The sequence below is a fragment of the Vicugna pacos genome, chromosome 23 (assembly GCF_048564905.1).
Source record: "Vicugna pacos chromosome 23, VicPac4, whole genome shotgun sequence".
Lineage (NCBI taxonomy): Eukaryota > Metazoa > Chordata > Mammalia > Artiodactyla > Camelidae > Vicugna > Vicugna pacos.
This window is the reverse complement of record NC_133009.1, coordinates 7,427,154-7,498,116: the sequence shown is the minus strand read 5'-3', so window position 1 is coordinate 7,498,116 and position 70,963 is coordinate 7,427,154. Positions and strand designations below refer to the sequence as shown.

General features: G+C 48.3%; 2 protein-coding genes, 1 non-coding gene and 1 pseudogene across 3 annotated transcripts; 2 read left to right on the top strand and 2 right to left on the bottom strand.

Annotated features, from left to right (window-relative positions):
* Positions 1 to 4,132: 4,132 nt before the first annotated feature.
* On the bottom strand, positions 4,133 to 4,252 carry LOC116278338 (U2 spliceosomal RNA; annotated as a pseudogene).
* Positions 4,253 to 28,632: 24,380 nt separating this feature from the next.
* On the top strand, positions 28,633 to 39,123 carry FMOD (fibromodulin). Its single transcript, XM_015251351.3, has 3 exons — positions 28,633 to 28,890; positions 31,589 to 32,576; positions 37,236 to 39,123. The coding sequence occupies exons 2-3, from the start codon at positions 31,598 to 31,600 to the stop codon at positions 37,385 to 37,387; spliced, it is 1,131 nt and encodes a 376-aa protein (XP_015106837.1). The 5' UTR covers positions 28,633 to 28,890; positions 31,589 to 31,597; the 3' UTR covers positions 37,388 to 39,123.
* Positions 39,124 to 62,168: 23,045 nt separating this feature from the next.
* BTG2 (BTG anti-proliferation factor 2) lies at positions 62,169 to 64,383 on the bottom strand. Its single transcript, XM_006218489.4, has 2 exons — positions 64,103 to 64,383; positions 62,169 to 62,633 (listed from the first exon to the last, which is right to left on the bottom strand). The coding sequence occupies exons 1-2, from the start codon at positions 64,254 to 64,256 to the stop codon at positions 62,299 to 62,301; spliced, it is 489 nt and encodes a 162-aa protein (XP_006218551.1). The 5' UTR covers positions 64,257 to 64,383; the 3' UTR covers positions 62,169 to 62,298.
* A 6,128-nt stretch (positions 64,384 to 70,511) lies between these two features.
* Positions 70,512 to 70,584, top strand: TRNAG-ACC (transfer RNA glycine (anticodon ACC)). The gene has a single exon. It is a non-coding gene; the product is annotated as a tRNA-Gly (tRNA).
* Positions 70,585 to 70,963: the final 379 nt, after the last annotated feature.

Sequence of the window (70,963 nt, the reverse complement as noted above, 5' to 3'; positions counted from 1 at the left end):
ATTTATACATACAAATATATATATTCCTTTTCATACTCTTTTTCATTATAAGCTATTACAAAGTATTGAATTTAGTTCCCTGTGCTGTATAGTAGGACCTTGTTGTATAGTAGTTAGTATATACAAATCCAGAACTCCCAATTTATCCCTCCCCACTCCCTTTTCCCCCAGTAACCGTAAGTTTGTTTTCTATGTCTGTGAGTCTGTCTCTGTTTTATAAGTAAGATCACTTTTGTCCTTTTCTTAGATTCCTTATATAAGTGACATCATATGGCATTTTTCATTCTCTTTCTGGCTTACTTCACTTAGTATGACATTCTCCAGGTCCATCCATGTTGCTGCAAATGTCATTTTTCTGTTCTTTTTTATGGCTAAGTAGTATTCCATTTTATAAATATACTACAACTTCTTTATCCTGCCATCTGTTGATAGACATTTACATTGCTTCTTGCCTTGTCCATCTACACCAGTATTCTTAAAGGGTAGTCACAGACCAGTGGCCTCATGAACACCTGGGAACTTCTTATAAATGCAAATTCTCCCTCTCTACCCCAGACTTTGGAGATGGGGCCCAGTAACTGTGTTTTGACAACCCTCCAAGTGATTCTGATGCCCACAAAAGTCTGAGAACCACTGCCCTCAGTGATTTTGAGATAGACTCCAGTGTGGGAGCCACTGAGCCAAGGGACCTTCCAGTTCTCATTCCAGCTGCAGCTCCTTTGGGCAGCCCAGTGCCGCCCAAGAGGTAAGGAGAAAACCCTGCAACATCATCAGTCTTCTCTAGGGGACTGGCATGTTGAAAGGGAGGAGCTGGAATGCACAACTTCTCCAGGCTATTGGTATATCTGCCATTGGTTTCTGCTGGCTGCTAGACCACTAGCCAGCCAAAGGCCCTTCTGAAAGGTGCTATTCAAAGTTGTTAGGTGAACAAACACCATTGCTTTTTTCCTTTCCCCTGCACCTGGAGCTGTGACCAGAACCGTTGGCTGCTGCCTCTGTGGCCCCAGGAGAGGGTCAGAGTAAAAGAAGCTCCTGCTGGGGAGCTGGGCCTCTGGGAGCGGGCTGGCCAGAGGGCAAGGAAGAGGGGCTGCCTGCCAGAAAATAGGCCCAATTTCTTGGAGTGAGAAAACCAATCCCTTGTCTGTGTCCTTAGCACGGTGCTTGCATTTAAAAGGTGCCTGAATGGTGCACCGTGCTGATCGCTCACCAGATGGCCTCTGGGGGTCTCCCAGTCTGAGGGGGACACATGGACAGGCCAACCGTCCTCAGACAATCCAACCTCAACATTAGAACCAAGATGGGAACCTATGTTACAGCCCAGTCGAGGGGCAGGGCACTTTGTGGGGAGCTGTGGACCTTCATGGTTGCAGACAGAGCAGAGATTTGCGTCTGTCCTGCACTCGGTGGCCCACACCACGTGACCAAAGCAGGGCTCCGAGCTGAGCTGGCCGCTGCACAGAGGGAACCACACAGCTGTGCGTCCTCTCTCGGGGGTCTGTGCTCTTAATCACTTCCGCAAGGCAGTATGAGTCCTGGGTTCTGATTTCGGGTTATTTTTTTTAACCTCCCATCCTTTGATTCACTCGAAGGCTAGGAATAAACCCACTGGTATGTTATAAAATCATAAGGCTTTGACTTGTTGAATTTGAATCCCAGAAGGAGTCAACACGCACTCTCTCCCCACTCATAGCCCCATCTTACCAGCAGGGGGACTAGGTACCTTCCATGCCCTTTCCCAGCCTCAGTCTTTCTACCTGCGGAATGGGAATGACACTGTCACCCTCACAATGCCCTGATACCACGTTACAGGCATTTAACAAATTCTAAGCTCCTACTTACTCTCTCCTTTAGGCTGAAGAAGCCAGTGCCCCAAGTCCATAAAGTGGTAGAAGTGGGGCCTGAGTCCAGACGTTACTGAAGGCAAGTTTGTGAGCCCGACGCACCGCGAGGCCAAACAAATGGAAATGTCGGAGTTTGGAGCAGAGAAAGGTTTACTGAGGGCCAATCATGGAAAACGGGGTGGCTCATGCCCAAGAAAACCCTGAACTCCCTGAAGGGTTTCAGCAAAGTATATTTAAAGGCCTCATAAGGCGGAGGGTGTCACAGGGTACGTGATCAGCTCGTGCACAATTCTCTGATTGGTTGATTCTCTGATTGGTAACAGAACAGTCAGCACTATAAACCCCTAAGTGCCAGAAGGTCTGGGGCCATACATTCTCCATCATCAAGTAGTTAATTTCTTCCCTTCTGTAGTGGTTTTAGGCGTCTGAAAAACTCAGGAAATATACAAGAGATGCTATTATCTGGGTACTTCAGAAAGGAGCTGCGGCAGAGGACGGGGGAGGGAATCTGAACCTGGAAGACCCTCCAGGGTCCTGCTGAGTTACAAAAAAGCAGAGTGAAGATGAAGGCAGAGATGGTAGTGATGCAGCTACAAGCCAAGGAATGCCAAGAATTGCTGGGAGCCACAAGAAGTTAGGAAAAGGTAAGAAAAATTCCTTCCCTGAAGTCTTCAGAGGGAGTGTGGCCCTTCTGATACCTTGATTGCAGACTTCTGGCCCCTGGAACAGTGGAAAAATACACTTCTGTTGCTTGAAGACACAGAGATGGCCGTAACTTGTGCTGGCAGCCTTAGGAAACTAAGATGCCCGTCCTCCTCCCAAACCCGAAGCATGGCTGCTGACCCCTCCCTAGCCGGCCCAGTTCCCATCAGCAGCCTCTGCATCCTCCCTGGTCTCCACCTTCACCTGGCTCTCCAAAAAGTAAAATAATGTATTACACGTGAATCATGCTTTATCAACGATATCAGTTTTCACTCAGCTCTCACAGCCGCCTGGAGAGCTTTCAGTTTTGTTGACTCAACTTCATAGATGTGGAAACGAGACAGGAAGGGGGCAGGGCACAGCCATTTAAGGAATAAAACAGCAGTTAACACCAGGATGGTGAAAAATTCAACCCCCAGTAGGCCTTGAGGCTCAAGATGGTGGGAGATTCGACTTCCCTGAGTTTCATTCTATGCTCACTGTAACACAGTAACATGGTGACTAACAAGCCCACAGGCACCATGACAGTCCCAGGGCTGGCCACAGTAGGTCAAAGGGTGGGAAATGGCCAACTTCCTGGGAATCCCCGCCCCTTCCCCAGGGTGCTTAGACTGGTCCTTCCACTTGTTAGCATATGAAGCTATCATGCCCACAGAAACTGGCAACACTGCCCCTCACAAACGCCCTCTCTCTCTCCCTCTTCAGAGACACAGCCTACACTCTGTCTAAGGAGTGTGTACCTATTTTTACTCTAACCTGAGCACCCAACTCCCATGCCTCGTGGCCTTTCTCTTGCCTTTTGATGCATCTCTCTAAATAAATCTACCTTTACTCAACTGTGGCTCGCTCTTGAATTCTTTCCTGTGTGAAGCCAAGGACCCACACTTGGCAGGGCACATCGCGGGGAGTCACCTGAGGCCTGGGACACAGCCCTCCTCACACCCCACATCCATTTTTCCTGCATCAGAAACTTCCAGCCCTTAGGCATCCACTTACTCTTCTTCGGAAAACAAAGTCCTGATATGTGTCTGCCTTATCAGAACTAACAGCCCTGGGAAATGTCTGGCCTCACCGCAGCTCAGGCCGACTTGTCACAGCCCACGTCTCCTCCTTATCGGAGTCATCGTTCCACTCCCTTGCTTATGTCAGCCCATGTCTCCATCTTACTGGAGTCGTAAAGCCACTCTCCTCCCTTATGCCAAAGCCCCCTTCCTGGCTTACAGCCAATCAGAAATCTGTTCCCCTGTCCCTCTGTGCTCACAGCCCCTTCCTCACTGAAAGGCCCTGCACATTCACACTTGGGGTCACACAGGCACCTCTTGTCTGTGTGGCCCTCTTCTGCCCGTAGCAGCGGACTATTACACTTTTCCTTTGTTCTTAGACTTCTTGCCTTTGGCAAATTCTTTTTTTCTTTTTAATTGAGGTACAGTCAGCTCACAGTGCTGTGTCAATTTCTGGTGCACACGCAACGCTTCAGCCATACCTGAACATACATATATTCGTTTTCATGTTCTTTTTCAACGTAAGCTACCACAAGACGTTGAATACAGTTCCCTGTGCGCTACAGTATAACCTTGTTTATCTATTTTATATATTCCAGTCAGCATCTGCAAATCTTGAAGTACACTGCCCTCGGACAGAGGACGTAGATATTAAACTGACAAGAATAGACACTACAGTTGATCTTAGCCAAAAGGCCGAGAAGCGATGCCTTTGGTCAATTCTTTTACCACCCATGACACCGGCCTGCCACGTCTCCCCGCCAAAAACTGAGGACCAGAGAGATTAAATGGACTATCCTGTGATCTCATGAAAGAGCCAAGGATGGACAGAGAGATTCTGACTTTATGCCAGGGTTCTTTTTCTTTAAGCTTTTGTTGTTGTTGTTGCTGTTGTGAAGTATAATAACACACATACATAAAAATGCACAGAACACAGATGTATGGCTCAGGGTCAGCAACACTCACATACCCACTAATGAGGTCAAGGAAGGGGATGCTGCCAGCTCCCAGGCACCCCCTGTCAGTCACTCTTCCCTCCCTCCGCCCCAGGGTGAGCGCTGTCCTTTGCCAGGCCAGTGCTCTCTTCACCAGACCATGCATTCCAAATTGACCTTTATGTCAGTAAGAATCAACGAACGCTGCAGTAAAAAGGCAGAAACCTGTGTGCTGGGGAAACACTCCAGGCTTCTTCCTCTAAAGCTCAGGAGTTCCCTGAAGCTAGGACTCTCCAGGGCGCTTCTCCATCCTACTCTTTAGGAGAAAAATGAAAACAAAAACAAAACTTCCAAGTGGTCTTGACATCTTCAGAACTCATAAAATCTGGCCATGGCTGCCACTGTTTTGAAGCAGTCAAACCATGGACTGTTAGCAAGGAAGGAGGGAGGTGGGAGTGCAGAAGGATGGGCCCAAGGGCTGGGATCATGGATGAGTTAAAGAAACAAAACCATAATTACAAAGTCTCCCAGGACAGGAGACTTCTGTCTGCCACTTCTCCCTCCCCTCTCCTTACAGAGGTGCCTCTGCTGTACTGGCGGGGTCAGCCAGATCCACAGGATTTTAGCCTAATCTTGCCCGGAGGCAGGAGTAAACCACAAGGATTCTTGGACCTTTCCTGCCTGAGGTTGTGACATCTCTCTTCTCCAGGAGTCTGCATTCCTGCTCTTGGTATCACAGGGTAAGACATGTCAGGGACGATTAAGAGAACGAGGGCTGATCAGAAAGCTCCAGCCAGGAGTTTGGGCCGTCCTTCCCTTGCCTGACTCCTGGAAAGTCACTTAACTCTTCTGGGCTGCAGGTCCAGCCCTCTGCAGCGAGGACCACTGGCCAAGTCCCTGTGGGGAGGTGGTGAGCTAACACTGATGCAGACAGGAAGTGCTCACTCAGATTCCCAGATGAGAAGAGACAGGTAGATGGAGTCTCTGCACTGGGGGCCCCTCTGGATTACACACACCCTTGAGCTGCCCCAGGGGGAGGCTCATTGTAACTATTCCTGCAGATGAGCCACAGGCAGGAAAACCAGGGGCTCTGGAGGGACAGCCGGAGTTCGGGGGAAGAGACAGCTCAGCCAGCTGCTGGGTACGTTCAGCGCCGCTCCGCACCTGCTGTCGGGCTGCTGCTGCTGCAGAGCTGAGGCCCCGGGAGAAGGCAGCACAGTGCAGAGGGCCGGGAGAGGGGACGGGAGGGCTCTCTCTGCCCGGTTCTCCTGTCTCATCGCCTTGGGCCAGGGCAGGGCAGGTCCCTGAGCCCAGGGGGAAATTCACACTGTTGGGATTTTTTTCTGGGGGGAAGTCATAGCCTGAGTTCCTGAAAATCTGTTTGAAGAAGACTGGCTTTGTGGACTAAAATGGAAAGCCCTCAATTTAGTTCAAATTCTACTATTTATAGGGAGCTTGAACAAGTCATTTTCGCTCTCTGAGCCTCAGTTTCTGCATCTGATAATAATAATAACGTTCTTAAATTTGTTGAGCATGTACTATGCGCTGGGTAATAAGCTAGACGCTCCATATGCATTATCTTTAAAACCCGCCCTGTCTCCCTCACAGGGATGCTGTGGGAGTCAGCTAGGAAATGTATTCGCTCAAAAAGTGAAGCACAGAGCTACGTTTAACCGTGTGACCCACTATTCCGCCACTAGGTGTACACACCTGTCAACTGAAATGCCCAGCCTCAAAGTTGAGAGCTATGCTTTATCTGGTGGACATTTCTGAGGACTCAAACCGCTTCGAGCCCAGGGTGACAGCCTCCCAGAGCGCTCCGCGGGACTGCTCTGAAGAGATCGGGGAGGAGCCAGGATATCTAGGAGTTTTGCCAAAAGATCAAGTAGTTGGAACATTAAGAGATTACTTAACTGAAGAAAACCAGACATCTCAGTCTAAAGAGTTTTAGCACTTTTCTATGTATGGGAGGGACCAAATATTTGGGCTCTTTGAAATCATTCCTTTGACACACACCTAGCTATCTAGGGCCAGTGTCCTGTCCTTTCTTACTCTGAGCCCCCTCAGGGTGCACCACTGTGAGCGGCTGCAGAGGCCGGGCTGCAGGCTTGTCATCACTAGGGGGCGGCGGCCGCCCCTGATGACTCGATGGCTTCAGCCTTCTTTGCTTACTGATACGGCTTGTAATACGTTTTGTTCACATACCCACAGGGTTGAAAACAGGAACTCAAACAAATACTTGCTCAGGAATGTTCAGAGCAACACTATTCACAGCAGCCAAAGGCGGTAACCACCCAAATACGTGCCACGGGTTGTTCTTCAGCCATAACAAGGAATGAAGTCCTGATACACGCTACACTCTGGGTGAACTTCGAAGACATCATGCTGAGTGAAAGAAGCCAGACAAAGAACCACATCCTGTATGATCTCTTTTATATGAAATATTCAAAATAGACAAATGCATAGAGATAGAAACCAGATCAGTGGTTGCCGGGGGCCATGGGGGAGGGGAGAATGGGGAATGATTGCTTAATGGGTGTTTTTCAGGGATGACAAAAATCTTTTGAAGCTAGAGTGGCAGTGGCTGCATAACATTGTGACTGCACTAGATGACACTGAATTGTACACTTTAAATGGTTAACTGCATTTTTATCTCAATAAAATACATGCTGCATGTGTATGAAAGTCTTTTCAACATGCAGAGTCTTTGGGGTACCTGACCCGTGGCTTGTTTACTCTTCTAAAATGAGAAGGGAGGACGGCAGCTTGCCTGAACTCTCCCCTAAAGCACATTGCAGCCATGCTCCACCACATATGGCTCAGTTCAGCCTCCCAGGGCAGTGTTGTTGCCAGACTGTGTGAGTATATGTTATCCGTGCATACACTGACGTGCCCACAGGCAGGGGTGCTCTGCGGAGTGGTCCACAGTTCCCACGAGGAGTGAGCAAATGTGCTGAGACTTCCTAATTCACCCATCTTGGGTATTAGGGAATTACCAGCAAATCCAGTGAGTTCCTATTAGCATCGAGCATCTTCGTACGTAGTAGTGCCCATCAAGGCTCACAGAAATGCAGGAGCAGCTCCTGAGACAACAGCGAGCGGGAGGCTGTGGGGCAGTGGCCATAGTGCAACGGGCAGGCACGATCTGCTTTTAGCTAATGAATAACACACCACAGTCCCCTGGGCCTCCTCCACGGCTCTCCAAGCACTTAAAAGGTACTGCTTTCCCTGGGAGTGTTCCTGGAGAGGCAGGGGCCAGAAGGGGAGCTGGAGCCTGTGGGGCTGGAAGTGCGCCATGGTGAAGGAATGTGGCCACATCGTTGCTGCTCTGGGCAATCCCGGTTGGTACCCAGGCCTCCTCTACCATTTGGTCTCAGTTTATTACTTTGCATGAAGATCCCAGTAGGGCTGGGTGGACAGGACTCTGTATATAAGGTGAAGGACTATGAACTCACCAGGAAAAGACTGCTTTCTTAGGCTGCCAAGCAGAAGGGACCACCAGCTCTTCTCCACCCATGCCCCGCTCTGACCCCCACCAGATGCAGGGGTCTAGCAGGCACCTGGTCCCAGCCTCTGGAGAAGCTGCCTGGCTACCCCTGAGGCCACATCCATAATGACCCTGTAAGAGGGAAGAACAAATCTGGCTCCATATGAGACCTGTTCCGTTGGCTCTAACCCTGGGCTCTGTTTCCTGTGCTTGGTCACACTGGTTCTGCCCCTTTCGTTAAAGAATGTTTCCTGTAGCCTGAAACAAACAAGGTGGCCCATTCTCAAGGCTCTGACTTTTGAGGGTATAATACTTTTCCATTCATATGGAGATAAAAAGTTGTGGAGCAGAGAGGAACAGAGAATAACATTCGTCTTGTTGGAGGAACATCATGACCTGACCTATGTGGGCAGCTGTAAGAACAAAGATTCCAACACCGAGAAGTTGGTAGCAACCAACCACACCCCCTCCCCTTTCTAGTATAAAAGGAGCCTGAATTCTGACTTGGGGAAGATGGTTCTTTGGACCTGAGTCCACCATCTTCTTGGTCTGCTGGCTTTCCAAATAAAGTAGCTATTCCTTCCCCCAACAACTCATCTCTTGATTTATTGGCGAGCAGTATTTGGACTTGGTAACAAAGTTTGGCAAAGCCAGCCAGGGGCCTTGCTGCTCCTGGCCAGTCAGTCCTGGCTGGCAAATTTTTGGATAAGACCCTAGTAGCTGCCGGGACCCCTTGTCCTGAGGATCTTCCTTTCAAAATTCCCCAAAGCAGCACCTGCGGCCTCAGTGCTCGGCAGCAGGAGCAAGGAATCAGTGGCATCTGGGAGCTGACAGGCTCTGTGCAGTAGGGAAAGTCACTCTGGGGTGTACAGCCAGAAACTTGATTCCTCTCTGTTTGGGGATTTTTTTCTCCTCCAGAACAAGCAAATTTGTTTTGTGTTTGAGTGGGGTTCCCTGAAGGAGCTGGAAACAGTTGCCAGAATTTTACCTGACTTGTGAACCAGCTCTGTTTTCCTTTGGATGCTAGCATTTTATGTGTGCCATTTGTGTTTTGTTTGTCTTGTATTTCTGTCTTTAAAAAGAAGAGGAATGTTTCAACTATCCCTAAAGAAGTTCTCTGAGGTGCATTCTGGACAAGTGATCTGATTATAGCCATGAACCCGTGCCTAAGAGGAAGATGAACAGTGTGTGGCCATAGGACCTGTTAGGAGCTCCACAAGGGGTTTGCAGGGTTATCTCCAGATACTGCCACCCTTGCTATGTTTTGGGTTTTTTTGTTTGTTTGTTTGCATAATTCTGTTTTGGTAAGGAAGAGGTAATTAGATTTGTTCATTTATTTATCTCAGAGGAGGTGCTGGGGAGTGATCCCAGGACCTCAAGCATGCTAGGCAAGTGCTCCACCGCTTGGGCTGTGCCCTCCCCCACCTTTGCTACGCTAATTCCATCACTGGTGGTCTCCTGTGCCACTGGTGTATGTAAAACTCCAAGACCAAACTTGAACATTTGTATTGGGCTTTTTGCTTTTCCTTTGGGTTTTTCATTTCATTTTGTTTTAGTATCATTTCTCCATTTACAGCCAAGTCAGGTTTGTCATATTTAAAGCTTCTGCTAATGTCAAATGGAGGAAAGGAGCAGAAAAAACAAACAAACCCCTGTCTGTTCTTATCTGGATAGTCCCAGGGGAAATAGAACTGCTCCACTTGGTTCCTTAAAATCACCAAAAGCCCCAGCCCAGAATCCTGCCTGATTGGTTGCTGCCAAGGCAAAAATGCTTAGAGAGGATCAGTTGTTACTTATGGTTTTACAATAAAATGCTGAGGAATGGTGGCCTTTGGATGGCTCTATACAACCCTGCAATTACAGATATGCTGTGAAAATTGGGGAAGAATGATGAAATCCCCCGTGTTGCAAGCATTTATGCTATTACATCAGGGAAAATATGAAAAGGAAGGGAGCAGATGTGAGAATATGTTGCTTCAAACCTTAACTCCTCCAGCCGAACTAACCGTCCCAGCTGCTCTGACTGCTGTCAGGTATCCACTCCTTCCACTGCCTCCCGTTCCTACACACCCAGCACCAGTTCCAGACACTGGGGCTCAGGAGGTGGTCAGATGGGCTCCCCTTCCTTATAGGAATCAATTAGAAAATCCTGCATTAGTGCCTGGTCTGGTATTGCCAGAGAGCTGACAAGGCAGTCCGTTTGACCAGAAGCCACTCCCAGGACAGGGCCAGTCCCCCTACACCATTATTCCACATGGAGCCGACAATGACCAGCAGGCTGAGGTTAACAAAATTAAAGAAATCCAGCAAAAACCAAATGAAGGCCTCTCTGAATTTTTGGAAATGATTTTTCAGGTCTACAGCAGATCCTGAGGCCTCTGAAAATGCTAGAATTGTAAATATGAGGAAATTGCAAAAGTTAGATGGTGCATTTGGAATGAAGCTGTCTCAAATGGTAGATGTTGCTTTTAAAGTATTAAACCACAGGGAAACACTCATTCTGGAAACTCATCACTTTACCCAAAGTTACCCTCATACCCTCCATCATCACCTCACTCGGCTCATGTTTTGGCCTCCTTGATCCTACCCTGTCTCTCTTTGTTTTGGGAGAAGTTTAATTTACCAGCTGGATACGTGGGACTGGCATTCCTGGGTTTGGCACCATCTTATGCCATTTCTTCACCACCATTGGGCCTCTTCAGTGATAAAATTCCACATCTAAGGAAATGGCTTGGAATGGTTTTTGGAAACTTCATCACAGCAGGAGGCTCCATGCTGTTAGGACCTGCCTCAGTCTAGCATTTTAAGAGGTGATGGCCCTCCCGGGAATGAAAGGGAGACACCCAGGTGGCTTTCAAGAGAATCCTTGGACCCTTTTCCCCAAGGAGGCTGAAAAGAAAGGAGCCAGCAATACAGTTATTGGTATCACCTTTGGATGTTACGCTTTGTTTGACTTGCTGGCATCTGTGGTATTTGGAAAGTATCTTGTACAAACTGGAGCAAAAATTGATGTTGGTAGCAGGCATGCCTGTCTCTGGGGGAGCTACAATTCTCTTCGGTGTATTGGACCAGGTTCCAGAAGGACCAGTGTTTATTGCTACGTGTTTTCCAGTGAGAATGATTGAAGCACTAAGCTTTACTGTAACAATTACTGCATCTTTTTCTATCCTTGCAAACGATTTTCCAAATAATGTGGCTACAGTATTGGGAAGTCTTGAGACATTTTCTGGACTGGGACTAGTGCTAGGGTCTCCTTGAGGTGGCTTTTCTTGCACCAATCCTTTGTCTATGAGGTGTCTTCTATTTTTCTGGGATGCACAGTGGCACTGATGGTGCCCCTCAATATGTATTTTACCTGATGATGAGTCTGATCCAGAAAAACGATTAAGGAAAGACAGGAGCCACTCATCTGTTAGAAAGAGAGGAACACTCTGATGATGAATGAAGAGGCCCAGGGGCACCCTTGGACTTGAGGTGCCCAGTTCCGATTTCCCCACAGGAAGCCTGGGTAACTTTGACAGTAGGGGACAAATTGATTGACTTTCTGATAGATACAGTTTCACATATTCTGTGGTAAATACCGAGGTGGCACAGAAAAATATCTCAGTCCATCCCAGACCCAGGCTTCTCTGGAGATGGACAAAATTGTTCCTCCTTACAATCTCTAGAATGCCATCTAGGAGGCCTCACTCCGAAACATAGCTTCTTACGTATGCCGGAGTTTCCGATCCCGCATTTGGGCTGCGACCCTTTTGTAAATTAAATGCTCAAGTAACTTTTTTGCCAGAACAGCTTAACATCAGGGTCTCCCCAGAATACACTTTAAGTCTACAGGTGGTGCTCATGAAAACCCCAAAGGAGATAGAGCTCCCCTGTCCCCCACACCCCCACAGGGCTACACAAAGGTAAAATCGTGAGCTGACGGCACCCTAGGGAAGGCCAAAAACACATGGCCAATACAGATCCCATTAAAAAGGGACAATGGGACACCTAATATAAAAAAAGCTCCTGAGGCAGAGACCCAAAAGGGAATTCAGCCAAGCCTCCAAAAGTTGTTGAAAACAGGGTTGATTAAACCCTGTGGGTCTCCGTATAACGCCTCTGTTCTCTTAGTCAAAAAGCCAAACTCAGCAGAGTATTGTTTTGTCTAAGCTTGAGGGCTATTAATGAGTCCAAATTTGTACTCTGGGCTGCCTGGTCCCGACACTCAGCTCACAGCTATTCTCGGAGAAAGGGCTGGTTCTCAGTTTTGGGCTTGAAAGATAATTTTTTTTCTTCCTGCATTGCAATTGCAGAAGAATCAAAACAGCTATTTGCTTTTGAGTGGCAGGACTCAGAAGTGCAGGTAGTCCCACAATCCTGTTGGACAGTCCTGCCTCCCTCAAGAATTTAAGAATTCCACTACCCTGTTTGGGGAATGTTGGCTAGGGATCTTAGAAGCTTCAAATCAGATGAAGGACTTTTAGTCTAACACCTGGGTGATTTGCTAGGGCAACTATCAAACCATGACAGTGTAACCGAGCAGGACTCTACGGGGCCTTCCGGGGACAGACCCCTCCCCCTCTGCTGTGGCTCCTCTCTGAAGTGCCCAGGTAAGATATCTCATGCTTATTTCCCGAGTTTTTCAGATGCTAAAATCCACCACCAAAGGGAAGAAATTAACCACTTGATGATCGTGAGCACGTGAGCCCTAGAACTTCTGGGCCTGGGGATTGATAGTGTTGACCATCCTGTTACCTCAACACCAACTAGTCAGGGAATTGTGCAGGAGCTGATCAAGCACCCTGAGAGCCCCTCCGCAGGCTGGCCTTTAAATATGCTTTGCTGAAACCCTTTGAGGAGTTCTGAGTTTTCTTGGGCATGAGCCACCTCATCCTCCTTGGTCAGCCCTTTAATAAACCTTTCTCTGCTCCAAACTCCAACATTTTGGCTTGTTTGGCCTCATGTGTGTAGGGCACACAAACTCACATTAGGTAACAGTGGGCTCACTTCTCCCACAGACTGACCTGTCAAAATACCAGCCGATGTATTCAGAAAAGGACAGACAGAGGGCCAAAGACTAGGCTTTTACTCTTGATCGCACCTTCCCGGGCTGGAAGTACCATGCACAAGGGCTTGCCTTGCTCTCTGAGGCACTCTGGGCGCTGTGCTGTAGCTCATTCATAATAGAACCCACTGCGGGAGGGATGCCATCCTACAATGGATGCCATGGGGCCTTACGAAAGTATGTGATGGGGTCTACCCTACACAAGGCCACCCAGCAAGTCACTCAGAATTGCATCATTTGTGCTAAAAATAACCCAAAGGCCGCTGTCAGACCTCCCCAGATGGGGACTCTATGCAGAGGAATCTGCCCCACCAAGGAGCGGCAAACACACTTCACTCACATGTGTTGAGCTGCAGGAAGTTGTAGACACCTGCTGATGTTCGTGGATGCTCTTCCAGGATGGGTAGAAGCGTATCCCCTACCCCAGTAGAAAAAGCATCCAAAGTGTTAAAAACCCTCCCTGAGGAAATTAAGCCCTGATTTGGGTTGCCTAGCACCCTTCGAAAACGATAACAGGCCTGCTTTTGTCTTGAGCAAGTGTCTAAAAGTGTTGCAAATTAATTGTCAGCTACACTCACCCTGGAGACCACAATCAATGGAAAAACCAAGAAAATGAAAATTAAATTAGACATTAAAAAAGAACATTGCTAAAACATGTCGAGAGACTATTTTAACTTGGGATAAGGCCTTGCCAAGTTGCCCTGCTACGGATCAGACTGGCTCCCAGAAGCAGGCTTAAATTAAGCACCTTTGAAATATTGCACGGTAGGCCGTTCCAGGTGTCTGCCCAGGTGGGAAGATCCATAAATGTCCTAAAAGACCTAGCAGTTGCCTATTACATTAAAACTTTGGGCATTATACTGACATCTGTTCATGAGTTTGCCTCCAACAGGTTTGTCTACCCAATTAAGGTAGCCTCATACCCTTTCCCTCCCGGAGATGGAGTCCTCCTTAACTTGGCAAGAACAAGGACCTGAGCATCAGCTGCCTATGAGGTGGACAGGACCACACGTGGTATTACTTACTGTGTACCTGCTTGTCATATGAGCCGGAGGTTAAAACAGCACCACCACCATCAGGATCAGAAAATGACCCAACTCCTGAGAGGCCTAGAGCGCAATGGGTTTGTGAACCCTTAGAAGACTCAAGGTTGCTCTTTTAAAAAAAGTAAGTATTGAGAGTGTAATTTCATTGTAGCTGTCAACCTATTTGTTTGATCTTGTCCAAATAAATAGCTCAGGAATCTAGTGTAATGACAGTACAGTAGGAAAGTTAACATTAATAGATACATATTGGGAACTAGAATCAAGACCCCAAGTTCAACAAAGTGCTAAGGAGTTTCACCAGGTTCCAAAAGTTGTAGAGAAAGAAGGGAAAAGATTGTACTAAAGATTCTAAGGAATATTCCCAAGGCTGATCAGTTTCATTCCATGATCACCCCTTCGTTGCCCCCATTCAGCAGGAAGTAGCCAGGGCAGTCCTAGCCCCCTTCCCCACGGGACTACGGAATGGATCATCACAGCAGGGAACTGATAGGGAAGAGCTACTCTGACTCCAGATGAGATCTGTTCCTTTAGCTCTCACCCCATTCTGTTTCCTAGGCTTAGTCCTGCTGGTTCTGCACTTTTTGTAAAAGAATGTTGCCTAGAGCCTGAAATATATGGGAGAGCCTATTCTCAAGGCTCTGACTTTTAAAAGTATAATACTTTTCCATTCATATAGAGATAAAAGTTGTGAAACAGAAAATAACATTTGTCTTGTTGGAGGTTTATAGGAATGTTGTGACTTGACCTACATGGATAGCTTCAAGAACAAAGGATTCCAATGCCGAGAAGTTTGCAACAACCAACCACACCTCCTCCCCTTCTTAGTATAGAAGAAGCCTGAATTCTGACTTGGATGAGATGGTTCTCTGGACACTAGTCCTCCATCTTCTCGATCTGCTAGCTTTCCAAATAAAGTCAGTATTCCTTGGCCCAGCAACTCACTTCTTGATTTATTGGCCTGTTGTTTGGTTAGCAGTACAAGCTTGGGCTCGTTAACAACTCCAGATGAGTGGGGCCAGGTAAGCTCTTTGAATCACGGAAATTAAAATGGAAGAGAGTTCACGCCGCTGGGCTCCTTTGCCCAGGTTGGCAGGTTGGTACTGCAGTTACCAGACAAACTGCCAGAGGCCCTGCCAGTAACACGCAAGGTTCCCTGTTCCTGGTGGCCAAGCCCACTCAACTCCCGGAAGCTGGGGGCCTTAGGTAATGGCTCCTTACTGTTTCCTTTCATTTCCCCCAGTCCTGGGATGTACTGGGACCTTAGAAGAAACTGCTGGCAGCCCAGGGCACAGGCAACAGTTTAAATGAGGTTTTGTGGGAAGGGAGAAGGGGCTGGCACAAGCCAGGCAGAACCTCCCTTATGTGTGTGCACGTGTACACATGCAGGTACTCACATCCATGCGAAGCAAATGCCTGTGTTCAACGAAAGGATGAATAATGCAGAAGGGAAGAAAGGGTTTGTCAGAAGGTGGTCCTCTGTAGTGAAAGAGGCACCCCACTTAAAAAAAAAAAAAAAGAAAGAAACAAACAAACAAAATCTGACTTTCCTCTCCCTACAACCAGCTGCCGCTCTGCTCCTGTCCCTCCTGCTATGTTAAATCAGAAGAGGCCCTCATGCAGCAGAGGAGAGGATGCCAATCAAAGCATCAACTTTGTGCTGGGATCCCAGTGACTTTTTCCACTCACTTAAAATGCCTCCTGATGACATCTGCACATAGCGCAGAGCCCCCGCGGGGCCCCAGCCCTGGGGTGCAGACATAGTCTCTGGGAACAGCCTCATGGCTAGGCAGGGACAGCCCGGCTACCAGCCTCCCCGTTCTTCACTTCCTTCCAAGTAATGGCACTTGCTCATGTCAGATCCCACCAACTGTGACACCAGCTCCTCCGTCAGCAAGCCCCCAGCAGCCGACTCAAGATCTAGGCGTTTCTAACCCAGGGGCCTCCCCCTGCTCCCCTCCCCAGGGGCTCCCTCCCCTCCTCCTCCCTTGTCCTGTCTCAGGCTCTCTTCCCTCCTGTTGAGGCAAGATCGTGTGTCTGGCAGCGGTCAACTCAGTGCCCGTAATCAAAGCTCGCTGAATACCCACAATACCCCAGGTGTGGGGGCAGAGATGGAGGAGCCGTTCCTTCAGCAATGTCGGTAAAACCAGGGCCAGAGTCAAAGAAAACTAGGCAAGAATATAGAAAAAGAAAGAAAGAAGGGGGTGGGTATAGCTCAGTGGTAGAGTGCCTGCCTAGCATGCACGCGGTCTTGGGTTCATTCCACCTCGGCTGAAAGTAACAAATAAATAGATAAACTTATTTACACCCCCCCCCAAAAAATAAAAAATTAAAAAAATTTTTTAAATTTAAAAATAATAAAATCAAATACTGGATACATCAAAAAAAAAAAAAAAAAAGGAAGGAAGGAAGAGAGAGAGAAAGAAAAAGAAAAAAAAAATCGAAGGACACCTTGATTTCTGTACACTTCAGGCTTGGCCCTCACAGAAGCCAAGAGAAGGGAAGCTGGGTTTTTGTAGCAGGTCAGCCCCAGACTCCGTGGTGGAGACCCCAGGAGCAGATCTCCTGGAGTTGGGGCTTTCTGGGGGAGCTTCATTCCAACTAACACTGCCAAGTGGACACCGAAGACTCCTTTAGACAGTATGGGTTCCCATTGCAGGTCTCAGGGCAAATCTGGCTCTCTGCTGCTGCCCGTGTCTGCCATTGGTGAGCAGGGAGCCTTAATAGCAAAAGAAACATGGATGGGGAAGAGCTGGTACTCTGTGAGAAGCCAGGGGGAGTCTCCTGCAGTATGTCCCCTGAGGGGGATCACTGACAATGACTCCTGTCCACCTTCCGGCAACTGATGCAGACAAAAGAGCCCTGACCTTGATTCTCAGTTTACTCTATTCATTCATTTATTCATTCATTCATACTATATATACCATATGCTTGTGTTTAAATCTTAGCTTGCCTCTTTGAGCCTCTGTTTATTTTGTATGTTAAATGGAGGTAGTTGTCGCTGTGTTTCAGAGTTTCATGAATATTAAATGAAATGATGTATGAAGACCTAGCCTCTTAAAAAATATTAATTTCCTCTGCTTCCTTCTTTTAGTTCTCCAGAAAGAAGCCAGCTCTTGCTAATCCTACACCCAGCATCCAAGTTATCTCCTCAAACCAGATCACACTTGCTCCTGGAAAATGCTGTTTTGTTGACATGGATGAAACAGGGGAGCTGGAGGGGGCAGTGGATTTGGAGAAAGGGGAGGACCCAAAGGAATGTAGCAGGCCAGACAGAAGTGCCTCAGGGGGTGAAGTCTGTGAGGCTGGCTGCTGGCGGGGAGGCAGAGAAGAAAGCAAATTCTCCTGCAAGGATGTGTTCTTAAAGTGGCTGGGGATCTAAGAAGTGGGAGGAAGGAGGAGAGAGTGAATATTTCTGTATCTTGATTGAAGATCAAAACAATTTCTATTCTTGTAAATTCTGTTAGAAATACAGCCTCCTGAGGCTTGGGAAAGGAATTTATGTCTTGGCAAAGCTTACCAAGTTGCCTGGCTGGGAGCCATTTGGAAGTTTCTCTAGCAGGAAAGTCGTAGAAGAAGCAACAGTGCCCCCTCCCCAGGCTACAGCAATAGACACAGGGAGTTGGGCCTGTCAGTTCCTGGTCTGGGTGACCCCACAGCCAGGGTACATCCCTGAGATGCACAGGGCAGCTCCCTCAGCTGTCCCTCCAGGAGCCAAGGAACTCACCAGCCGAGGTGAATGACCTAAAACTGTGTTGTTCAGTTTGGGATTCCTGGAGTTCATGAAGCCTTGGAGAAGCATGGCTTATCTGGGGCACCATTTTCACTCGAGGAGCTTTTTTTGAGGGGTGGAGGGTGGGTAATTTTTATTGAAATAAACATGAATGTTTTATGCAATGTTCACTTGACTTTTTAACAACAAATGTGAGATTTCAGCTTGAATAGGCTGTTATGGTCCCCAAACTCACCATTTGGTCCTATTTAATCTTTGAGGTTTTCAATAAAAATCTAAAGCTTACGCTTCTAGGTCACTGGAGGGTACACACCCTTTCTTCTCTCCTTTTCTGGGTACTTCATAAAGAAAAGTTTGAAAAGCCCCTCTTTTAAGAACTAGATGTTATGATGACCTCTACCTTAGAAGTCAAAGTGACAACCCCCCGACTCCAGAGAGCGCTCTCAAATCTGGTCACACGCTAAAATCATCAACCGATCCATAAAAAGATACGAGGCCCTGCCTGCAAAGATTCGGCTTCATTCGTCTGGAGTGGGGCCTGGGCCGGGGCCTGGGCATATCCCAAAGCCGCCCCAGTGACTCCCATGTGCAACCAGGGCTAAGAGCCACTCCTCTTGTCAGATTCCTAGACCCTTTGGGTCTACTAACACCCCAGTTCTGTTTTTTCTTACAAGATTCAGGTATTTAGCCCATTTTCTTTCCAAGCTGCCACCAGCCACAATCCTACTAAAATCGCCTTCCCTCTGACTTTCCCATGGATGAGGACATAAGGTCCTCCTTTCTACCCCACCAATCAGTTCCTAGACAAACACCCAAGGAAAGGAAGTGACATTCTCGAAGTATCTCCCATGGGCCAGGTGCCATGCTGTGCACTCACAATTGTTTTAAAACCATCCAAAAAGCCAGGTGTTAACCATCCCCATGCTACCGATGCAGAACCTGAAAACCAAAGAAATTAAGGAAGATGCTCGAGACTTGGGGGATTCAAAGCCGTTCTGTCTGACTCAAAAATCCCTGCCCTTCAAGACAATAACAGTACATTGCCTTACTCCTTTCTGGTTTTAAGGGGGGTTCTTATTTATTTTTCATTTAGTTGCCAAACTATTGCTTCACTGCAGGGATCACACAGAGGTAAGCACACAGCAGGATGAACGAGTGTTCGAGATACCCCACACATTACTAGGGGTCATTATTCTGGTCTTTGTGGAACTCTAACAGAGCTAGAGCCAAGTTCATAGGCCTTTGGACGGACCCATGGGAACTGTCACTAGTTCAGCCTTGTCCATCCGCAAGGAAGAGCTAACCACTCTGCTCGGCCCACGGAGATTCAGAGCGGTACTGAAGGAGGATTAATAAAATGGCCACACTTAGGCTAACAGCTGGCTTATTCTTACGCTTGCCCTTAAAACGGTCACCTGACCTGACTGACCGGTTGCTACTCACAGTTCTAGGCCCACTGTTAAAACTAAAGCTATTGGTCTTACTGTTTCTACTCTATTCTAGTAATCAGAAGCTCTAATCATGCTTGGCCTCTGAGGGAGACCTTCTCCAGGGAGAAGGGCACAGCACTGTAACCTTACAAAGTAGGCTAAACACCAAGAAGACTGCTCCCTGAGTGCTTGCGAGATAAAGAGATGGAAAAAGTGACCGCAGCTGGCCTCTACAGACCTGGTCGCCTGGAGGCGTCATGACGCCATTCTAAGTCTTCTGATGATAAAATGATCTGCCGATGCTCTATTGTTAGAGCTATGGCTGTATAACCAGCTCCCCACCCTCCGATCCCCAAGGTGGGCCCACAGTTTGGGAGGCACTAGCCTGATCTAAGTCCCCTTTGCCCAGCATAGCCATAAAGCTGCCTCTTTTCTTCTAAGCTCCAAGACCCTGTCTCTGAGTTATCTGGCTTGTCAGGGATGGGGCCAACCTCTCGGCAACACTACAGCCGGTTAGATGGTACTGGTTCTTACGCTCCTGTCTGAGAAGGAGCTGGGGCATCTCCCCTTCTGGGCTGCTCCATACATAGCTCTTGAATCTTGACATTTTCATGACCCACTGGGTAAGTAAGACATTTCCCTATCTATCCCCCAAAGGTAATTGCACACGTGGAGGGTTCTACGCTGACCTTATCATCACCTCTCTTGCCCTTCCTGGGGGCAGTTCAACAGTTCTGGTCCCGAAAGTCCCACCTCTACACTTGGCTAGCTTCTGCCTGATTACTTTGTTAGCAGAGTATGTTTACTACCATTTAGTAAAATCCAGCTGCTTTACCTTTCATTTATTCAGAGTGTTTACAAAGGGTCAGCCACATCCAGGCCAGCCACGTGGCCAAGCATTGTGCTAATGGAGGCACAACTTCATTGCCTCCTTCCTCAGGGAGCTTGCATCTACTACAGTAACCAAAGGATGCTGCCATGTATGGAAGGACCACCTTGCGGCAGGCTCCCTACTAGGAGCCTGTACTCTGTATGTCATTTAGTCCTCCCAGAGTCACGTGTAAAACTCCCCCACTTTACAGATGGTGGCGCCGAGTCTCACTGATGCTTAGCCAGTCAGCTCAAAGTCAGAGACTTTAGCTCAATGAGTGACGGAGCTGGAATTTAAATGTATGTCTGGGTTCTCAACCCATGCCTTCCCTTTGCATTGAAGAGTTTATATAGGATAGTGGTTGGGAACTCAGACTCTAGGGGCAGACAGACTTAAGTTTATTTTTTTTTTCATAATCTCAGCTTACTTTTTATTGAGTTATAGTTATTTTACAATGTTATGTCAAATTCCAGTGAACAGCACAATTTTTCAGTTATACATGAACATACATATATCCATTGTCACATTTTTTTTTGCTGTGAGCTACCACAAGATCTTGTATATATTTCCCTGTGCTATACAGTATAATTTTGTTTATCTATTCTGCATATGCCTGTCAGTATCTACAAATTTTGAACTCCCAGCCTGTCCCTTCCCACTCCCCTCTCCCTTGGCAACCGCAAGTTTGTATTCAATGTCTATGAGTCTGTTTCTGTTTCGTATTTAAGTTTTTGTTTCTTTGTTTGTTTGTTTTAGATTTCACATATGAGTGATCTCATATGGTATTTTTCTTTCTCTTTCTGGCTTACTTCACTTAGAATGACATTCTCCAGGAACATCCATGTTGCTGCAAATGGCGTTATGCTGTCGGTTTTTATGGCTGAATAGTATTCCATTGTATAAATATACCACATCTTCTTTATTCAGTTGTCTGTTGATGGACATCTAGGCTGTTTCCATGTCTTGGCTATTGTAAATAGTGCTGCTATGAACATTGGGGTGCAGGTGTCTTTTTGAAGTAGGGTTCCTTCTGGATATATGCCCAGAAGCAGGATTCCTGGGTCATATAGTAAGTCTATTCCTAGTCTTTTGAGGAATCTCCATCCTGTTTTCCACAATGGCTGCACCAAACTGCATTCCCACCAGCAGTGTCGGAGGGTTCCCTTTTCTCCACAGCCTCTCAGCATTTGTCATTTGTGGACTTTTGAATGATGGCCATTCTGACTGGTGTGAGGTGATACCTCATTGTAGTTTTGATTTGCATTTCTCTGATAATTAGTGATATTAAGCATTTTTTCATGTGCCTATTGATCATTTGTTATTTGTTCCTTGGAGAATTGCTTGTTTATGTCTACTGCCCATTTTTGGATTGGGTTGTTTGTTTTTTTCTTATTAAGTCATATAAGCTGCTTATATATTCTGGAGATCAAGCCTTTGTTGGTTTCATCATTTGCAAATATTTTCTCCCATTCTGTAGGTTATCATTTTGTTTTACTTATGGTTTCCTTTGCTGTGCAGAAGATTGTAAGTTTCATTAGGTCCCATTATTTTATTCTTGCTTTTATTTCTATTGCTTGGGTAGACTGCCCTAGGAGAACATTTCTGAGATGTATGTGAGATAATGTTTTGCCTATATTTTCTTCTAGGAGGTTTATTGTATCTTGTCTTATGTTTAAGTCTTTGATCTACTTTGAGTTTATTTTTGTGTGTGGTGTAAGGGAGTGTTCTAGCTTCATTGATTTACATGCTGCTGTCCAGTTTTCCCAACACCATAGACAGACTTAAGTTTAGAATCCCAGCTTCGCCACTTTTAATTGCTATACAGTCTTGAACAAATTAATTAGCTCTTCTGAACTTCGGTTTCCTCATCCGTCAAAAATAAAATATGAAAATACCTATCTCATCAGGTTGTGGTGAGAATCTCAGGAATGGTAGCTAGTGTTTTAGAGCTAACATCTAGGCCTGGTCTCACCTATAGCCAGGTAACATCTGTGGCAGGTGCCAGCATCCTGAGAACTGGTCTGTCTTATACCTATTCTTTCCAACAGCCCTAAGCACAGTCTGAAGGGCACCATTAGCTCATTTGCAGAACAGATGGATGTCATGTACTGACTGAATCACTGAATGACCAAATCCTCCAGGCTTCAGATTTTGGATTATCTCCTCTGCCTCCTTCCTTATTTAGGTATCTCTCCCTGAACTCACCCCTCTTTCCTGACTCAAATACAGTCACGCTTTCCAGATGGTGATCTTCTGAAATCTATTATGTATGTCATCATCTTGTGAATAATCCCAACCATGCAGTAAATACACAGTAAAAATAAGAGATGCTATCCATTAAACGAGAAAGATTTTTCTCTGTCTTATTTTTAAAGAGCTATTAGATGGAAATTGTGAAGTCCTCAATGCATTTCCCAGAACTTGGAACTTGAGGTCTTTCTCTTATTGCATTTGAAAGGAAAACAAGTCTTCCTCCCAGCTCCAACATCTTTGTCTCATCCTCTGGAAAGAGGAGATTATATCCATGGCTTCTAGTGACCACTCAGTGCCAAGGGAATAAGGAAAAACATCTCCCTTGGAAACTCTGGGACACCATTGTTAGATGCCAGTGTACCCAAGACTTTCCATCAAAACATCAGATTGGTAAACAATTCCTCTCTGGCATTAAAGAGTTTTCAGAATGGGCAAGCAGCAGGGCCTGGACTGTATCACCACGATCATCTTTCTACTGACCTTTTTATATTCAACTCAGTAATTCTGTTTGGGTGAATTTCCAGTCTTATCCATCATCCCTTGGTTGTTTGAGACCAGAGGCTGTGTTATAAAAACAGTAGCTTTGGGGTCCTATAAAGATGAAGAGGAATGCTTTGGTCACCACAGAAGCACAACTGTGTCTTTGCTGGTAGGAATTTGAATCAGAAGACTCTTCATCCCTTCCAGACGGGAGACAGGGTGGGTCCAACATCAAAAGCAACCAGCTTTGCCTAGTGGTTGTGGTTTAACCTGTACTCTTTTGGGTGGGGAGGAAATAGCAATGACCAGAACTCCTGGAAAGTCTAACTGGCCTGAAGGCTTAAGAGTTTTCCTGGTCTGGTACTTATTCCACCAGGCACTGGGTACTAAAGACAGGCAGAGTCTGCAGGGAGCCAAAAATACAGTTCATTTTAAAACCTTTAACTGATTACTTACTGAGTGCCAAGCACTTTATGGCCAGCTGGGGACAGGAGCTATAGAAATGAACATCATAGCCGCTCTTTTTAGTTCTCTTGCAGTCTAGTAGCTGAGAAGTGCTAGTTTGACAGCTACCAGAAATCACCAGTGTCCCAAATGAACCTCCTTCACATGTGGACTCCTTGGGCAATGTGGGAGACTTTAGTATCCCCCAATTGTTTTGTCTTATTGAAAACAATTTCTGAGGGCCTAGATCCAGGAACCAGGCAAATAGAGAGGCAGTAGTCAAAATGGAGGTTAGAATTTATTGACAAAGCAATTTTTAAACTGTGGATGGGTCCCTAAAACTCTGCCTCCTGACCTGGTCCCAGTCATCCCCTCCCTCTTTCTTCCTTCCATATCTACCTTGAAACAGGATGATGACTAAAGAGCTAGTGCAAATTCCACTGCTTTAGAAATGGTCAACAAACCACACGGAGATGCTGTGTTTTTTGGTGGATCTTTGTTGGAAAGGATCCCAATCAATGTTTGGTCCCCAGAGTGTACTGACTTTCATTGTAAGTAAATACAGTATTACTCATCATGCTGGAATTAAAAAAACAATGAACATCTGTACCTAATGGGTGGATTTGCTCAGACTATCTGAGCCCAACTAAGGAGTGTCCCTCGGCCCTGTTACCAGAACCAGTGACTCCCATTGAAGAGTGACTGCTTTCTGGACTCAAAATTAATGAGGATTCTATGAAGCCATCATCACCCTGATGCCAAAGCCAGACAAAGACACTGCCAAAAAAGAAAACTACAGGCCAATATCATTGATGAACATAGATGCAAAAATCCTCAACAAAAATACCAGCAAACAGAATCCAATAATACATAAAAAAGATTATACACCATGACCAAGTTGCATTCATCCCAGGGACACAGGGATGGTTCAATACACATAAATCAATCAATGTGATACACAACATCAACAAGAGAAAGGACAAAAATCACATGACCATCTCAATAGATGCAGAAAAAGCATTTCATAAAATTCAACACTGATTACGATAAAAACTCTAACCAAAGGGGGTATAGAGGAAACATATCTCAATATAATAAAAGCTATTTATGACAAATCTACAGCCAGCGTAATACTCAATGATGAAAAGCTGAACGCTTTTCTGCTAAAATCCAGAACAAAACAATGATGTCCACTCTCACCACTTCTATTCAATATAGTCTTAGAAATCCTAGCCAGAGAAATTAGACAAGAAAAAGAAATAAAAGGGATCCAGATTGGAAGAGAAGGGGTAAAATTGTCACTATACGCAGATGACATAATACTAGACATAAAAAACCCTACAGGCTCCATACAAAAACTAATAAAAGAATTCAGCAACGTAGCAGGATACACAATTAACATACAGGAATCAGTTACATTTCTTTACACTAACAATGAAATATCAGAAAAGGAAAGTAAAGAAACATCTTTTAAAACTGCATCCAAAAAAATAAAGTATTTAGGAATAAATCTGACCAAGGAAGTGAAAGACATATGTGTAGAACCACAAAACATTGACTAAGGAAATTAAGATGACTTAAAGAAATGGAATGATATCCCATGTTCTTGGATCGGAAGAATTAATATTGTTAAAATGGCCATACTATCCAAAGCCACCTACAGATTTAATGGGATCCCTAAGAAATTACCTATGACATTTTTCACAGAATTAGAACAAATAATCCTAAAATTTATATGGAAACACAAAAGACCCAGAATTGCCAAAGCATTACTGAAGAAAAAGAATGAAGCTGGAGGAATAACTCCCCCAGACATCAGACAATACTACAGAGCTACAGTCATCAAAACAGCATGGTATTGTTACAAAAACAGACATATGGATCAATGGAATAGAATAAAGAGCCCAGAAATAAGCCTACAGATTTTTGGTCAATTAATCTTTAATAAAAGAGGAAAGAATATATAATGGAGTAAAGACAGTCTCTTCAGCAAATGATGCTGGAAAAACTTGACAGCTGCATGTAAATCAATGAAGGTAGATGACTCCCTCACACCATATACAAAAATAAATTCAAAATGGCTTAAAGACAAACATAAGACAAGACGTTATAAACTTCTCAGAAGAAAACATAGGCAAAACATTCTCTGACATAAATCTTAGCAATGTTCTCACAGGGCAGTCTACCCAGGCAATAGAAATAAAAGCAAAATAAGCAAATAAGACCTAATTAAATTTATAAGCAAAGGAAACCATCAGCAAAACAAAACGACAACTTAGGAAGAGGAGAAAATACTTGCAAAAAATGAGACTGACAAGGGGTTAATGTCCAAAATATACAAACAGTTCATTAACTTAATAATTAAAAACCAAACAACCCAATCCGAAAATGGGCAGAAGACTTAAGCAATTCTCTGATGAAGACATGCAAATGGCCAAAAGGCACATGAAAATATGCTCAGTATCACAAATTATCAGAGAAATGCAAATCAAAATGACAATGAGGTATCACCTCACACCAGTCAAAATGGCCATCCTTAAAAATTCCACAAATGATAAATGCTGGAGAGGCTGTGGAGAAAAGGGAACCCTCCTACACTGCTGGTGGGAATGCAGTTTGATGTAGCCATCATGGAAAACAGTATGGAGATTCCTCAAAAAACTAAAAATAGACTTACACTATGATCCAGCAATCCCATTCCTGGACATATGTCCAGAGAGAACCTTAATTCAAAAAGATACATGCACCCCAATGTTCATAGCAGCACTATTTACAATAGCCAAGACATGGAAACAACCCAAATGTCCATCGACAGATGACTGCATAAAGAAGCTGTGAAATATTTATACAATGGAATATTACTCAGCCATAAAAAAGAATAAAAGTATCCTATTTGCAGCAACATGGATGGACCTGGAGATCATCATTCTAAGTGAAGTAAGCCAGAAAGAGAAAAATACCACATGATATCACTTATATGTGGAGCCTAAAAAGAAGAAAATGAACTTATTTACAAAACAGAAACAGACTCATAGACATAGAAAACAAACTTTCTAGGTGGGGAAGTCGGTGGGAAGGAAGGGATAAATTGGGATTTTGAGATTTGCAGATGCTAACTAGTATAAAAAATAGATAAACAAGGTTATATTGTATAGCATGGGGAACTATAATGAAAGAGTGTGAAAATGAACATATGTATGTATATGTATGACTGAACTATTATGCTGTACACCAGAAATTGACACAACATTGTAAACTGACTATATTTCAATAAAAAAAATCTACTGTGATTATTAAATGAGATAACATAAGTAAACCGTCTGGTTTATAGTAGATAGGCAGCAAAGGCCCATTCATTATATTTAATCTTTTTTAAAAAAACTCTTAGAAAGTCCTGAAAAGAGTGGGTCCCCAACAAGGACCTTTCTGAGAGCCTACATATTATAGCAACAGCTCAAACATACTGGAGGAGCCAAAACTGCCATTCTTTAAAATTCAAATTCTAAGTTCTTCAAATTCAAATCTGAGGCTTTCTCAACTGGTATTATCTTTAGAAGATAAGCAGTGTTTAAAATTCAAACCCTTGTGCACTGTTGGTGGAAATGTCAAATGGTGTATCCACTGTGAAAAACAGCACGGCAGTTCCTCCAAAAAACTAAAAACAGATTACCTTGTGATCCCACAATTCCACTTCTGAACATGTATCCAAAATGACTAACAGCTGCATCTCAAAGGGACATTTGTACACCTGTGCTCGTAGCGGCATCATTCACAGCAGCTAAGAAGTAAAGCAGCTGAAGTGCCCGTCGGCAGACAAATGGGTAAGCAAAACATGATATGTGCACACAACAGAATATTATTCAGCCTTTAAAAGGAGGGAAATTCGACCTCATGCTACAACATGGATGAAACTTGAAAACATCATCTAAGTGAAATAAGCCAGTCACAAAAAAGACAAACCCTGTATGACCCCACTTACGTGAATTATGTACGGTAGCAGTCAAGTTCATAGAGACAGAAAGCAGAATGGGGGTTGACCGGGGCTGAGGAAGGGTGAAATGGGACATTTTTGATGAGTGGATTCCGAGTTTCAGTTTTGAAAGATGAAAAAGTTCTGGAGACTGGTTTTGCAGCAATACTTAACACTTCTGAACTGTACACTTAAAAATTAAAAGAGTAAATTTTATGTTGTGTGTGATTTACTACAATTTTAAAAAATTGTAAAGGGGTGTTTCTTAGACGTTGGCATCAGGCAGTTAGTTGCGGGAAGAGCATTGAGGATTCGTGGGCTCATCTGAGATTCTATGCGGTCCAAATTCTTCTCGCCCTTGAACCTCAGATTCAGAGTTGTCTACCCAGCTGCCTGCACGCCCCCACGGGAATGCCTAACAAGCACCTCTAACGTGGACTCTGTCCCTCCCCATCTTTCTAACGTTGGGAAGTGGTTCTACCACCCGATCAAAATCAAGGACACATCCTTGACTTTCCCTAACTCCCCATCTGATCCATCTTGAAGGCTTGTCAGCTTCTTGTCTAAAAAAGCACAGTATTCTCTCTTTCGCTGCGCTAGCCCAGTCTGCCACTGCCTCAGCGGAGCCAGTCGGGCTAGAGCCTCCTGCTTCCACACTTTTCCCCCTTTTCTCCACACAGCAGTCTCTCCCATGTGGTTTTAAAAATATGAGTCAGACTCTTTCACTTCCTCTGCTTAACACGTGTTGATGTTTAAACATTCAGGATAAAAATTAACTTCATTCCAGGGCTTAAAGTTGCCTTCACGGTCTAGCTCCTGCCTGCTTCTCTGACCCTGTCTTCCCCTTGCTCCGGGTATCTGCATCTGCCAAATGGGTACAACAGCAGTCACCTCACACAAATGATCTCAAGACCCCTTGCTAACCTAGTCAACCAAAATCATTGTGAGCATGAGAGGAGGGTCCACAGCAAGTGATCGGCAAACACGAGACTTCCTTTCTCCCCCTTCACCCAAGTGGGGAGAGAGAAGCCCTGCAGCCCAGATAAGTCTACAGGGGTCAGGGATGAAACTGGACCGAGCGCCAGCTGTCCCGTGTCCTGCTCCCTTATCCAGTGGCCTAACCACCGCCCCTTGTGGGGCACTTAAGCCCAGAAGGGGGAGCACTGGGCCTCCCGTGGGACACGTGGGTTGCTGAAAGAGTTAAGATGCCTCTTCCCAAAGCCTGGCCCTCCGCATCCCTGCATCTGCCCTTGTGGGTTTAATGAGAAATCCAGGCGCTTCGTAAGGGACTGTACAAATAACTTCTAGGGCTCCGCTAACTCATTCAGCAGAAAGAGACCCAGAGCTGCCAATGCTTCAGGGAAGATAAGTGAGTGGAAAGAAGGTGGTTTTTATAGCGTCAGGCGGACGGGAGGATTTTGCGCGGTTGAGTGTGAGCTCCGCCCCTGCAGCAGAGCCGAAAAAGCCAGAATCCAGGCTCCCCATCCCCACTCTTCACAATATTTGATTAGGAATTTGGGGGCGGGCCCCTGGCCTGGCACAGACACGCACAGTCTCAGTAGACGCTCTCATTTCTCTCTGCCTCTCACACATCCTCCAACCAAGGAGGCCAGACAGAGGGACGTGGGCACTCTCTGAAGGGTTCAACTCGAGGTAAGTTAGTCCTTTTACTTCAGTTTTTGTCCCTGGTAGTTCCAAAAAGGAAATAAAGGAAAGGGGCTGGGGAGCGGGGAAAGGGCCAGACGGGGAGGAGTCATTCCTCATTGCCCCATCTGGGCTGTGTCCCAGGATGCTGGAGGGGGAGAAGGGGAGTAGGAGCAAGGGACTCCAACATGCTACCTGTGTCCTGCCATTACTCTCTGGCTATTGGGGTGGGGGTCTCCGATTCTCAGGCATGAAAAAGCAAAGGGCCAGGTGTCTAGGGAAGCCAGCTCTGCCCACCTACTGTTCATAAATGCCACTGCCTAGCCCTGTGTCCCTGCAGTCTCTCTCACAGAGCAGTGGTGGTACCTAATACCATTATGAGATGGAGGAGGAAGTTGTGTGTGTGTGTGTGTGTGTGTGTGTGTTGCTGGGGTGAAAGGGAAAGAGCACAGAGAAGTGTGGAGGACTGACCATGTCCAGGAGCTGCGACGTGGGGAGCCATCCCACGTTGGGGAGTAGCTTCTCTGGACTCTGGGAGAACGGAGAGCCGGGTCTCTAGAATGGAGACGTCAAAGAACAGCAGGGAGTCCTGAGTAAGCTCCCCCAACGTGCAGGGTGCCAGTCCTCGAAACCGCCCACATCACAAAACTCCGAGCACAGGAGGGTCTCCAGCACCAGGGAGGAAATGTGAGGGTACACAACCCAGGAGCAGCGTTGCTAAGGGAAGGGGGTGGGGTTAAGAGAGGCGTAAGGTCCCCACCAAACCCTCTGAGCAGTCATGATTCCAAAGGAGAGGCCGAAGTGGGCAGCCCGGGAAGGCTGAGTCTTGAAGAGGAAGGGGGCTCTTGTTTGCCAAGGTGCCTGGTCTGGAAGGAGAAATGGAGACAGAGGCTCACTGTGCCAGCCTCCAGACAGCCATCTTGGTCCTACAGCAGCCCAGAGCTGTGCATGGAAAAATGTGCTCCTGGCGGTGGGCCACTCCATCCGTCTTCTCTCCTGGCCAGTGCCAGGGCCCAGCCAGCGTGCCCAGGCAGTGGGCGGTTGGGTCAGCTTCTCAGAAACTGTGAGCTCTTTGTCTGAGGCTGCCTGAGGATGAGCCAGGTGCCTCTCCTCTGTGGCCCAGAGGCTGCTGGAACGAAGCGGGCCTAAGGGAACCACTTTCAGGGGACAGAGAGGCCAGAGAAAGACGGTGGCCAGAAGGTGACCCAGACTGACTGTCACCGTCAGGGTCCTTCTCACCAGCTCATTGGATCTGCAGTTGGCACTTAGACTCCTTTCTTCCCGCTGTCCACAGTTGCCAAGCCCAGCAAGGCCCAACAGCAACGTGAATGTTGTGTGTGACTGTTCCTGGACCAAGAAATGTTCTAAGGTTTCTCTGTTCACAGGCGACACTAGGAGACTCGTGGCTCGCAGGAGCTGTGCAGGGCTTTGGCTCTCGGTGTTGAGAGTAAGACAGCCGGCCTGATGCCGCCCGTGTCCCCTCATCTTCCACACCTTCAGCTTCCCTCTCAGATGATACCAAGCCCACATTTCTTTCCAAGCCTACCCTGTTCTCATCTCACTAGCATACAAGCCCGAATGCCCACCCGAGCTTGTGTGGCCGTTGTGGGGTGGCTAGGTAGGGGGCTACCAGATAATCTAGAAGTCACCATGGATGGCTCGGGATGGGAGAGAAGGACGCCAGAATCCCATTCTAATGGCCACGTTCCCTTGGGCATGCACAAGAGTCTTCAATTCCCGTTTCACTTTTTGATGCTGCTCATTCATTTCTCTTGCCCCCTGTGACTCGTGCCTAATGTTCGTGGTGGGGCGTGAGAAGCACTGGCACTTTACTAGACCTCACAGAAGACAGCCCGGCACGCTGACTCAGACTCCACGCTCTCGGCCCTCACCCTAGAAGACAAGGGCCATCCTGGGTGCCAGTGTCCCCTGGCTGTAGGGGACCTGTAACTGGTATATAAAGATGCTGTTCCAGCCAAGTCGTATGTGTAGCCACAAACGGCCAACCAGAGAGCTCCCCCTCCAGCACTGCCACAGGTGCTGGCGCTGCTACAGACCCAGGCCTTGTGGTGGCTGCAGAGGGACCGGGCCCTTCTCCATAGACTCAAAACCAGAAACCCACTGCCTTCCCAAGAGACCAAAAGATCTTCCAGAATGAGTTCAGATCTTCCCCTTTGAGATCTCAGGCCACTTCTGGAGGTTTCCCGGAGACATGGAAAGAGCCAGCGGGCTTTTTCCTTGGACTCTTGGAAAACATTATTCCCTGGAGGGTCCAAACTGGATGTGGATTCAGGCCTAAAGAGCGCCTTCCACCACTCCCACGCCCATGGGAATCGCTGTGGGCTTTCCAGCTCCCCCAGGAGTTCCTCCAGGTTGCTAGAGGCCCCTATGGAGCTGCCCCTCCACAAACTGTAGCACCTCCATTCAAGAGCCTTCTAATCAAAGGCTATGTTTCCGTGACTCTGTGACCAGAGGAAAATGCACCCAGATTCCCCCGAGGTAGTTGAGGTCCAGCTGGACCACGTGTGCAGAGGGGGCCCTGGGAGGAGGCCCGGAGGAAGTGAGGAAGGCTGCCGCTCCCGGCGGTTCGACGCTGGAGTCCGAGCTGCAGAGCTCAAAGCCCAAGGCTCACCTCCCCTGCCTCCCTGCCTCCCTGGAGTCTCACTCATGCTTGCTTACTCTGTTCTCCCTCCCTCCCTTCTTGCAGAGAGACAAAATGCAGTGGGCCTCCCTCCTGCTGCTGGCAGGGCTCTGCTCCCTCTCCTGGGCCCAGTATGATGACGACTCCCACTGGTGGTTCCAGTACCTCCGTAACCAGCAGTCCACCTACTATGATCCCTATGACCCCTACCCTTACGAGCCCTATGAGCCTTACCCTTACGGCGTGGAGGAAGGCCCAGCCTACGCCTACGGCTCCCCGGCCCCACCTGAGCCCCGCGACTGCCCCCAGGAGTGCGACTGTCCCCCCAACTTCCCCACCGCCATGTACTGTGACAACCGCAACCTCAAGTACCTGCCCTTCGTCCCCTCCCGCATGAAGTACGTCTACTTCCAGAACAACCAGATCTCTGCCATCCAGGAGGGCGTCTTCGACAACGCCACGGGGCTGCTCTGGATTGCTCTCCATGGCAACCAGATCACCAGTGATAAAGTGGGCAAGAAGATCTTCTCCAAGCTGAAGCACCTGGAGAGGCTGTACCTGGACCACAACAACCTGACCCGGGTGCCCGGCCCACTGCCTCGCTCCCTGAGGGAGCTCCATCTTGACCACAACCAGATCTCGAGGGTCCCCAACAATGCGCTAGAGGGGCTGGAGAACCTCACGGCCTTGTACCTCCAACACAACGAGATCCAGGAAGTGGGCAGCTCGATGAAAGGCCTCCGGTCACTGATCTTGCTGGACCTGAGCTACAACCACCTTCGGAAGGTGCCTGATGGACTGCCCATAGCCCTTGAACAGCTGTACCTCGAGCACAACAATGTCTACTCGGTCCCCGACAGCTACTTCCGGGGCTCACCCAAGCTCCTGTATGTACGCCTGTCCCACAACAGCCTCACCAACCATGGCCTGTCCTCGAACACCTTCAACTCCAGCAGCCTCCTTGAGCTCGACCTCTCGTACAACCAGCTGCAGAAGATCCCCCCAGTCAGCACCAACCTGGAGAACCTCTACCTCCAAGGGAATAGGATCAATGGTGAGACTTTGGCAAAGGGGAGTGGGGAGGGCTGTCTGCTGCATTGCAAAGACCCGACTCTGAGTGCTGGTGGCAATACAGAAGGACTAGAAGTAGGGGACCCAAAGAGTGCCAGTGAAGCAACCTGAAAGCTCAGCCAGATCTCTGTGCAAAAATGGTACACTGTGGCGTGCCCTTAGATGGCACAGTGGTGCTGGGAAAGGCAGTGGGGAGGGGGCTGGTACAGAAGACTTCCCAGGAGAGGTAAGTCTCAATCTAGGTCTTTAGAGATAAATGGATTTGAGCTGGGGGAACACAGGACAGAGCCATTTTGAGAAGTGCCACAAACCAAGGGACCAGGCATTTAACAGGTCACCTGGAGGGGACAGCCAGGAAACTCCTGTGTCTAAGAGGAAGGAAGGGGTAACATGTTAAGCAGCAAGAGGTGAGTTTGGAGGCGTTTGGGGGAGGGCAGTTCATAGACAAGGGGACTTAAGTTCAACTTCCAGGGGCCATCTTGGGAGGAAAGTGGGCTGCCGAGAATCCAGGTGTCGGTACTTACTCACTGACCCAGAGAGGACGATCTCTCTGTCTCCATATGGTCGACTCCTGCCTCTACAGCCTGGTCTTATGTTCAGATGTTTATTTGGTTTTTAAGCATAACAACTGGTGGAAAGAATTCGTAGCCTCTCGGAGCTGAATGCGCCAGCCCTGGTTGGTTCTCTCTGGAGTACAAGGCGCCCCCGGTGGCAGGGCAGAGGCCCCCCTAGGGGGACATGAACCTGACCATCACAAAACCCTGGGGTGATGGACAAGGACGCTGGCTTCTTGTCTTCCAGACACTTCCCAGCAAAGGCCTAAAGGGCTGCTTCTCTGTCCCCAAGAGCTAAAGGTCTTCATTTCAGGCTGGATTCTGTAGTCGCTTTTCAGCCCCCTCTCAGGATCTTGTGTTCAGAATATGCTTACACTACCCTGGGGCCTCTGATGTCTTAATCCCATCTGGAAGTTACTGTGAGCCAGCATTTAACCTCACTTCCTCTGCAGCAAAGCACCTCTCTCCCTGGGGAAGGAAGGACTAGTTAATGACCACTGGCAAAGGGCTTTGAAGTAGAACCTGCTGAGAGCAAGCGGCACCGTCAAAGCACAGATAGGGGACTGAGCTGACATCCGCTCCCGTGGATCCTTTCTCGCCCTGGCCTCAGGGAGCAGAGCAGTCATTTGGCAAGATGTTAACGAGCTGGACAGCCCTCTGAGTGAGAGAGGCACCAGTCCCAGAGGCTGACAGGGGGGCGGGCGAGGTGAAGAGGTGTCTGGATGTTTAGTTTGAAGTGCAAGTCACCATCTTGTACAGTGCAAACCGTTTTGTATTTAAAGTCTCCCTTTCTCGAGGGTCTTCCTATTCCCCAGGCAGGGGCTGGGGGGGGGTGTCTCTAAGTTGTCTCTAAAATGTTGCCTGCTGCGAAGGGTTTGACACTTGCTTGTAGCTGTCATCCCACTCAGAAGTCACCACTACTTACCTGCCACCCACTCTGAATCCAGAAGGGCTGTCACTACAGAATTGTCATGTTGTATGCTGTGCTTTATGAGAGTCTGACCCCGAAAATGTGACAGCAAAGAGCAGCTGTCACGGGAGGGAAGCCATTAGTTATCGCCTAAGTGTACAATCAGTGAAATCTGGGGGTGAGAAAAGATCCTTCACAGCACCTTGTCACCACTCTGCCTTCACGCAGAACCAGACCTGCCGCTCAGATACAAGACGGTCCACCCCCTCCGAAAGCTCTGCCGAAGATAAAATCACTTTAGTCAAGTGTCCTAAGGTCTTGCAAGATCGTGCTCCCTTAAGTCAGACCTAATAATCTTCAGTGTCCGCCCTAAACCCCTGCTGGTGCAATTTAAGCCAAAGCCCTTTATCTGGTTATCATTTAGTCTCACTAAACGATAAATAATTAGTGGATTAACACATGTAAAATACTTGGTCCAGGGCCTGGCACATAACTGAAAAAGCAATACACAGTAACTATTACAAGCTTTTCTTTTAATTGCCACTTTGAAGTTGCCAGGTATAGTTTGGTTTTGTTTTATTTTTTGCATTGCAAAGATGGGTAAACTGAGGCACAGAGGAGGAAAAGCAGTCTCTCCAGGTCACCCAGATCATGTAGCATAGAACCCTGAGCCTCTGCCTTCGGAGTCAAAGGGCCTAGAGTCAGGCGTCTCTGGCTGAGAATGGAAGGAGAATCTCTCTGATTAAGACCATCAGCAGGAAAGACAGTTCTCCAAGCTCAGGCCCTTCCCTAGAGCAAACGTGAAGGAAGCCTCCCAGCACAGCCGGCTGGGGACCAGGCGAGGGGAGGGTGGGGGGAGGTTAAAGGTAGGACTGAAGCAACCTTCTGAAGGGGGAGCTAAAAGAAAGACAGGAGCTGAAGGGTGTGCAGGGGATTTAGGCCCTGCCCTCTCTCTCCCCACTTCCTTCTCCCACTAGCATCTCGCTCAGTTTTTCCAGCCTGGCAACAGCAGAAAACATAGCTCAGAATGTTATCCAGTGGCTCTGGGATTCGGTGGAGCAGGGCGGGTAGGCCAGGAGGAACTTGGAAAGACTTATGTCAGAATTTAGTCTGAGATGAAAAGTGTCCTCCAGAGTCTCCAAGCAGAAGCCCTGTCCTCTTCGTGAGCTTGGGGAAGACAAACGGGGGGGCGGCTCCCAGTACCAGACTTATGGCTAGAATCTACATACACTGTGTGTCGAGCAGGCCCTAAGGGTCCCCTGTATTTATATTTGTACAGTTGGGATCCAGGACTTCAGCAGATGCTCCGAAGACCTCAGGTTGGGGTAGAAAACTCTATCACAGAACGTCTAACTGCAGTCCCCGATAGGGTTGGAAGTGGCATTTAAGCTGGGCCACTTCTCCCCAGCCCACCCCACCTCACCCAGTCCTCGCAGACACCACAGACCCCGCCCCTCCCTTCGCCACGCCCCACCCCCACCTGCCCACTGGGAGGCCATTTGATCTATTCCCTGGGACAGAAAGGAGAGATCCAAAAGCATTCCAGATCTCCACCCCGCTCTCTGAGTGCTCTCCAAAGCACGGTATTTCCACCTCCCCCTCTCTTCTCATTATTCTTTGGGGCTGGGTTCCCACCTTACATGTGCAGTACAAGTTAATTGGCTGCAGCCTTACCCCATCTCCTCTTGGTCAATTCTTTTTTTGTTTCGTTTTTAAGTTATTCTTTTTTTTTTTTTAAGTGGAGGTACTGGGGATTGAACCCAGGACCTCAAGCTCTGCCAATGAGATATACGCCGCCCCCACCACAAGTCAGTTCTTAACAGAGACTGAAAACAATTGTCAGTGCTGATTTAGAAACACTTTCTTCATCGATCAAAGCTCTCCGTACAGTCTTCCTTACAAACTTCAGTTTCATACCCATAACCTCTCCATCCACAATGCCCTTGACTCTCACCCTTGGAAGAGAGACAGGAAAGCCTTCCTCCCACTCCTTCTGCCCAGCCCCAGGCTGACACACAGCTCCTGACCACAACAGCAAGCTGAGGAATGCCTCTAGTGGGAAGAAAAGCAAGCCCAGCTCGGCGTCTGCCTGAGTGTTACAGCCCTGGAGATACGGCTTACTAAGACCCGCCACGCGACTCCACCCAAAGCCCCTCGGACAGGAGCATTTCCCTGGCGCCCTCACGCACCCTACAGGCTGAAGGCAGCCTGTAGGGGCTTCAGCAGCCTTTCAGTGGTGACTTTCGCTGTCCCTGCTAGAGTTTTAGCTGCGTTCTTGGGTTTTAGCTTTCAAGTTCCTGATCCAGTAGGTGACAGACAGAGGTGGTTGACTTGTCCAGGAGGATGACCAGAGGGGGAACAGAGTGCATGACAACAGAAGGGTTAATGTTTAAACCAAACAGAACTATACTGTATCTTTTAGGATTACATGGCTTGGGGGGAAAAATCTTTAAAAAGGGGGACTTCTGAGATTACAGAAAAAAGAGGGTAAAGTGTATCATATTAAATAAAGGAGGTAAGGGTGTTATTTACTTGACTTTTGAGCTCCATAGCAGCCCCATTTGTCTATGAATTTCCATCTCCTTGAACCTCAGGGCGTTGCTCACTCCTTTAGCTGCTCTCAGAATGCACACGGCAACCCCCTTCAAGCTCTGCATGCAAAGACCCTTGTCGCTCAGCCCAGGTTTTCGCCCTTTAATTTCCTGCCACTTTCTCTATCTGCAGAGTGGTAGGAAAATTCTCCAGATTTAAGTCCCTCCATTTCCCCAGTCTCGAGTAATTCAGCAACTCCTTACTCTCCAAAAAACAATCACGTACTTCAAAGCTGCTAGTTCGTCTTTGACTGCCTTCTGCTGCCCTCTGATGCTCACAGGCGGGAAAAGACCAAGACCTCACTGGAAGGACCCTCAAGGACGGTCCAGGGTCTGCGGAGTAGTGTACAGAATGGTGGGTGGCTAGGACGCAGAGCGACAAACGCAGGCAGACACCGCCCCCCGCCCCCCCGTCTCTAGTTCTGCCCCTTAACTGGTTGCAAGTCTGCATGACTCTGATCCTGGAAAGCACCTGCCCCACCCAGCCAAGTTCAAAGTATTTAAACAGAGGCTGTCTGGCCTCACTGCGGATCCAGGCCCCTGATCTGGGCTTCTCCTGGCCACCCCCGCCCCTCTTGTCCCCCCAGAGTTCTCCATCAGCAGCTTCTGCACCGTGGTGGACGTCATGAACTTCTCCAAGCTGCAGGTGCTGCGCCTGGACGGGAACGAGATCAAGCGCAGCGCCATGCCGGCCGACGCGCCCCTCTGCCTGCGCCTCGCCAGCCTCATCGAGATCTGAGCGGCCCCGCACCGGGCGCGCGGCGGCGACAGCCCCCGCGCCCCTCCGCATCTGGCTTGATGGTTTGGTTTGGCTTTTGCTGGAAGGTCGGGGGCAGAGCATGTGGCAGAAGTCCGTGGGCTTCCTCTATCGTCTTTTTCCCTGTAGGCAGGTTTAGGTCGAATCAGGGGTCGGGCAGCTTCCTTCTGCTGGGGGACACGAAACTCTCTTTTCCGGGACAGAAGTGGTGGCAGACGGAGTAATCCCTGAAGTTCCGACCCCAGAAATCTCATTACCCGTAAGTTCTTCACGATGATCTGGTGTAATGAACCTTAAAAGTTGTCTGGGCAGTGGTACATGGCCGTCCTTGTTAAGCAGTCTCTGACTCTGTGAGCAGCACTTGACAGCTTTCCCACGTGCTGGGCTGCTTGTGCAGTTACTCTGGGCTCCCACTCACTGCTGCTCAGAATATACCTCTTGCCCAGCCTCCTCCTCCTGAGTCCGCCTCACCCACTCAACCATGCTCCACAGACCCCTCTTTACTCCTTAAACAGAGGCAGGAGACCCCCAAGGCATGTGGGCTTCTGCCCAGAAGCCTGTGCAGAGAACTCACACTTGTGTCTGAGGTTGGAAGGGCACCAAGAGTCACCTCTACACCTTCCTAACCTCACTCCTTGCAAACTACCAGACTGGAGGCCACCAGTACGATGACAGTATTCCTGACCTGACGTGGGGGGAGACAACCGATCTCAGGCTTAGAAAAATGCATCGGGCTGCACGGTAGCAGCTGGGCAGTTCTTTGAAGGTGGATCAGGCTTCAGAAGAGGAAAGGCCAGACTCTTCTTGTCCTCAGCATCTGGAATGGGGGTAAACACACCTCAAGGTGGCTGAACTGAGGCCGCAGCCCCAGCAGTTTCATTCTTGCCCAGCACTCTCTGCATTCCCAGCAGCTCCCTCCGTGGTCTTTATCCTCAAAGGCAGAGGCCATGTGGTTCTCAAAGCATATAAGGGTAATTGGTCCTCTCCTCTTATGCAAGCAGAAAGGTCTATATCCTGTTGGGAGGGAAAGACTCCGACCAGCCCAGGACTTGCCTGCTCGCCCGGAGGAGGAAGCTGTGGTATTGTTTTGCTATCTGTATTGTTTTGTCCTAAGGCTGCAGTGAGCCAAACCAGCTCTGGCTGGAGATGCTCACTGGGCCCTTGAAGCCCTGGCCAGGCAGCCAAATCTTGCCTGTGCTGAGTGCAAAACCCTCTGCTTTCACATCTCTGTGCTGCACCCTCATTACTGAAGGTGGCTGTTGCTTTGTAGCTTGGCTGGAGAGCGATTTATTTTTCCCATTGCTGAAAGCCATGTTGCCTGGGGAGACCTAACTCTCCTGCTCTTTTGGGTACTATTGGGATGAAGCCATCTGGGCAGCCAGGGGCAGGACTGCTTGAGGAGAGCTGGCCCTAGTCTGGTCCCTGCCCAGACGCCACTGCATCCCTGATACAGTGTATGCTTTGAAGCACTTTCCCGGAAAAGCAAAGCAGTGATCCTTGGTCTGTATTCTTGGTTTCGGACCCTTAAATCCACAAAAGCCAAACCAGCTCATTTCAACAAAGGAGCTCTAGTGTGAGGGGCAAGGCTGCCCCCCGGCCCCAGGGCTCTTCAAAAAGCATCTGCATGTGAACACCATCATGCCTCTATAAAGGATCCTTATTATAGGAAAAGCATGAGTGGTGGCTAACCTGACCAATAAAGTTATTTCACAATTGCACCCGCAAGTCTGGAGTCATTTAAGACAGGCACAAAGGGGTTACTTTAAGGGGACCTAGTGGGGTCACACAGGCCTCAGACTGGGGGAGCCCACTTTCTCATCTCTTCTGCTTGGGCAGATGTAGCTAAGGGGTTCTTTAAAAGTCACCTGTATAAAGCCTCTGGTGAGCAAACTGTGTGCTCTGAAAGTTCTTCTTTAAGTCTACCTTCAGTCCCACTAGCTACACGTTTCCTAACATTTGGTCCCCAAGAGATAAAAGAAAACTCCCCCCCCCCAATCATTCTAACATTTTTCTCCTTCAACCATCCTCCCTTGTCTACCACCCAGTTAATTCTGGGGACGATTGGTCCAGACTATTGTTGTCTTGACTGCTCCTGCCCCCTAGTGGCAAGTCAAGTACTGCAAAGCACAGTTGGGCTTGGAAGACGACAGTACGTGGTCAGTGGCGCATTTATTCTTTTATTCACCCCTTCAATGCATATTCTTTTCTTTTCTTTCTTTCTTTCTTCTTTTTTTTTTTTTGAAAGATTTTGGGGGGGAGGTATTTATTTTCAGAGGAAATACTAGGACCTCCTGCATGCTGAGCACTCACTCTACCACTTGAGCTGAACCCTCCCCTCTCAATGTACTTTTCTTGAAAGGCTTTAGCGCAAGGTGCTTATCAAGTGTTACATAAGTTAGGAGGGTGGACTAGGCTTGTACTTTTCAGACAATTCACCATTTTCTAATAGAGAAATAACCACAACTGATATTTATTAAGCTTAATATATTATTTACTGAATATATTCACTAATATATTCCGTGAAATTCTGTGCCAAGAATGTTCCAACTTCATCTTAAGCCAGAGTAAGCTAACTGATTATAATTCTCTGGAGTAAGAGTCAGGCAGGAATGGGAGCGTGCAAAAAGATCGATCATAACTGTGGCCCTGGGTCTCTCTTCAAGGGCAGCAGGTTCAGCACATCTGCCTTGGGGCTCCAGTGCACAGAGATGTCACAGGAAGGAGAAGGAGACACAGACACACAGGAGGAGATCCAGCCAAGCTACACGGAGGAATCTCCTGCCTCTCAGTTTTGTACTTAGCAGCTCCCGTGAACATCCCAACCAAGACAAGGCAGGGGAAAGAATCCAGAGCCAGACCCAGCCCTGCTGCATGGCTTCCCTGGTTTCTAAATCCAGAACTTCTCCAGAGGGTAGCAGGAGGGAGTTACCCATCAGACTCAGTGGCTACCATTCGATCAGTGCACGCTAGACGCTTTACTTACATTACTTCATTCCTAACCGTTCTATGCCAGAGGTACTATGATTTTCACTATTTTATAGATGGGGAGGCTGAGGCACCAAGAGGCTGAGGTCACCCAGGAATGAAGCATCAAGGCCAGGATCTGACCCCAGGTGCTCTGTCTCTCCAGTCTATCCGTTTTGCTATACTGTTTCTACTGTGCTAGCCTGAAGATCTCTGTGTTACTGGTGTATGCAGAATTACCAGGCACATGGAGGACGCATGATGGTAGAAGGGAGTGTCACAAGTGGAGGGAGGCCATCTGACTTTATTTTTTGTGGACCTAAATCCATGCCGCTAGCATTCACAGTGCCTTTATGAATTTTCCAATTCAAATTCACTCTTCATCAATAAATGTGTGCCCTCGGTCGGGCGCTGGTGATCCTGCAGACAACAGAAGCAAACCTTCCCTGTTGAGGGATTTACAGTTTAGTGTGATGACAAAACATGAACAAAAGAATCACCCTGAGGACCATACAGTTACAAACTGAGAAAGGGCTGTGAAGGAGATCAGACAGGTCTGCACAAGGATTATCAAGGAGCCTGGCCTAGACCGGAGATTCAGGGTAGATACGCAGGTGTGGAGGGAGAGCGGACTTGTCTGGATGAGGGGACGGGAGGAGCGGTCCAGCAAACATAGCAGCATATATAAACTTTCTAGCGCAGGAGGAAGCTGCCAAGACACTGAAAGACAGCAGAAATGGCCAGAGCACAGGTGACAAGGGAGAGGGTCTCAGGCAATGAGGCTGGAGCTGTGGGCAGGAGTAAAACCATCTGCCGCCTTTACTCTCTTATTTCAGACACAAGTACCACGACACTTTACCAATATCCCAAACCCCGGCTCAGTCTCGCAGTTTGTCTTCCAGCAGCGAGTGGGCAGCCTCTCCCTTCACACCATCAGAGCTTCTTCTGAAACCATTAAAGGCTTCAGTTCATGCCCACTTTCTCCCATCCTGCTCTGATCGGTACCGAGACCCACTGGACATGTAACCAGCAAACAAAGGGTCAGAAGGTGCGGTATGACCAGGGAGACTTGACCTTCATGGACCCCTCAGGCAGTCTGCTGAAGCCTATGGACTCCTTCTCAGAATGTTTTTAAAGGCGTAAGATAAAATCCATTGGATTTCCAAAGGAAACCAATTGCACTGAAATGCAGTTATCAAAATATAAAATAAATAAATATTTTAAGTCGTGTATATATGTTTATTAATGCAATAAACAACAAGATCTAGCAACAAGTCTAATTAACTGTAGTCATTCCGAAGTGCCGGTGGGCGTGACTGGCAGTTTGAAATATTTTTTCAGTAACTGCAATGTGATACAAAAACATCTGTGATTTCAGTTGGTGACAGAGCCTCAGGTTGCCTGTTACCTTCCTAATGGAAGGGAATGCTAAATTTCAGTTAGATGTGTGAAATATCAAGGTACAGTGTTTTGTCATCCAAGTTCAGGGACCGTCTCTAAACTGAGCCGTGATAAGACAGGCAGAAAGATGGATTACAGCAGGAAGGCGAGATGAGGAGGAAGATCGTGGTCTTGTCTCTCTGTGAGCAGAGCTCCATCATTCAACAATTTTTTTTTGTATGCAAAACCCTGAGCCACATAATGTCAATAGTTGGTGCATTTAGTGTGTGGCAGAATGAATGCAAAGGTCGCCAGGCGCTTGCTGTGGGATGTGGTGGAAATAACACTATCTATCATTCCTTAGCCATGTAAGACACTGAGTTGATTTGAGACCCCATGAGGCAGTTTGAAACAATTCACGTATAACGAGTCCTCATCTTTCCTTTTTTAAGGAATTATGAAATCCTTTAAACCTACAACGAAGCACAGAAAGCAATATAACAAAGACCTGTGTTTTTACCATCCAGATTTGACAAATGTTAACACCGCCATGTCTGCTTTAGATGAATTTAAAGAACACTGCAGCTCATCGTAAGTCCCCTTTTACCTTTTCCTATTCCTGTCTCTTACTCCCCAGAGGTAAACTCTTCTCCAAGCTGTGTGTGTTTTCATCATGTGATTACGTATTTTTGAATCCACAGGTGAAGTGGAGAGTTGTGTCTTTAAACTTTACACAGTAAACAGTTGCATTCTCTGTATTAACGCTGCTTCTTCCAGTGAACATGCGTGTTCAAGATTTGTCCATATTGGTTCTTGCAGGTCAGGTTCACTTATTCTAGCTACTGTAAGAAAACACCTAAGTTTACTTCTCTGTTCTCCTCTGGAGGGACATTCAGATTATTTCCAATACTGTAATGTTAGAAACAAATAATGCATCCTTTGACCTGTCTTTTTGGGGTTGCATTGGAGAGTCCATCTAGGGCTTACAGCAGGGTTTCTCAACAGTGCGCTACTGGCATTTGAGTCCGGATAATTCTTTGTTGGGCAGTGGGCTGGGGGCCGGAGTGACTGCCTGTACATTGTAGGATGTCTCTATCCACTAGATGCCAGTAGCATCCATCCCCTCCCTAGTCCAAATCAGAAATGTCTCCAGAGTTGCCAAGAGTTCCCTGGGGGGAAGAGCACCACCAGTTAAGAACCACTGGTGTAGACGCCCAGGAGGGAACTGCTGAGTTGCGAAGTATGAACAGTTTACCTCCGCCAGGTGCTGTCAAACTGCTCTCCAAAGGGGTTGTACAAATGTGCACTCACACCAGCTGTACCTGAGCCCCATGTCCCCACATCCCCACGAGGCCAAGTCCTGACTCAGACTTTGGTAATTTGGACAGTCCGATGGATAAGACCTGCTACTGCTTTTTTTCGAATTTGCATGTCCATCTTCCATTTTCAGAGATGGTAGCAATTGCACCGATCTGCTCCTCCTTACAAGTTATGCTGAGCATTGGTGAGGAAGTGTCAGAGACAGGTGACTACATGGCTGTAGGTGAAGGACAGCGTCAAAGGGGAGCAGGAGAGGAGGCCCCTGTGGGTGCACTGGCATCTCCCCATGACCAGGGCATCAGGCGACTCGTGAGCACTCCTGAAGGCAGCAGCGAGGACGGAGGGTAAGACACCACGCTCCACAGGGACGGGAAGAGGCCAGCCGTTGTGCTGGTCACAGTGGGCCACATCCACCTTTTGGCTCCATCATCACATCTTCTGATTATCCTTTCCTCGTACGACAGAAGAGGACAGGTGGTGGTGGGGAGCCCCCAGTCAGTACCACATCATTTCATGTGTTAGTGGTGCAACCTGGTTGGACTGTAAATTCCTTAAAGGTGGAGATCATGTCAGATGACCCCTCCACATACCCTCCAACAGTTAACACTGACCTGGGTTTGTAAGTTTTTAATACCACCTGTCAGATCATATTCTTTTGGGCGCAATGAAAACAGTGGCATGAAATGGATTGAACAGCCCATTACACACACATACACCTTTTCTTCCTCCCAAATATAAAGTGTTTTCAACTGTATGACCCCATTTATTTCCCCTAAATATCTATACATTAAGGACATAAGTCTGATTCGTCCATTTTACAGGTAGGGTAATTGAGACCTAGCACTTTCTTTTTTAACATCTATTGTTATTTTTATTGATGTATAGTCAGTTTACCATGTTGAGTCAATTTCTGATGTACAGCATCATATTTCAGTCATACAGATACATACATATATTTGTTTTCATGTTCTTTTTCATTAGAGGTTACTACAAGATATTGAATATAAATACTAACTACTCTATAGAAAATAGATAAACAACAGGTTTCTACTGTATAGCAGAGAGACCTATCTCTTTTGATTGACTTACCCCTAATGACATAGGCTCAACTTTGAAACCCAGGTCTACCAGCTTCCCACTCAACTCCACTCCAGTGCTGTGTGCTCCTTGCCTCCTCCCTGTCCCGGCATCTGGCACCACTGAGGTGGCCCAGACACATCATTGTTTTTCTCCTTAAGAATGCAGAACCTCAATAAAGGCCACTTCTGACATCCATGGGGTCCAGCAGGGGACAGAACTGAATGGCCACCAGGGGCCTGTGAGCCCTAAGTCGCCAGTCTCCATGTTCACAGGAGAAGATCTGTGCACCAGTGTGTAGCATTTGGTGGGGAGGCAAAGACTGCAGAGGAGATTAATGTCTGGGTGACAAGAAAGGACATCAGTGGAGGTGTTTGGGAAAAGCAATCACATCTCGGTGTTAATGTAAGTATATGGAGAGGTCGGGTAGGGCACTCCATAAGTCCATGAAAAAAGTACATTAAATCCTATTAAAATGGGATTATTGTAAATCCTCAGATGAGACTGCTCTCAGTTTTTTGAGAGGGAGGAATTTGAAGAAAGGTACTTGAGGGAAAAAGGAATTCTGTCTTGCCAATGGATCTCTCCCTTGGTAAAATCCATGAACTAAAAGCAGGACCCATGCTAAGGCTGGGGGCTGTGAGACTACACTAAGTTTTATTCTGAGTTTTATATTGCTTTACTGACGGGAATTTTAAATGTCCCCGGACTCTGGTTGTTGTCTCTGGCACCTAAACCAAGAATGGAGGGCTGAGACTAAATGTGGGGAAAAAACACTCATTTCTTTGTTATTAATACCTAAAATAATATCACTTATCAGGCACTATGTGCCAGGCAATTTGTCACAATAGTCTAGGAAGTAGGTGCTATTATCATACGTATTTTTCATAGGTAGAAACAGAGGTTCAGAGAAGTTAAGTGTCTGCTCAAGGTCACACAGCCAGAAAGTGGCAGAATTGGAATCAACCCCTGGTCACAGTTCCTAGAGTCTTAATCCTGATGCTACTGTGCTAGTTTCTTTGAGTCTGTATGTCTGCGTGTTCGTGTGCATTGAGGTATGGGAGCAAAATTTATTCAAAATATTGTCTCTTATGAAGTGTAACCGAGCAGGACTCTATGGGGCCTTCCGGGGACAGACCCCTCCCCCATATCCTCTGCTGTGGCTCCTCTCTGAAGTGCCCAGGTAAAGTAGCTCATGCATATTTCCTGAGTTTTTCAGATGCTAAAAGTCACCACCAAATGGAAGAAATTAACTAGTTGATAATCTTGAGCACATAGAGCGCCAGACTGACCACCAACAACCGGAGCACTGTGCACAAACTGATCACAAACCCTGGGACACCCGTCCCGTACCTTGCCTTTAAACATGCTTTGCTGAATCCCTTCCAGACGTTCTGGGTGTAGGGGGCATAGGCCACCTGTTCTCCTTGCCGGCCCCTGCAATAAACCTTTCTCTGCTCCCAACTCCAACTTTCAGTTTGCTTGGCCTTTTCTGTGCATCAGGCCCACGAACTTGTGTTCAGTAACAAAGCTTATGACATATGTCCTCTGAAACACATGCTCTGTCATGTCTGCCTGTGCATGGCAGGATGCTCAGTGGCGTCTCTGGTCTAGGAGTCCTCTAGGAGTCTGGTGCCAGTGGGTTCAGTGTAATAAAGCAGGCGGCTGATTTGGTTTTGGAGGGTAGGTGACTGCTTACCCGGCCATAGGAGGGTGTGAACACACACAGACATACAGAAAAAAATGAAGAGGCCCAAGGAACAAACTTGGGGAAATGAATGCCCAAATCCAGAGGGGCTTTGGAGAGAGGAGCGGGAAAGAAACCCAACCCCTCCAGAGCTGCTCAGGAACGGCTGCGCCGGCCCTGCCCTCAGCCAGGCCACAAGGGAGGCCTGAGAAACCGGGGCTTTGGGGACCCGAAACACTCTGACATCAGGTGGAAGGGGAAAGGGGGTGTCTTGGCTCAGGGGCTGAGGCGCTCCCTCCTCTCCCCTCCTCCCACCGCTGCTTCCCTGCCGCCCCTTCTTGGTGAAAGGGCCCACTCTCCGTGGCCAACCTGGGGACAGCTTCGCTCCGAAACCACCCAGCGCCCCAACCCCCAGCCCTCCCCCTTTATTTTAACTCCTCTTGGCCAAACCTGGGCCGTCTGGAGGGCTTTGATTGGCCGCTCTGCGCCACCCGGCCAGCCAATCAGCAGCTTGTTGCCAAGGTGGGGCCCCCGGAGAGGGCGGAGGCTGCGGCGCCCGCTCTGTGGTCGGACTAGCAGAAGCTACTTGCGAGCCAGTTGGGTCGCGTTTCAGGGTCGCAGCCGGCTGCTCCGAAGGGATGGAGGGACGTGGGTGGGTGACCGAGGGCTCCTCCCTCGGCCCACATCCGGGAGGGAGGGAGCCAGACACCTGCCTGCCCTCCGGCGCGCACTGCATCTCCGCCCTTGCTTGGCACGGCTGATTCCAGGCAGCCCGCCTGGGATCGCCTGGGCAGTCCCCGGGTGAAACCACTGGCATCCGAGCCTGCATAATTCTTTTTTGGGCAGGGGGGTGGGGCACGGAGCGGACTGCCTGTGCGTTGTAGGATGCTTAGCGGCCTCTCTGGTCTCTCTCCACTAGATGCCGGTAGCATCCGTCCCCTCCCTAGTCCAAATCAAAAATGTCCCCAAGAGTTGCCAGAAATTCCCTGGGGGACAAAAGCACCACCAGTTAAGAACCACTAGTGTATATGCCTCAGGCGTGCTGGGGAGGGGAGAACCGCCTCGCTGGAAGGTGCAAACAACAAGCCCACCTCACGTGTTTGAGGCCCACCAGAATGGGAAGTAAAGATGGGCTAACAGAGATCCTCCATCGCAGCATGTGCCCCACAGTGACCAAGTGACCCCCTCCTGCGTCGTGACCTTGTGGCCTGGGAGGGGCCAGTGAGGGTGGAGAAATGCATGAAGCAGAAGAATCAAATCTCAAGTCCCCTAACCACTGGGAGACTTGAGATTTGATACCATCCTGTCAGTAAAACAGGGCTAACAAAAATGTCCAGACTGCCCCAAAGCAAGGGCCTGGCCAGAGGGTCTCAGAGCCAGGGACCTGGAGCTGTTGACTCAGCCTGCTAAAGGTGGAAGAGGGGTGCAGGTGGGAAAGGCGGTTACCCGAACAGGACTAACTACTATTTTCAGAACAGCAAAGACCACATTTCCAACCATAGCTCATTACAAATGGGAGAAAGGGTGGCGGCAAACTTTCACCCTCCTCAAATTCCCCTTTGGGCTCAGAGCCAATTCCTAAATTCCCTGTTTCGCTCAGTTTCTATAGTGTAGCCGATATAAATGCCTCCTGATCAGGTAATAATCTTTAATACATTAATGGTGTGCTTGCTGAGAGACAGACACCCGCCTAAGTGCTTCACTTAAATTAATCCCCTCAACAACACTGAGTAGGAACAAGTGTTTTGAGGGGGCTATTTTTTGTCCTCATTTTAAAGATGAGAAAACTCAGGCATTGAGAATTTAATAGCTTATCTATAAGGACAAAGCTAGTACATGGCAGAGCTGAATTCAAATCAAACGTAGGTATTGCGTTTCTACCTAAGGACGCTATCTGACCTTATTCTTCCAAATGTAGCCTTCCTGCAGTGTTGTCAGAAGAAAAGGGCTATTGTGGGTCACCTTTTGGAGCAGCATGTGTCCCCAAGAGCAGGACCTCCAATTATCTGCTTTCTGAGTATTTCCACAAACTCACTGTATGGTCTCACCTTATAAAATGAAACTAGATAAAATGGTGACTTTTATGTTATAAGAGTTTTACCACACACAAGAAGAAAGAAAGAGAGAGAAAGAAAGATTTGCAAATACTAACTGCTATATAAAAATTGATTCAAAAACACATTTCTATATAGCACAGGGAATTATATTCGATATCTTGTAGTAATATATAATGAAAAAGAATATGAAAACCGATATATGTATGTATATGTATGACTGAAACATTATGCTGTATGCCAGAAATTGACACATTGTAACTGACTATACTTCAATTAAAAAAAAAAAAGGAAGAAAGAAACCAGAGGAAATCCTCCCACCACCTGCCCTGCTCAGGCCACCACTGAACCAGTCTGGAGCACCCCTAAGTGACAGGAGAGAGATGAAGGGGGGACCCCTACACTTCACGGCTTTGTTGTGTGTTCCCAAAATGGGTGTCTCTTAAGGCAGATCCGAATTTTGAAGTTGGGGAGAGGTGGGCAGCGTACAGGAAGGAGAGGCTGAGGCGCTGCCCCCGCTGGTATAGGGAAAGGCTACCTGCAGGGCCTGCTGGGGTCTGGAGGGCCATCTCTGTTTCACCTCCCATCCCCCGTTCTCTTACTGCCTGAGCCCTGACCTCTTGCTTAGCCCTCCCTACCTCCCCACCTTCAGCCACCCTGCACCCGATCCCAGAGAACTGGGCACACCGTCTGCCTGTTCTCTCCCTTCCCCAGGGTCCTTGCTCCTTTTATTGAGACTTTTAAATAATTAAATGCCCCAATGCCTTCCACACACAGACCACAGCCCCCAGCCTGGGGTGGTATTCAAAGACCGGGAGCTGGGCTGGAGGGCTGCCAACACACTGCCTCTGTTCAGCCCCTTTCCTCCCCCTGCTCAGCTGCCTGGTGGCTAATGCGCCTTTCCTCCCGCTTTGGCCCCTCCGCCTGCCAGGCCCAGGTCGCAGAAACCAAACAAAAAGAAAAGGACTGTAAGGGGTTGATGGAGGCGGTGAGGGAGGAATGCGCCAGACCCACCTCACACTGGGAAAGGGGTGGGGACAGAGGGTGGACAGAGAGCACCAGAGCGGCTTTTCCTGCTCCTTATCCCTGCAGAGGAGCTGGGGCCACTCCCTTCAGCCCTGGGGAGCTGTTTGGCCAAAGAGGGAGGTGGAGGGGGTGTGAAATGGGGAGTGGGTTGGAGGTTGTCAATCACTTGAGTGTTTGGGGACTTGGGCAGCTTCCTCATGCAAATTACCCTAGTGAATCACTGAAAGTTTGGTCCAGACACAAAGAAAGCTGTTTCTCTCACCCCCTGCCTCCCTCCACTGCCCTACAGCAGCCCCCCACCCCCAGCCAACCAAACAAAAGGCCCGAGCCCAGTGGTGCGTGAAGGAGTGAATGGGTGAGACCATCCCTGGTGACGTCCCACCAGACAGATGGCAACAGTTGCCCCACACCAGTTGCAAGCCTCCTTTCATCCTTCTGCCAGTCATAAAGGAGACAGACCGGCCTGCCTCCAGAGCCATCAGCTCCTCAGAGCCAGCCCAGAGACAGACAGGGTGGGGACGGGAGAGGCTGCCCGGGAGCCAGAGGTGACAGGGGAACTGATGCTGGGTATTTGGCTGGAAAAGAAAAGGCTTGTTCAAAGTGCTGGTGCTGGGGCCAGTCTGCCCATCTGTCCTTCGGGGAGGCTCTGTCCCCACGCTTCTTATAGGCTTCTGGCCAGCTCTGTGCAGAGCCAGGGCGCCTGAAGGGAGACCTCAATTTGGGGCAGCAATGCTACGCTGTGGTAGCTAGGGGCTTTGTGCTTTGAAGGCTTGTCTGGGCATTGTTTTGCCTCTTAAAAAATAGGGTTAAATGGAAAAATCCCAGACCTTGGAAACAGGTGGAGAAGAGTGCGATATGAGTGCTCTGCCATTAAATGATAAAGTTTGAGTTGTTTTAAAATGGGATTTCATCCAAACAATCCATGCGTGCTCTCAAACAGTAAGAGGCTAGGTGGAAAGGCGTGGACCGGGAATCAGAAAACGTGATTTCCACTCTCAGCTTACCATCTGCTTGTATAATTCTGGGCAAGTCATCTAGCTTGCCTGAGCCTCAGTTTCCTCTCCATAAATTGGGGATAAAATCACCTGCCACCTCTACTTGCCAGCGTGGTGGAGAGTAAGCAGATGTGCAATCCAGTGCTCTATAAATAGAAGGCTTTGCTCTCAGTGTCCCCACAGCCACACCGCCCAGGAGGTGGAGTGGGCAATGGCACTTTTCAAAGTCCACGTCTGTTACTTCATGAGGCACCGGAGACCAGAAAGGCCCAGGGCAACAAAGAGATCTTTTTTAAGGAGTAGGGATGGAGGCTCCCACTGGCCCCCTCATCTCCTGAATCTCCCATATTTGTCTCCCTTCTCCCTTCACCTTCCAGCATCAGTCCAGTCTGATTTGGAAGGGATAATGGGATCTCTAGCTTAAGGTGCTAAGAAAACTCAATAAACTCAGAATAAAAGGGAGTCAATCCCTATGTCCTAAAGCAGTAAAAACGTGCAAAGTTATGATTCTGAGGCCACAGGGATGCACTTCTCTGGGCTGAACATCCCCCCTCCTCCACCCTGCACCCTCGCTGTTTTTGCAGAAGGGCTGAGCTGGTGGTGCCGGGGTGAGGGCGGCGGGGCGGGGAGGGCAGAATGGCTCAGAGCTCAGGGAGCAGGGCTCACAGCTCTCCCACCTGGCTTCATGCCCTGCTCCTCTGCCCCCACCACCTCCCACACCCCGCCACCACCTGACCTCCTGTTGTTTGCATTGGCGGAGGCGCCTGTGCTCAGAGCTGTTTGGGGTTTCTCCTCTCTGGCATAAGATAGTAAAGGCATTTCTCAAAACATCTCTTTCTCAATCCTCGCCCAAGCTAACTTCACCCATCTCTGATCATTTCCATTGGTCTAGCAACCATCTAAGCATTTATTTATGTACAATGTATCATTCTATGTAATTTCATTAATTTGCATTTAATCCCATGTCAGTGTTTTTTGGTCTCACACTTATAATTATCTCCTCACCTCCTTTGGACTGGCAACACCTTGAGGACAAAAACCTTATTCTCTTGTCTGTACCCAACCCGGACCCTGTGCTTCTCATAAGGACCCATCTCTGGATGTAAGAGTGCCCAGACTCCAGGTCCAGGCAGACTTCGCCTGCCTACCAGAGAGAAAACTGAAAACTCAAATCCATAAAAATGTCCTTCAAGCTGCCATGTACAGCTGACCCTATGCTGACACCCAGATACAGACCCTGGACTCCAAGATCTGCATTGATCTGCTTCAATCCTTCACATTCAAATAACACTATAATCTTCATAAGTGCTTTTACATCCTGTTTCACCCTCCTGGGTATCTTTGAATCTCATGCCAGGACACAATCAGTGTTCTTTTTTTTCCCCCCCTCACCTGGGAGGTGCCATGGGAAAGCCTATTGGTCAAGCAGCGACCATGACAGGGAGACTATTTTCCTTTCGTGAAAACAAGAGAAGCCACTGAGCCCTAAGCCTCCAGCCTGAGCAAGTCCCGGTAAGAAAGGAAGTGGGTCACAATGAACACAGGGAGTTCCTGTGTTTTGCACAAGAGTGGGGAAATCAGCGGCGGATGGTGAAGCAATCCATCTGGTCTCTTTTAGCTCAGGGTTTCTCCAGCTGGAAAGAGGCAAAGGGCAAAGGAGAAAGAGAGAGAGAGAGAGAGACATACGGGCTGGTGGCAGGGGGAGTCCACTGTAGTGCATAGACTAGACCGTCTGGTCCCCCACCCTTCTCGCTCTCGGATTCATACCCAGCGTCAGACCCGGATGCTACGGCAGGTATTGCGACATATCAGGTGATCTCTAAGACCTTATACTCAGGTTGAAATATGACATAAACAAAAAAAGAAATCCAAGGAAGACCTCCACAAACAAAACACCATTGTATGACTGAAAAATTGTGCTGTACACCAGAAATTGACACAACATTGTAAACTATAACTCGATTAAAAAAAAAAGTAGGAAAAAAAAACCCAAAACACCACACACATGAGTAAGGGAGGGAACGGTGACTTCTTCCTATAAGAGTTCAGAGGGTTGTTGTGAAATCAATTAAGGCTAGGATAAAAGGCAGAATTTCAGAGGACAGGCAATCTGAGTTTGGACATAAAATATGTGTAAGATTGAGATTCCAGACTTCTTACCTTTTTTGACTCTCTGCAACATGAACTGTGGCTTGGTGTAAAAATTCCTGGAACCCAGAAGACCAGAGGGCTTGAGGGTGAGAGGGGGAATTTAGAGAAACCCTGGGTCCAGTTTTGCCTTAGTTTTTCTTTTTTCTTTTTCCTCTGTTTCTTCAGCCATCCCTGGATTTGACCCGACTTTGTCACTTAATTGCAGTATGCCTGTAGGAAATTTGTTCCATCTTACCTGAGCCTTCAGCTTTTCACCTCTAGTCCAGGGGTAATAACACCAACCAGTGGAGCAATGCTGAGAATTTAATGAAATTATTTATGTGGTGAATGCTCACTACTGCTGTTTATTATTGTGTTATTGCTTTAGCTCATTGCAAACAAAGACAGAAAAGGATTAAGGAGGTAATATTCCCATTCCTTCATTTACAATGTTGCTGACAACTATGTGTCAGGCCCTACATAAGCTCTGAGGATCCAATGCAGCATCAAAACAGACAGTCCTAGGGGGAGGGTGTAGCTCAGTGGTATAGCGCATGCCTAGCATGCATAAGGTCCTGGGTTCGATCCCCAGTACCTCCATTAAAACAAATAAATAAACCTAATTACCTCCCCCTCCCCCACCCCCAAAAAAGCAAAAACAAAAAACAGCCCAGGTCCCCAAGCCAACAGCCTCCCAGGGAGACATAAATGAAATCACTCAAATGCATGGATCATTTCAACTGAAATGGAGAAACTTGAACCATAAATACTGCTCTACTTTCCTGGGAAAAGTATTCGGGGAGAAACCCAAAACAGTGTTTGTCTTTGCACCAACAGAGGCTTTCTCAAGGCCCCTTTCTCTGCCTTTGCCTGGAGAGCAATGCCATTGCTTCTGGGCAAGTGGATGGTGGAGGGTAACCCAGCACCACCCCTGCTTGTCACATGGGCATTAGATTCCAGGGCAAGCAGGCCTTTGCTCTGGGGTTCGTGTAGTCACCCACACTTCAGACCTCGACCCTTTCCCCTGGGGAAAGCGGAATTGGGGTGGGAAGCTTCTGAACATTTCACTTGTGATGACCCCTCTGGTCTGACCCAACAGGAGCCCCTGCCCTGCTGAGAAAACCTCCTTCCTCCTTGGGCCCATTTACTGTTCATACACTCTCAGGAAGGCAGGTGTCAGGAGGCAGCTGCCGTCTGTGGTCGGCTCTCCCCAGATACCGCTCTCCCCACACTGGCTGCCATTGGCTAAACGGGAAGCCAAAACAGACCCCCTCTCCCCACCATCAGCCACCCAGCCAGCAAACACAGAGCGAACAGGAAACACCTGGAGGACCTGGCAGCTGGCAAGGGGACGGACGCTCTGCCCAGGAAAAGAAAGGGTTTGCGGGATTAGTTAGGCCAGCGAGGAGCTGGGGGAGGGGTCCTGGTTCTTAATTGCACTTCCTCTGGGCACCACCAGCTGCTGAGAACTACCAGCTGAGCTGCTCAAATGCTCCATCGTTCCCCCACCACCCAACAACCCAGTGCGCGCGCGCACACACACACACATGCGCACACACACACACACACGCGCGCACACACACACACACGCACACACACACACACACACACACACACACACGGAGCGGGATCATGCCCCTCTAAGACTGGCTTTCTGAAAGCCAGGACAAGAACACTCATAAAGGAGAGACTCCTCAGAGGGCTTGAGCCTCTGCCCTTCTCCTTCCTTCCACGGCTTCCTCACTCTCAGAGTCTAATCCTCTTCGGATCATATAAATTTAAACCCATGGTCCAGGTGTGAGGACACAATCCTTAAATGATGCATCTGCCTATGTTAACTATAAGGGTCCATTTATTTCCAAACTTATTTACCTAGATCTGGGTCCATATCTGCCTACTCATTGCTTATTATTTTAAGTTGTTATGGTTCAAGTAGTGGGTGGAACAGACAACCGAAAAGATCAGATGAAGTCCTAGCATCAGAAGCCACCCCAGAACAAGTTTGCTGGGGTGTAGACCACATGCTGGGAACTGTGCATGTATGCAGGGGCGGCTTATCTCACAGGGCTCCCTTACCCCCTCTTAGGAAATCCCAAATTGGGCAATTTCCGTTGTAGGTCCTGAGTGGGAGGATTTTAGAAGAGGGCAGTGGGGAGAGGGCACACCGCAGCTTACTCAACCCGCTTTCTTTCATTCCCCTGCCAGTGGACTCAGGCAGTGGGCTCGTGCCAGACTGTCTCGTGCCAAGTTGTGGACAGCATATGGGGTTATAAAAGAAATAGAACACAAGGGTTCCTCCCACGGAGGTGCGTGTGGTAACAGTGGGAGAGGGGAATACAAACTTGCAAAGCCACCAGTCGTCAACCAAAGGCACAACTTTGAAGATGGGCTGACTGTCATACAAGTATAAACAGTAATAAATAGCGTGTACATATTATTAAGAGGCTCTGGAGTAAGAAATGTGTTATAAAAGTGTGAGCAGTTTTAAACCATATGTACAAATGCTGAAAACCCCTGATGTAAGAATGTTGTTAAAGAGGACAAGTAGAATTATTCAGAGAAGGCCTCCTCAAGAGGCAGCAGGTAAAGGAAGAAGCATAGATTCTGGAAAGAGACATACCTGGGTTTTAAACCTGTTTCCACTGCCTCCTCCTCTAATTACTGGTTCTTTGCTTTCTCCATCTGTGAACTTGAGGTAACAATATCTCACAGTGTGCTTGTGGACATCACCTGAGACATTCTGTGTATAAGGCACTCACTGGGTGGAGTGTCCATATGTTCAGCACACAGTAGGTGTTCATGTCAAAGCGCTTCCACAAGTCGTTTTTGGCCATGGTAATCATCAGAGCAGAGAAACTTGCCAATGTGGACGTGGCCGCAGTGAAAGGTGAACAGGTGAGAACTGACAAGGTGAAGGGTCCCGGGGCACACAGGTCATTGCATAGAGTGTTTGGGGCTGGGAAGACTGGGAGAGTCTGATTTGCCCATCAAAGGGATTCAGGATGGCAAAGAAAGGCAGCAGGAAGGGAATGGCATGATAAAAACCAAGTTTTCAGTTGTCACGGGCTGCTGGCCAGGCCAGGTGGTGGAGCAGGTAGAGGCCTGTTGTGTTATTTCAAGAGTGACAGGGGCCAGTCTAATATGTGCTGGCCCATATGGGACAGAAGAATCAGAGATTTTCCTGCTCCATCTGCAAATGGAAATGGAATGGTGAGAGGTGATTTAGTGTGACTCATTTTACAGATGAGAAAACAGGCTTAGACAGGGGAAGCAACCAGTCTGTTGTCAAAGACACCTATTACCTAGTTATTATCAGACCTGAAGCTAAGGTCCCTATTTCCCAACTCCTAAACCCAGAGCTAATTCCACCACCCCGCGGCTGGCCTCCCGAGTGGACAGTGGGAAGGAGGATTCCTGTGGACAGGATCAGTGTTCAGGAGCTGTGGAGTCCTCTCCTGCCTCCTCGGTCAGAATTCTTTCCTAAAAAATAAAAATAAAAACAATTTTTTTAAATATAATTCTTTCCTGATGACAGCCCAGCCCTGTCTTCTCCAGGTGGGTGATGATCTTCTGGGTAAACCCATCTAGGGAGTTAATTGCCAACTAAGGTTCTCCCAGGTTATGATTCAAGGTGTGGCCACCCATCTCCAAGTGATATTTACATTTCAATGGCAGGTGCTTAAAAACCTAAGAGCCTGCAAGATTCAAAGGATTGTTTATTTTAAGAAAGTGCAATCACAGGTTAGCTACTGTGAGCTGGGACCCCTCACTAGCAGACCCAGAATGGACTTGATTTTTACTCTCCCACCCCCATCTAAATCCCTTTCACCCACTAGCCTCTACTCTTGGCAACTTTGGCATTCATTCATGCAACCAATATTTACTAACACCTACTAAGTACCAGTCACTACTCAGATAAGGTCCCTGGCCTACATTCTAGCTGCAAATACAGGGTTATAAGGACCAGGACAGAGGAAGCAACTGAGTATCATGGGAACACATGTTCTAGAATGAGAAAGGGAAATGTCACAGAAAAGCTGCCTGGACGAAGTGGCCTAAATCTTGAGAGCAAGAGTCAACCAGATCAAGTGGGTGGGTAGGAGAAGCGCAGAGCATCCTTGAGCAAAAGCCCAGAGGCCACAGTCGCAGGCCCAGGTTAATGGGTACCAGTTGAGGGTAGGGAGACGTGCGTCTCCGGAGGGGAAGAGGCCCCTGTGTGCCTTCTGGTTTCTGCCAAGACCATACTGGGATGCTCCTTCCTAAAGATCGCAGCCATGGTGACAGCCTGCTGTCCGTGTCCTCAGTGCGAAGCCTTGCTGTCAGTATGGGGGGTGGGGTCAGAAACCCCCACACCCCCACTTGCAGGTGGTCCGGGGGCATCATAGGTCACAAACTAGGGGCCTACGCAGATACGCACTTAAAAAAATAGTTTAACACTTTAAAAAGTATTAGTCATCATCAATAGAATGTAAGGAGATGTTAAACAGAAGTCTATGTTTCAGGTTTCTCTTGAAAAATTACAAAGTCTTCTATCGCTGGTCTCCCAGGATGACAGTGGGCTAGAGCTAAGGGATGGGGTCCTTTCCAGACAAAGTTTGACCTGGCTTTCCAAGTTCCCTGCACCTCTGCCCAGCTATCCTCTTCATTGACTGACTGGCCTCATTCCCGCCCCTAAACTTTAAAGGGCCCCTCCCTGCTGGTAAAGAAAGTAGCCCTGGTTCCAGCCCACCAGGCTACAGCCTCCTCTCACCTGACGTGCTCTGGGCAGCCTCTCAGGCTTACTGCACTAGGGCTGAATTAAGGCCCACTCTTGTTGTGGGAAGGGTCAGGCTGCAGCTGGGAACAAAGTGACTTGGAGCTGGTGGGGTTTCAGAGCACCAGGCTTCTCTCAAAGCAAGGGAAAGGGCTACACATCCAGGGTCCACTTGTTTGCGTAAGATCATTATCCGGGGCCCTGGTAACCTCTCAGACTGAGCTCAGACCTTTCTCTTGCCAGCTCTGCAAAGAAATAGTGTAGCGAGAAAGTCAGAACTCCCTAGAACTCACCACCCTTGCCCTTCTCAACCTCCCCATTTCTCTCTCTTCTGGGAAGGGAGAGTAGGTCGGTGTGATTCCACAGGTGGGCAGAAAGGAGATAAGCAAAGTTGTTATTGGAAAATCCCTTGCCCCACCCACTTGGTGTGTGAATGAGCACGTAGCCGGTTTGGTATTAACCCGCAGGCAGACCATGGAGCCAACAGGTCAGAGCTGCTCCGTGGCCAATGAGATCAGATGTCTGGGACAGACACCATCCATTTCAGCAAGAATGACAAAGGTCAGACATGAGTTTGTTCATTCAGTCAGCAGGTACTTACAGAGGTCACAGCCTGCTGGGACGGTGTTAACTGCAGCCACTCTCGGAGGCATTAGTAGGAACAATCACTTTAATAGCGGTTTCCTTCCAGTTACTAGAATGTCAGTGTCCTTATTCATCTCAGGACCAATTCAGAGCCCTTGAAGAGATGAGGTTAAGTTCTAGTAAAGCCACAATTCTCATTTAGTACTTAAATGTGCAAAGCACTATTCTAAGTAGAACACGGATCTTAATCCTCATAACATTTTGAGATGGGTTCTATTCTTAATCCCATTTTACAAATAGGGAAACGGAGGCCTGGTGAAGTCATTTGCTCCAGGTTTCAAAGCCAGTAGGTGGGTGACAGAGCTGAGGTTAGACCTCCGGGCAGCCTGACATGAGAGCTTCCAATCTCTTGCCTCACTTATACTTGGAAATTGCAACCTTATCAGGCAGGAGTCTGACCCAACCAAGGGAAGGTTGGTACCGACTCCACTTCCCAGCCCAAATGAACTTTCAGTTCAACTAACTGAAAATAATGATAATCATTGTGCTAATTTGCCGTCCAGTGATTGCCAGGATAATGAAATGATTTAGAACCAAAAGCTGAAGAAAGGATCAGAGGTCATTGAATCCACCCCCAACCACCTCCCGCCCCACTAATTTCTGAGACGGGAAAATTGAGGGGCTTGTCCAGACTCACACTGCTAGTTAGGAGGAACACGGGCCACAACCCGTACATTCTCCCTCTCAGCCCAGAACTTTTTCTATCACACCGTGCTTTGTTGGGCCAGTTACCAAAACCGGCCTGGAAGCCAGGGGCCCTCCCTATCTTTCCTGACCACAGGCTGCTCGAGGCGCGGACACTGGCCTCTCAGAAGTGGGTTTCTTCCCCCGGGGCTCGTTTGTTGCAGCATCAGAGTCCCCCACCCAAAACTCCTTATCAGGAACCAGGATGGGCTCTTAATCTGCAGCTCTCAGGGCCTCATCTACACTCGCTGGGGTGGTATTTATCATCCAGAAACAGCTGACTGAGTCCAGGTCTCCCAGGCTGGCACTGTTTACCAAGTGGGGGAAACCGAGAGCGGGATGAACCAAACATGCTTGGTATCTGAACACAGAAGAGTCACCAACTGCAGCTCCTCAAGCATTTCCTGTCCACAGCCCTCACTGGCCCTGGGGGACTCGCCACCTCTTCTGACATTGGTCAGATCTAAAGTAAACCCCACACCGCTTGATCACAGAACCCTCTTATGTAAATTGAGGGACCACTGATCTGCCTAGAGTCAACAGCAACGCCAAGATCAATCCGCCATTCTGTGGTTTCCCCGGCTTGGAAACAGGGGTGAGCGATCATGCCCTCTTAGCCTCCAAACAACCCTCCCTGAATCTCAGGCCTTCCGCTGAACAATGAAATCACTTTCATGAATGGGGCCTGTTAGGAAACTAGAAGATGGATGCTGACTTGATACTGCATAAGAGGAGAGCACACCAGGATGGGCAAGAATTCGCCCTAACCCTGTCCTCACACCCAAAAGGGGGGAGGGGGGTCCTTACAAATAAGTACCTAGGACGTTTGTGTTAGAAGCTAGAAATGAAAGTGGAACCATTCCTTTATAGAACTCCTTGCCAAAAAGTGTGTCCCTAACCAATTCTATTCATACAGATGAGCTGGCTTCCCCATCCCCATCTCCTGGCTCAGCTACCCTCCCAGGGTGCCACACGCAGCTTCCCAGGCCTACCCCCCATCCAGGACAGCTAGGTCAAACCGCATGTTTGTTGATGAGGGTCATGGAGGTATGAAATGAAGTGTGTGTGTTGGGTGGTGGGCATTGTTCATGAGTCAGTATGTTTGAAATTCACAGCCCACTTATGGCCAAGAAAATAAAGCTAGCCCAGGTCAAAATGTACCTGTGACCTCAGTGGGAACTGGGGAGTTAGCAAGTGAAGTGGGGGCAGGGAGGCCTGTGTCAGAATCTCAGGGATCAAACCCGAGAGTCAGAGATGATGAAGTTTGTTCTTGCTTCCTTGCATAGATCCTATCCATACAGCCAGAGAGTCATAAATGGGCTACAAACCTTTGCTCTTGGTGTTTGCCGTCAGAATTAGCAGCTCTTTAGACAACTGGTAACACTGGCCTTCAGTCACATGTTCAGCTCCAGTGCCCGCAGCCTAAGGCCCAAATTCTCTTATCTAATAGGAAGAGTGGGTGCCAAATGGGAGCCCCACAGATGACAAGAAAACCTGGACCAGAAATTTCAAACGATTCTACCCAACGTGGAAAGGGGTTCGGTGCCCCCTGTTCACCATCCCAGTTTGTGAGATAGGCTGTGTGTCTTAATCATTAAGACAATAAAATTTTTTTAGTGCCTAGAACCTACTGACAATAACTGCTTGCTGAATGAATGAATGAATGAATGAATGAATGAATGAATGAATAAGAGCAACTAAGGCTGAGCAAGAACAGGATGCAGATGAGCCCTGGCTAGACTATGGGATGCTCAGACTAATGGAGCCCTGGCCCACCCAGTATTTTCACAGGGAGGTTAGAATATGCATTGAAGGAGGGAAGTAAGGAGCTATTTCCCTGGAAAGAGGAGATGCTTGGAAATGTCCCCACTTCTCACCTGGATTTTTCTTTCCTATCAGCCATATGCTACTGATCTTCTGAACGCAAATGAAGAGAAATACTGAGACACAAAGGATTTGAATCTGAGGGAAATGCAAATTAGAGACGTGGGAATTTTACCTTCCCTACACCACACGACTTCACCTGCTACGTTTTTATTAAAGTAACAAAAAAAGGTGTACATTTGTCCATAAAGCTGTACATTCTTCCATATAAAAACACTATTATACAATTAGTAACCTTTGTCTTTGCAGTCAGACTAGCTTACAAATGTACTATTATTTATTTTTACTTAGTAGGAGAGACAGGCCTGCTCAACAGTCCAGCTCTGAGTGGTTTGCTGTTTTTAAAGTGAACGTCAAAGAGAGAAAAGATTCAGCATTGAGACCATGAGGCTGCTGATAAAAAGGCAGAGACCTGTTTGCAGACAAGATGCAACAACACGATCTGCAGAGATTCACAGCTTTGTTTCAACCCACAAGCCAGAAAATGAGCTCTTGGGTCCACGGGGCTGAAATGAACATTAAAGCAATGAAGACTGGAAACAGGGTCTGGGGAGGTAGCTCGCCATCTGGAGAGTCGAAGAGGCAGAACTGGCAGGGATGGGTAGGGAGCGTGTTGGGTAAATAGCACCTTTGAGTCAGAATTGAGTTCTTAGGAAGTCCGGGAGAGGAGACTGGCAGTGGGGAGGAAGGCTGCTCACTATGGGGCAACAGCAGCAGGGTAGCCAGGTTGACCAGATGTTCCTGCTACGTCCTTCTGAAGGGGATCCATGTTTGGGAAAGCTCAAGGCCTTATGAGGACCCCCCTAACTAATGTCACGGAGAAACTGAAGGAAGGGGATTTCTTCCCTGTGTAGATTTCTATTTTTCTCCAGCCCAGAACAGCACATATTGCACAAGTCTACAGACAAATTTGGATTGTACTGAGGGAGACAGCAACCTCTCCCAGCAGGTGCTCTGAGCACCAGGGAGGAAAGAAAACAATGCCCAAAGTTCGGCTTTTAGTGTCAGCCCTACAAGAACACCAAGCAGTCCTGCAGAACGTGGGGCGTTCTGCTACTCAGCCAAGACGTATCTGCAAGGCTGAGCAGCCAGCCACAGACCCAAGGGCAGAGCGAGAGATGGTTCCCTAAGCCCACCAGGGGCACCAGGAGGCTGTGAGAGCCAGTCCCCCTGCAGACCCTCCTGGGAGCCCGGAGGCCATATTGCACAGTGACGGAGAACTCTTGTCCTAGAAAAGAGGGTCGCTCCACGACTCAGCCAGAAGGGGGACAGGAGCAGGGACGGTTAAAGAGGAGTGTTGTGCTTTTAAAAAGAAGGCAGTAATCATGGACCTGGAGTTCCCTGTAGTTTTTTGAGCCACCTCTCGAAGGGATAATGGCAGCAGCATATTAGGACTTTTGTGTGGTTCCAAAAAGAAGGGTTTTTAGGCAAAAAACATCCCCATGGATACTCTTTTGGATCCCAAAATTCCATTGCAAATCCCTACCCCCCAAGTTACTCACCACACATACTCACACAGAAAGCAGCACATAGCAAGACAAAAGTTTTGTGCAGAGTACCCTTCTGTCCCAGCTCCAATAACCTCCTCCCACCCCTGCTCACCCTGACCCCCACAAAACACAAAGCTTTAGATTCCTGGTGGGAAGCAGTGCCTACAGGCCCCTGAGAATAGAGTTAGGAACAAGTCACAATTTCAGGAAAAGCTGCTCAGGACAGAAGGAATCAGGAGAGGCCTTTTCACTCTCTGCTTAGAATCTTACCAGAAAAATAAAAAAGATTAGGCAACATAGTATGATTTCAGTCCAGGCTTGAATGCCCCTGAGGGGCCAGGGCTGCAGGTGTCCCAGTGGGGAGAGTGGAAGGTTTGAACTCAGCATCTCTTTGCTCACAGGACAGATCCTGACCACTCTCATTCACAGCTGCTAACCTTGCCTGCTCCCTCTCACATCCTCCTGGGGTGCTGGCCAAGCTTCTCCCATCTCTCCTTGGCCAGGCCCACCCCCTGACCACTCCCCCAAATCTCACAGTCACTGGCTCCCAGACTCAAGCGCACAACAATTCTCTCTGAAGGCACCTGGGGAGGCCACTTCCAAGCAGCTCCCTTGAAGGATTTTTTCTTAAAAAAAAAATCTTTTGGTTTTTTTTCCCTCCCCTTTTCTTAAAAAAAAAAAAAAATATATATATATATATAAATAGCTCTTCATTTAAAATACAGTTCCCCAGGTTGAGGTATGCAGTGGCCTGTTGTCATGGCAGAGTGAGTACAGTAGAGTGCCAGGTGGGGCGGCAGGGGTCTAACTGGAGACCGCCATGACGTAGTTCTTCGAGGGGCTGCTCCCGCCCAGCAGCATCTGGTTCTTGCAGGTGAGGAGCCCGTAGGAGGCAGCCAGCGGGGCCTCCTCGTACAGGACGCAGATGGAGCCATCCTCCCCGATGCGGTAGGACACCTCGTAGGGGTCCACCCACAGGGTCAGCTCGCTGGGCAGCAGCTGGCGCAGCTGGGGCTGGCTGAGCCCGATCCGCGCGGCCACCTTGCTGATGATGGGGTCCATCTTCTGGTTGATCCGGATGCAGCGGTAGCCAGAGCCCTTGCATGGCTTTTCAGGAAACCAGTGGTGTTTGTAGTGCTCTGTGGAGACAGGACAAGGGGAGTATACCCTGGTTAGAAGAACAGCTGGGACGTGGAGGCAACCACAAGGGGGATGGGGAAAAGAGAGAGAAAGAGAGGAAGGGACCCAGTGACTTTAAGCGTGAGCAATAAGGTTTCCCATGAATCTCAGGACCTTCTTGAAACTTTCCTGCCACTGCAGCAGAAAGAAAAAAGGGGGGGGAGGGGTGGACCAGAAAGATCCCTCCTTCTAGCACAGGGGTGTGTGTGTATATTGTATTTTTTTAACCAAGGTAATAAATGCTGTTTATGACATCTTTAAATTTACATAGTGATCCAACATATCAATACCATGTGAACTCAAAAAGCCAAATGCATTTATAGTAGTATTATTGGTCACCAGAATGAAGGGGAAGGGCTGTGGGCAATCCCTTATAGCCAGCATATTGCTTTTAGCATATCTCTTGTCTAAGGAGGAGGGGTGCGACTGGGGCTGGCATGTCCAGGGAGGGCCTCTGGAGACCTGTGAGCTGAAGTTTCAAGGCCAAGGAGGCTGCCATCACTGTCAGACCCACAGCAAGTCATCCTGTCTCCCACTCTGTGCCTCAGTGGCTCCCTCTGCCTCCTCGAAAAAATCAGAGACCTGTAGCAGTGGCTCAGGGAGGCAAAAATGGGATGTTTTGATGAAACATAGGTTGTTCCTCAGAAGGCAGGATATGTGTGGGCACGTTCAGGGACGGCTATCATTGCCCAAGACCGTCGGCCAACCAGCTAGAAGCAACCGGGAGATAGGTCTCCCCCTAGCCCGAGGCTGTTTATCTCATCAGCCTCCCCGGTCTCAGGCCGCACCGCCCCCGGCCCCAACACGCACGCCCATAGAGAGTAGTTACTACATACAAGGCTCTCTCGGAGCCATAATAGGTGGCAGATGGCTAAGGGGGGGCCAGAGAATACAAAGGGGGCCCGGATTCCAACTTCGAGCGAGTCAGAAACAGGCCCAGGCACAGCGCAGCCCCGGAGGCCTGAACCACTGCTGGGCTCCGAGCTGTTGAGACGGTTCAGTTGCGCCTTCTTGTTCCACAAGGGCCCCATCGGCGGATCGGGCTTTGTCGCCTTCAGGGTCCTTCGCGGACATCAGGGTCCAGCGAGGGAGAAAAGCCCGCACTCAGACGCGCAACTACCCCTATTCGGGGGCGTAAGGCGGGTACTCGGGATCGCACTCAGGACTAGGGTCTGCGCCTGCGACAGTGTGGAGGGACGCGCCCTGCCAGCACCACCACGGATCGCGACCCGAGAGCAGGGCTGGGGAGGCGAGACATGACCCAAGGGAATGGAGCGGGGGCGGGGTAGACAGCGGGTTGTCCCAGGAGCTGGAGGGTACCGAGTCCCGGAGGTGCTCGAGTGGGGAACCCTGACCTAGGTGGAGAGGAAAGACGCCGAGCCCCGCTGGCAGGGTTCCACTGGCCCCAGGACCCTCCGCACGGGCTCACCTGTCAGTGCCTCCTGGAGAGCCCCGCTGAAAACCTTAAGCCGCTGCTCGCTCACGCAGCCCCGGGTCCTCAGGAGGCTGGAGAGGAAACCCACAGCGGCAGCAATCTCCGGGAGCATGTCCGTTCTCTTCCCGGTCCAGCGGGCCTGGCTCATGTCGTGAGCGGCTCAGGGAGCGGTGGTGGCGAAAGGGATAAGTGAGCGGCTTCCGGTAGGACGTGCAGGTCCGCAAGCAACCACTCGCTGGGCCGCGGTTCGGGCTCTGCCCGGACTTTACCCGAGACTCGCCTTTCATACTGTTCCGAGAGGCGGGGGAGCCAGCGGCGGAGCCCATTGGCCGCCGTCAGCGGATGGGGGCGGAGCCCGGCGCCCGCCCCGCCCGGCCCCGCGTCCCGGCTCCGCCCCCACCCCACCCCAGCTGCCTCCTCAGCGCTGAGGTCATCGCCTGCTGACGTCAGTGCTGGGAACCCGAGCCGGGTTTGCGAGCCCAGGGAGGCGGGAGGAGAAGGGGGAGCCAGGAAGGGACCCAAGGCTGTCTGCAAAGGAGAGCGGCGCTGCAGGCTGGGAATGCCCCGACTTCTTCTCTCCGCCCATCCTCCAGACGGGTGAAAGGCCACCTCCTCCAAGAAGCCTTCACAGACAGCCCCTCTCCCAGGCGGTCTCCTTTTCTCCACATTTTCAGCCACATACAGTCAGAACCACTCACCCAGACGCTTTCTCACCATTTTACCCCGTTGTCGTGTTTCTTAACTAGTCGGCATGGGCTCCTTTTGGCCCTCTGGAAATGGGGACTAAATCTATTTACTTCCACAGCAATACCAACTTCCCCAACAGGTTCCACTCTTCTCCCACAGCAGTGCTCTTTCTTTTGCCTAGAAACACCCGAGTCTCACCTAGTATTGGGTGGGTCGGGGTGGAGGAGATGTTGCATGAATTTTCCGTCTCCCTCTTCTACACCCGGGACCCTGCTCAGGACCTGGCACCATCACAGGCACGCCTAGAGCTCTGCTGAGTGGGGATAACCAGTAACTCAGGGTCCAGCATACATAGGTGACCCCTATATATATGTTACATGAGTCAAACCCAGTAATCTCTGTAAATTCTTACCCTGAACTCTGGCCCCCACTGAACACCTTTTTCTGGCAGTCTCCCCTCCTTTTCCTTGACCCCAGGCTTTTCTGCCTCCTTCGCTGGCTGTGTCTGCCCTGGATCCCTCCCCGTCCCCTTTCCTTCACTATGTCCACTCACTCCCCTTCCCTTTTCTCTCCACTTTTCTTTCCTCAGATCCTGTCCGTGTTGTCCATTGTGGTGTTTACTTTTTTACAGTTGACTTTCCTGTCTACAGTCTGCCCACGTGTCTCTCATCCTGCCCCTCCTACCACTGGCCCTGTCTCTCCTCCTGGATGTGCAGCCACCACCTCAATGGCAGTCTAAGCCCACTGTCTTCTCTACGGCCAGGTCCCTTCCTGATCTCCATTTCTGTCAGAGATGCCATCATTTCCCTCATCACTCCACCCAGAAAACTCAGACTCGCTTTTGGCTTCACCTTGTACTTTGCTCCTCAGATCCAAGCACAAGACCTGTTGCTTCTTCATAACTAAATGATTGTCGTGGACTCTGTCAAACCCCATCCCCAAATCACCTTTCCCACTGTTAGTAGACTTCCCTTCCTATAGTTCTGCATTCACTTGCTCTTCTTCCACTCAGATCATTCTGAGACACCCTCCATTTGTCCACTGCATTAAGCCTAGACTCCTTCACTTAACAGTTAAGAACTTTCATAATTTGGCCCTACCTACCTTTTTAGGTTTCTGCCACTTTGTGCTCCAAGGTCACTCTCCTCACTGTTCTCTAAGCATCAGAGCAGAGCCCTAAGCATTTTGCCCATGATCCCTATCCCTGCCCTGTTACATGGTCCCCATTCCACGTATGCCTGAATGTGCCTGGTCCAGCTGCACCGTACCTCATATCATTATCTCCTGGATACCTCACTGCCTCCTTCCCATCTTTCCCAATTCCTCACACTCCTGAAGGCACAGCTTAAGCTTGGTCCTCCACCTTGAACACCTGTGCTAACCACTCTCTCACTACAGAATTAATGCTATCTATACCATTCACCCGACATTTATAATCTGTTGTTTGGTATTGTTAGTGACCTTTTTAGGAGTTGACATCTTGTCTCAACAACAGTTTACATGCTGCTTGAAAACAGGTTACTATACTTTTATGTCCTCCATTTCCAGGGCTGTTCAGATTTCAAATATTCTGCTCCATTGCTTCATATTGCTCACCAAAATGCCCTGGAATTCTAGTATTTTGGCACTGAACATGTCTCTTAGGTGGCTACTTCACTGGCTCCTCTCCAAAGTTGGATCAGGCCAGATAAGACTCTTACCTCTGCTCATTGAGTGGGAACCAGTGTATTATAGGAAACAAGGTTGGGACTGTAAACAAGATAACCTTTAGTACATTGAACAAAGAGATCAGGTGTCAGCAAGACCAGAACGGACCAAGGTCAACTGCCAGGGAGGTCAGGAAACTGGTCAGGAAACCTAAATCTTAAAATACTTAACATCTTCCTGGGTTTGGTGTTCCCAGCTTTGCTTTAGTCCATAATTGATGAAAAAAGTCTGGTGACAGACCATCACCTGTTTTTGCCTTGGGAAACAGAACTCTGTCTTTATGTAGGTTTTTGTATCACTCACCAACCAGGTCACACAGCTAGTTCTCAATAGAGCCATAACTGGCACTGGATCTGCTGACGTCTAATGTCTTCATTAGACCATGGAGTCCCTGTGCTATTGTTACAATAGCCCCTGATCGTGCCTGGTCCCACAGAGATGTTGACCTACATGATGATGCAATGAACTGGGAGGAAACAGTCTACATTCTGGGGACAGGAGCAAGGAGGTCTTATCCCCCCCACTCCCCTGTTACCCGGGGAGTGTCTTAATTTCATTATTGGTGATTAGTTCCTGAGCTTAGTACAGGGCACTGATAATCAATGAGAACCAGAAAGCACTTAAATCACTCTGTTTTCGGGGGGGTTAATTAGGTTTATTTACTGAAATGGAGGTACTGGGGATTGAACCCAGGACCTCATGCATGCTAAGCACACGTCCTGTTGCTGAGCTATCCCCTCCCCCTCAACCACTTTGTCATCCTCTTTTCTTTCTACATACAAGCCTAGGGAGAGGAAGTTTAATTTACCCAACATTCGAAGTTTCCAAGTCACTCTACGGTGTAGTTGTACCCAACTCAGGATTTCGATTCTCAATTAGTTTCTTTTAAAGCCAAATACATTTGACCTTAGAATAATCCAAATTACTTTAGAAATTTTCTGAAACTGCCATTAAACAGCTAGGATCCAGCTCCTCAGAAGCTCAAAAGTCCAGATTTCACTTCTTCTTCCCCCCTTTGCATGCTGCCTGCTGCCTCCCTTTCCTTGGCATAGCCAAGGTGTAGTTTGAGCATCAGGGTAGGAACAGTGAGTACCTCTCTCCCTCTTCTCTTCTTCCTCCTGACTTATCTCTACCCCTCCCCCACCCAAGGGCCTTGAGTTGAATTTTGAACATTAAATGCCCTCACACACTGTGCTGGCCTGTGACTCCACCTACTGCCAAGTGGGCAGGTAGGGGAGGGGTGGAGGTGGATGCCAGTTTATGCCCCAACTGGACCAGAAACTTCTTCTGTGCCCTGTGACCCCACCCAATGGCTCCTCTGGTCCTGCATGCCCACCTCACCCACTTGCATAGCCTACCTGTGTGGGCCCACTAGAGTGACCCACAGCATCCCTGACTGCCCTCCTCAGACCAAATCCCCACGCAGAACCCATACAGAATCCCCAGTCAGGTTCCAGCCCTGGCCCGGTCTGTGGGGTCATCACACCCGCCTTGTTCTCCATTCCCCAGCCAGGAGCAGCCAGATCACGTATGTGATGTCTTTCTCAGCATCCTGTTTGCCCACAGAGCCTTGGCATGGTTGTCAAGGTTACCTCCCCGTATCGGAGCACATGTAGAAAACTGAGGTTGAGGAAATCCAACTGGCAGGCAGAGGAAGATGACAGCAGCTCACCCCTCCACTGCCCAGTACGTAGTTTCAGCAGGTCTGTGTGAGCGCCCATGTGTCTATGTGTGTGTGTGTATCCGTATTTATTCTGTTTATAGTGAGTGTACATACTTAAATGCGCACGATATTTGTGGACAGGAGGGAGTATGGATATGTGTTTGCAGGTGTTAACATGTACTTATAATAGTACATACTAAAGCACATCATGTTATGAAGTGTGAGTGTTTCGGTGAAGCATGTATTTTGGCAGGAAGAGCACATTTTAGCAGGCGCATCTGAGTGTGGCTGGAATAAATGCTAGTTTGATCTTTTCTTGTTTCAGGCCTCATTGGTGACAGCCTTGCTCTGCTGCTCAGAGCCAATCAACACCATCACCCAGTGGGGGACAGATGCCTCTTCCTTCCTAACTTTCTGATCAGAGGGGCAATGCTGCTAAATATAGTCACAATTCTTTGCAATCACCACTGGGTAATGTCCAAGACATCTTTCAGAGTTCCCTGTCATCTTCTCACAAAGTTGTATCCTTCAAGATCACCTCTAGGCCAGCTAGTCTGGGAGTTATTTTTTAGAATCAGGAACAGGAATCAAGGACAGAAAAAAGATGATGTTGTCCTTAGAACCTGCTAACGAAGACTGTAAGGAAGAAGGGGATATTAGCTTTTTTAAAAGTTTCTCAGTGGGAGAGCACATGATTAGCATGCACAAGGTCCTAGATTCCATCCCTAGTACCTCCATTAAAATAAATAAATTAAATAAAAACCTAATTACCTCCCCCACCCCACCCCGCAAAGACTGGTTAAAAAGGTTTTTTTTAAGTTTCTGACTTTAAACCCCTCCTTGTCCCCCAAAGCAAACTGAGAACACGGACAGAAATAGATAATGCAAAGATGATTAGGGTTAAGTGGAAAACTACCCATCTGGACTAAAGGAAGGCTTGGTTAAAATATAAATATGGAAATGGGTTTTTAATCCCCAGGTCACAGCAATTTCCAAGTCCCTAAGGACCATTTCTGAGAACAAACAGAGGGCTGGAGAAGACTCAGAAAACTGTATAGTCACCCATTCCTTAGAGGGAGCACAGGGGATTTTTAGGACGATGAAATTATTCTGTTTGATACCATAGTGGTGACTACACGTCATTATGCATTTGTCAAAACCCATAGAATGTACAACATAAAGAGTGAGCCCTAATGTGAACTATGGACCTCGGCTGATAATAATGTGCTCATGTTGGTTCATCAATTGTACCAAATATGCCACACTGATGAGGGAAGTTGAAGGTAGGGGAGTATGTGTGTGTGGGAGAGGAGGGCTATGTGCGAACTCTGTATTTTTGCTGTCAACCTGAAACTGCTCTAAAAGAATAAAGTCTATTAAAAAGAAAAAGTCACCCATTCCTCTATTCGGTCTGAAGATAGAGGCAAAAAAAAAAAAGATTCCACTGTACAAAAAGCACTTAAATTAGGCAGCAGAAGAACTTCCTGATAGGAAAGTGAGCCACCGGGATGTGCTGAGCAAGATGCCTGCTCCAGCCGGGACCCAGACACTCCGAGGTACCAGGCATCTGCACAGCAAGGGATGAGAGCAGCCACAGAGGGTGGTGGGGTGAAGGCTGCAGGCCCCAAGCGGCCTCTCACCTGCAAAGTATCAGAACCACGCGATTTCCAGGTGATGAGCAGAAATACCTGTGGCAGATGCAGGCTCCACCTGCTGCCACCGACCGGAGAGCCCGCCAGACATCAGGTGGCTGAAGGAACCTGGGCCTCTCCAAGCCTTACTGAGCACAGCACCTGTGGGTCCATCCTTTGGTACCTCATGGCGCCTGGCTTTTTGTTCCTCATAAAGTACATGCTTGATAAAATGATCACATGAATGATAAAAAGGAGGGTATGAGACTAAAGTACTTACCTATTGGATTTGCACGTTTCCTCTTCCCATACAGTTATACTGGCCAAGCAGAGGTCACACATCCATCTGAGTATTTCTCCAACCAACTCTTTTTTGGAAAGCCTTAGTAAGCCAGACACCACAGACCTTCCATCTGGAGTCAGAAGTGATGTAGGAGATCCTACTATTTAATAATCCAAAGTGTCCAACTTCCTATTTTAACATACCCACAGGCAAACTTGGGAGCCAAGAGGGTCATAGTTGTCCAAAGTAGACAGTGTCTGGATTTCTTCCCAGTTTACTCAACTCTCTCCTGAATATCGTCTGTGTAGCTCAGAAGTCACAAGCTGGAAGCCTGTGAGGCAGAGCTGACTCAGTCCCAGGTACATACTGTTCGGTCTGTGTATCGTGTGTTGTATACCGTTCAAGCGTTTAAGAAATTATTTGTCTGGCAGGGGAGGGTATAGCTCAGTGGTAGAGTGCGTGCTTACCACGCACGAGGTCCTGGGTTCAATCCCCAGCACCTCTATTAAATTAAATAAATAAATAAATAAATAAACAAACAAATAAACCTAATTAACCCCCACCCCCCTCCAAAATTAGTTGTCAACATTTAACTATTAGGAAGTGTCATATCAAAAAAAAAACCCTAGAATTATTATTTCTCTTTAAAAATCAGAACATCTGTGTAAATTACCTATACTCGAATTAAAAAAAAAAACAACTCAGGTTTAACCACTTCTTTGGGACTTCATTTCCTGATGAAGGCTCCTGCATCACATAAAACTTATATTAAATTTTAAAAATTTAAAAACTGGAATATCCGTTACCACTGGTTCCACATTCCTATTTGGCAATGGCTGACCTAAGACAGGGAGGAGTGTGTCCTTCAATTCAACATAGTTCCC

Excerpts from the sequence above, each read along its gene's own strand:
- BTG2 (XM_006218489.4), bottom strand. The coding sequence starts at position 64,256 with ATGAGCCAGGCCCGCTGGACCGGGAAGAGAACGGACATGCTCCCGGAG. Across the intron at positions 62,634-64,102 it reads TCTCCAGGAGGCACTGACAG|AGCACTACAAACACCACTGG; the intron begins GTGAGCCCGTGC and ends CTGTCTCCACAG.
- FMOD (XM_015251351.3), top strand. The coding sequence starts at position 31,598 with ATGCAGTGGGCCTCCCTCCTGCTGCTGGCAGGGCTCTGCTCCCTCTCC. Across the intron at positions 32,577-37,235 it reads CCAAGGGAATAGGATCAATG|AGTTCTCCATCAGCAGCTTC; the intron begins GTGAGACTTTGG and ends TTGTCCCCCCAG.